The 62,883-nt window shown below is 36.9% G+C and overlaps 2 protein-coding genes and 1 pseudogene across 3 annotated transcripts in view; 1 reads left to right on the top strand and 2 right to left on the bottom strand.

The window, feature by feature from the left end:
• Positions 1–4,180: 4,180 nt before the first annotated feature.
• On the top strand, positions 4,181–43,733 carry TTC33 (tetratricopeptide repeat domain 33). Of its 2 annotated transcripts, none has more exons than XM_063086219.1 (5): positions 4,181–4,299; positions 10,043–10,264; positions 38,196–38,277; positions 39,701–39,832; positions 42,573–43,733. In XM_063086219.1, exons 2-5 carry the CDS (start codon positions 10,044–10,046, stop codon positions 42,924–42,926), a joined length of 789 nt encoding a protein of 262 aa, XP_062942289.1. In that variant the 5' UTR covers positions 4,181–4,299; position 10,043; the 3' UTR covers positions 42,927–43,733. The 2 variants fall into 2 exon arrangements, with proteins under 2 accessions (XP_062942289.1, XP_062942288.1); XM_063086218.1 differs by lacking the exon at positions 4,181–4,299 and adding an exon at positions 4,353–4,535.
• LOC134371126 (prohibitin 1-like) lies at positions 33,510–34,323 on the bottom strand (annotated as a pseudogene).
• A 16,151-nt stretch (positions 43,734–59,884) lies between the features above and the next one.
• PTGER4 (prostaglandin E receptor 4) overlaps positions 59,885–62,883 on the bottom strand; it is an 11,894-nt gene continuing 8,895 nt past the window's right edge. Inside the window, exon 3 of the mRNA XM_063086852.1 lies at positions 59,885–61,332. Coding sequence (XP_062942922.1) covers positions 60,742–61,332 — 591 coding nt within the window. The 3' untranslated portion in view covers positions 59,885–60,741. The remainder of the gene's footprint in view (positions 61,333–62,883) is intronic.

Below are 62,883 nucleotides of genomic sequence, written 5' to 3'. Positions count from 1 at the left end.
TTTGAAAGCTGTATAAAGTAACAGAATTTCCATTTAAATATGAGTTCAAAACTGTCTGTATAACTGTATGTGGCCCTCTATTTGGGGGATATTGATTTAACTTAGGCTGTCTAAATGCAGCATTATGTTCCTGATGTTAAGAACAGAACTGTATTTTTAAAGTTACAGACTTGTATATAGAGCTAAGTAATGTCTCTATAAGCTGTTGTGGGGAGGGGGGAGGAAAAGGAGGAACCAGTTAAATAGGATCTTCTAAAAATTGTTAATTTTGTAAACTTTGCTTCTTTTATAAGTTATTGTGATTACTTTTAGTTACTGAGTTTTATTTTGGAGATATTTAAATATTGCACTTGTATAAATAGTATGATAAATGCACAGACTATTGAGGTAAATTCTTTTTTAAGCTAGCATATTTGAAATGACAACTTTTGGTTGTGTCAAGTTGCAACAGAATTTTCACAAATTTATTGTAGTTTGCAAATTCTTACTAATATTAAAGAGTAAGGGGAGACAATGAAAATGATTTTTAATCTTTTTTTATTTTTTCAACAGTATATTTTTTTGTGATTTTATGCAGCCATATTTTTACTTTGTCTTGACAAACTGAAAGATGTATAAGGTTTTTGCCAGAAATGTACTGTATACATAGTTTTAAATATAACAGATTTTACTGATATGTAAAAGTTTTGCCATTAAAATAATTGATTTTTCACTGAGAGGAACTTTTCTACCAGGTTTGGGCATATGGGAGCTTAATATATCATATCTAATTTAAATAATTTCACTGAAATAAACTCCATTGCTTTTACTTTGATATTTTTTCTTGAGATGCTTTTGTAGTTTTAGATGATTTCATACAAAATCCTTCCTTCCCCACTCCATACTGCCCTTTTTGATCTTGTAGTGATACTCTTCACACTGAATTAATGCTTGGTGGCCTGTGAGTAGATGTAGAACCCCATCATCTATGTTCCGACTGGCACCTTTGGAATGAAAGAAAAATGTATGTTGTCTAAAACTTTTTTTCCTTAACTCCTTCCCCCATCTCCCCACCCACAGTAGAAATCTTATTTTCACTGAGTTCTCCTGACAAGATGAATGAAATTCCACATACAACATAACTATAAATTGGTGGTAAGTAGAAATCAATCTTTGTGGTTCATGTATGTTTTGACTGGAATATATTTAAGTATACAATTTCAAGTACCTTGATTTAGAAAGATGCTATAATAAAGAAAAGCTTCATTTTTCATTGATTATAATGTGCTTACTTTCTTAACCTCTGGGAAAACTAAGTAGAAAAAAAAATCTTGTTCTTGGCTGAATATCTGTGCACCTTTCTTTTTAACAATATACTTAAAGATATAGTAATTGACCAAATTTTATTACTCAGATATTGTGATTTTTGTCTCAACTAAATGAGTTTTGATTTTATCTAAAAATCACCCACCTAAACAAAGTATTAAGATATATGTAATAAAAGCCAAAGTAGCTACCATTTATCAGTTGCTAATACTGGATTTGGTTAGAATCCAACTATTGTTAGAATTTAATTAGTATTAAAACTTTTATACATATGGCATTGTTAGGCAGAGCTTGTACTAGATTGATGGCATTGTAAATCTTTAAAACAAGAGAAAACAGTGCTAAAGTGTGTTATGAATAGATATAAGGTTCTTTTAAGGAGCTTATAAGTTGCTTTAAATTATATAAGAAATTCTCTTGCTTGAAAAATCAGTATTTATTGAACTGTTCTATTTATTGTAAATAAACTGTTCTATTTATTGTAAATTCCAATAAATATAACTATGATACATTTAGAGGATTTTTAGCAACTTGGAAGCTGATCATGTTGTATATAAAAAGACAGCATTGGAAATGTATTAAATACATCAATAGGTGAGTAAATATCATAGATCAAAGTAAGTAGAGAAGTAGTGGGTGAAGTATAAAAACATAGTGGGAGGTAGCTTTTATCAGAGTAGAGGGGATCGAGTTTTAAGTTACTTGAGTAATTTAGGGAAGACCCCCTAGAAAGGGGCACAGTTTCATGCACCATTTAATTATTTACTCTGCAAACTATACCCTCTCATGGCTCGTATAAACCAAGTACTATGAATGCCATAAGATATAAATGCTGCTCTGAGCATCTCGTTAAGGAGATACATATTTTAAAAGACTTCCATAGAGGTATAACATATACAGAAAAGTGCACAAGTCGTAGGTATTTGGCTCAGCAAAATACAGAGAATATGGCCATGTAAATCTCTACCTAGAATAAGAAACACTGCCACCACCTTAGTGTCTTTTATATTTAATATCTGAAGTGTTATATTATTAAGTGGCTGGCCATTTAGCTCACGTGGGAGAGTGTGGTGCTGATAACACCAAGGTCAAGGGTTCAGATTCCTGTATCAGCCAGCTACCAAAAAAGAAAAAAAAAAAAGAAGAAGCAATATATTATCACTTTTGCCCTATTTTATAGATAACGCAGATCAACTCTGGTACAATGTAGGAAAGAACTGCACAAGAATATGAGTGTCAGGAGTGGGGATCGCTGGAGGCCATCTTGGAGGCTGGCTAAGGCTAACAATCATGCATTCATCATTTTGAAAATATTGGTTCATTTAAGCAGCTTATACAAATGTTGATGAATTTAATCAAACAATATAAATACAAATCACATCTGATAATATCTCCACTGATCTCATCAGAAATGTCTGGAAGTATTGGGAAGCTGCCAAGATCATTTTGCTTAAAATCTTGGATTTTATCATGGACAACAATGTCAGTTGTTTTTCTTGAAGTAACAGGTTTCCTTTCCTCATTTTCAAGAAAAGAAATATCCAAGTCTGAATAACCAATTTGTCAGTCATTCTTCTAAGTAAAATTGTGTTGCACCAAAAAAGTATCTACTTTAGTTTACAATGCAATCTCATACGTGCTTTTCCTTGAGACATCATACTTCAGTATGAAGGCTTCTCATTTTGTCACAGAATATTTTTAAAAGAGTGTACACGAGGGTCTTTTTGATAAGATACTTTAACAGCTTCACCAAGGATAATCGAGTGACGGCATTTATTTTTCTTACTGTGACTGTGTGGTGGCAAAGAATACAATGGCTACTGGTACAGTTTGGTATCGTCTTAATTCGTGTTGAGGTGCCAGCAGTTTTACCCAACATTGTTTTTCCACCATCAGTGCAAATGTCAACATTGTGAAAAGGACAAAGAATATTTTCATATTAATATGAAAATAGTTTTGGCTTTGAAAGGATCTTGGCCACGCTCAGAGGTCTCAGGATCACCCTTTCAGAGTCACTGGTTTACATCAATCCTCAACGGGGCAGGGGTGGGGGAACTATTTTTCTTCCAGGGATATTTGGTAGGGCACTGTCTGGGGAAACAATTTGGTTCTCACAACTGGGACGGTGGTGGTGGATGCTAATAGCATACAGGGGGTAGAGACCAGGGATGCACTTAACATCTTACAAAGCACAGGTCACCGCCCCCCGCCCCCTTCCACCAACTGTTAACGTTGCCGAGGTTGAGAAAGGGTCTATTCGCGCAAGATAGCTACATAGGTACATTAACACCTTAATTTTTTCAATTTCCTAAGCACATACCTGTGTTACGTTTGCCCAGCTATTTATTTTTCAAGACATGGCCCACAGCTACTTTGGCCGAAATTTTCTCTTCTGGGTCCACCTTATTTGTGACTTCCGACGTGAAGCCTACAGTTTAGCCAACTGCCCTCCCTGATCTGTCCCCTTGAGCCATTTTCAATCGAGTTTTGGCTTTCCGTCCTCTGCGACTGGCCGGCCTCATCAGCTAGGTCGAAGACCCCTTTAGAGCAGGATACATCTTAATCCTTTGAATCCAAAGACTATACTTTCAGGGATCATTTCTATAGTTCGTTAATCCTTTGAATCCACCTCAAAATCGTTTTCCCCGCGCCCTATTTGCTTTACCTGCTAATGGCAAGGGCCGCGCCCTACTGCCGTGGCAGCTCCTCAGCCCACGCAGCCGCATTTTCCCGCTCTCCCGCACTGCGCTCGCCCGCGCGCCTGACGCTCGGGGCTGCTGCTAGAGGGCGCGCCCCGCCGAGTGGCCCTGACCACAAATCCCAGAAGGTAATGCGGTGGGGTTAACCGCAGTGACTTCTGGGACTTGTGGTTCTGGAGAAGGAATGGGCGGATGAGAAGGTCTCTGAGTCGTCTCTCTTTTGCCCACTTCTGTGGACTGTTCGGATGCCCGCCGAGTGCGTCAAACCCATTTTTTAGAAGACCAGGCACCAAAGGTAGGCAGGTAGGAAGTCGAGCGTGATAACTTCCGCTTCCGGTGGACAAAGGGCAAGCAGAATGTAAACACGGGACCACAGGACTGGTTATCAGGTACTGTGGCTACCTGGTCCGCAGTGGAAGCCGGAGGGAGTGGAGGAAAACGAGGCGAGTAGGTGTTGTGGTCAGGGGAGAAAGGAGCTCCAGAAGTCAGAGTTTGAGACTCGACGGGGTCTGGCAGAGTCGGGACACTAAGGTTGGTCTCCAGGGATAAGCGAGTCTGGGGCTTGGGCCCTCCCTTGCACCGCCGCCCGGGGCGGCTTTTCGCGCTTGCGGGGCGGACGCTGCAGGCCGGACCTTCCCTCAGGAGCGAGGCGGAGCTTGTTTTCCGTCCTGCGTTGAAGAGGTCTGGGGCCGAGGGCAGCCTAGTGAACTCGCAGGTGACGTCCAGGGCAGCCTTTTTGAGTTTCTTCGACTATATGAACATTTTTTTTTAATTATTGGCCGATGAAGGGAAAGTCGCTAATACTGATTTCTTTCTTGCGGTGACATTTTTTGGTTAGTTTCTTGAATTCCTTACCTCCGAACACATCCCTTTTACCCGAAGGGATGTTGTTGCTATTTCCTGATCGAGTTCATCCAGTGGTTTCTGGCCCTGGACGTTGCTTCCTCGGACGCAGTCACGACGAGCATTTTCTTGCTTGTGGTTGGGTAAAATGTCAAGCTGTCACATTATACCAGTACAAGCATTTAGAATACAGCGTCGTCGTTTAGAATTTTTATGGCATTCCTTAAATATAATTCTGTATAATAAGGTGTTGACTATGTCTGGTTTTACGAGTTTAACATGAAACCCAAATGATTGTGATTAGCCTATATGGTTTCTTAACCAGCTGAAAAAATGTTATCTAGGATGTTGGAGCCTCGTGTATCTAACTATAGATAGGTTCAGGAAAGCCTCCTATATCAGAAATTTTAATTTCATATTCGATACCCTTAGAGGAACAATAAACTCATACTATTTGAGATATCTGAATCAACTCAGAGTGTTAAATTTTAGAAGGCGAAAAGTGTATGCATATTTTCTAGGACTCGCCCCTTCTTTTGAGCCTGGCAAATTTATTATTCAAAACCTAAGTCCTCCACAAAGCCTCAAGTGTTCCTTCTCTGACGCCATAGTATCCTTTGTTTACTCTCGTAGCACTTATCCTGTATTATAATTGACTATCTCTGTGATCTCCAGACAATTTTGTATAAAACTTGCTAATGGCCTTGGTGACAGATTCATGCTTGTAACCTCAGTGGGCCCTTGATACTGTTTGATATTTCTACTTATTGTTGCTTTTCCGAATCTCCACAGTGACTTTCAGATGTTTCCCATTTTTCTCAAGTGCTCACACCAACTATACTTTCCCTTTACTTTCAGCGGATGACTAGCTTCCTATTTTCCTGAGTAATGTTCAACTTGGAGCATGAAATCCATCACTCTCCTTTCCTTCCACCCCTGAACTTGCCTGTACTTTTCACTCAATATTAACTTTTTTTTTTTTTTTTGTCTTGTTCCTTTCTTCACGGTAAAACTTACCAATTGCTAGCCTCATCAGGTCTTCTGTTCCCTTATAACTTCATTCTGTCCTGACCTCTTCAGCCTCTGATCTCTAGAAGACTGTAAGGGATTTGTGGGGGGGAATGGCACAAACACCTGAGGTAATGGTGTGTATGGCTTTTTCATACATGGTTGAGTACCACTACCTGGTCTCTTAACCTTTGCTTGTTCTCAGCAATTATAACAATGGTTTGGGTTGGGAGGTGCGGAAGATAATGGGAGTCTGAATGTCCAATTAATTTAAAAAAAAAAACAAAAATATGTGACTCTGTCTCTCCCTTTTTCCTTTCTTGCCTACTTTGTCCCCTGACCTAACCAATGATTTCTAATGTAATCTGCCTTCAGTAAACACACCAGGTTTCTTTTAGTATTAATAGGGTTCCCACACTGCCTGGTGCCTTAAATTGCTAGTATAAAAACAAAGTTCCATTTGGAAACTTGAAGCCAGAAAACTTAATCATTATTCTTGTTACCTTTAGAGTCAGTCATAAATACAAGATTTCTTCCTTAGCTTGTCTTATCCTGATATCTTGCGAGGCCTTCCTAACAATCCTCAGGTTGTCCTCACTCTGTGCCCCTGGACTTCTGTAGTATACACATTTCCGTTTTCAGCCATTTCTTCGTTCTTCCCCTGGGATACTTGTAGTCATCTTCAAATGTAGGAAACTTATTCTCCCATATTATGATGGGTCTAGAGAGTTTGCATTTTCCTAGTTCTCTAGTATAGTTGATTATCTCTTACTCCTCCAGGTTTTTCTAAAAATCCCCGATCCTGTGGAAAGCTTGTGGCTCACCTATATCATCCTGTACATGTCTTGATTGCTGGGATTTATTGGCACTTCCTCATATTCATTAAGAACTTAAGGACATGACCCACAATTTTCTTATCCTTCCAAATTCTGCCATTAGAAAGGCCCAAGGGGGCCTTTCCATGTGAATGACCTCACAGCCACCTTTTCTTCTTTTTTAAAAATGTTTATTATTTGTGTTGGAATTATTTTTAATTTTTAAAATATTCTTCTGTTTTGCAAACAAACTCATTGTTCTGCAATGAGCATTATTACTTTTACATTCAGGAAAATGTGTAATTTCTATTTATAACTTATTCAAGACTCATCTCAAATGCCATTACGTTCTGAAGCCTTTTCTTCATTCCTCCAACCAGATGTGACTATGCCCTCTTCTTTCTTCACAACTCTGTATCTCTAGGACATTTACAATCTTTTTCTGTATAATTATTTGTATACCAAATTCACTGTCTAAACTACCCATTATATGTCAATAGGATGCCCCAACTTCTTGCAAAGGACAGGATGCTGAATTTCATTTCATATCAGTGTATCCTGTATCTTAAAAAGTCATTCACTGTTACTTATTATCCCCTAAGCATACTCTTATTCTTCATAGCCCATGCCACCTGAATTTATGTTGTTATTTCTGAGCTGATTGCCTGTCTCCTCCACCAGAATAAAAGCTCCACCATGGCAGTGACTTTTGTTCTCTAATACCTAGAACAGTTCCACGCACACAGTATACCCTCACTTTTTTTGTCTTTTTACTTCTGGTGATTACTTATACTTCATTTTGGCCATATGCATCAGTGGTGAAGACCTTGAGATCTGCTAGAACTTATTCACTATTTCATTCTCCCTCCTTTACTCCCACAATGTCCATTCTTTGATAATTTCATATAGACTTTTAGTTCATTGCTTTTCCCTGTCTCTCTAGTTGATCATTCAGTTGATTATAATCTCCTTTTGATTACAGACTCCTTTAAGAATAGAATAAAAACTTAGACACTGTTCCCCAGAATACACACAGGAATATAAAAACTTTATATCCAATTCTAGAGGTTTCTCAATATCTTGAAGCCTATCTATGCAACTAGTAAATTCTTTGATCCCTCAGTTAATTTCTTCTCTAAATAAATATTTGTTGAGTTCTTTCAGGATTTCCTTCAACTTCGTTCCATCAGTTATCCTCTTTCTTATCCCTTACATTTGTATATCACTGCAGATTTACGAAGCTGTTTAACATCTGTTATTTTTTTGATTTCCCCAGTAATTCTTTGAATTAAGTCATTTACCAAGTTTAGATATTTTTAAACCTTTTTATTATGGAAAATTTCAACATATATGAAAGGAGAGAGAGAAGTACAATGAACCCTATGTATTTATCACCCAACTTTATCAATTATCAATTCACAGCAATCTTATTTCACCTTTATGTTTCCCTATACTGTAGTCACCAGCCCCGCTGATTACTTTGAAATAATTCCTAGATATCATATGATTTCATATGAAATATTTAATCATGTATTCCTAAAAGATAGGGTTCTTTTAAAAACATAATTACAGGGCCGAGCCCGTGGCGCGCTTGGTAGAGTGCGGCGCTGGGAGCGCTGCGATGCTCCCGCCGCGGGTTCGGATCCTATATGGGACTGGCCGGTGCACTCACTGGTTGAGTGCCGGTCACGAAAAGGACAAAAAAAAAAAAAAAAAAAAAAACAGAATTACAACTGAAAATATAGCAGTAATTCCTTAATGTCATCAGATATCAAATCAGTTCTGATTTCCCTTATTGTTTCATAACTGTTTCCTCCCCATTGGATTTTTTGAATTGGGAGTGAAACAAGATCCACACATTATGTTTGGTTAGTATGTCTCTTAAGTCTCTCTTTATATAGGAGTTACTTCCGATCTTTCTTTCTTTCTTTTTTTTTTCTGGCAGTTTATTTCTTTTTTTTTGTCGTTTTTTCGTGACCGGCACTCAGCCAGTGAGTGCACCGGTCAGTCCTATATAGGATCCGAACCCGCGGCGAGAGCGTCACCGTGCTGCTAGCGCAGCACTCTACCAAGTGCACCACGGGCTTGGCCCTGGCAGTTTATTTCTTGAAGAAACCAGTTTTATTTTTCTTTAGTTTCTGTTTTCTGCTATCTGTATCTCTGACGTGTTATTGAAAATGCTTAAATGTATCTCATAGTTCTTATGAACTGGTAGAGGCCTGGTGTGATTCAGGATTAATTTTTGCAAGAGTGCTTCATAGATGGTGTGCCACTTCTTTTCAATTTTTGCAGGAGGTGCATAATGTCCAGTTGTCTTTCTTTGTGAAATTAGCAGCCATTGATGACTTGCCTACATCCACTAAGTAGGAGTTAAAAAATGGTTATAGTCTAATCCTATTATTCCTTCTTTATTTATTAGTTAGAATACTTCTGTAAAAGGCTGGTGACTAAGACGGAGATGCAAAGGATTACTCAAAGCCTATTTCTTCTGAGCAATGAGAGGCCCGAAGGGGTTAGATCCAAGGAACGACTTCTTCAAGAGAAAAGGAATTCCTGAGAAATGACCCTGAATCAGGGCTTTTTCTCGTTTTTTTATTGTCCAGGCAAAAAGTTACAGAAAAGAACACAGATGGTTAATCAGTCATAAACAAACATAAACACTGGCTGCATAACAATTTTCATTAAAGCAGGTGCAACTTAAAAATAATTTAAGCAATTTACCATCAAAGGAGTCATAAAACTAAGCTATGTGACATACAAAAGAACCAATGAGATAATCATTATGGCAACACTTAGTTCCCTAGGAAACTTAGAGAAGCAGTTGAAGGTGAAATGTGGAACCAGATGCTAATTGGCAGAGTAGCCTTGAAGCTTTCAGTACACATATTTTCCTATAATTAGGTTTAGCTGCACCAAGGGCATCTGCCCTTAGAGCAAGCACTTATGCTGTGTTACAATTCTCATATCCCCACCAGAGACTTTTTAGCCCTGTGAAAGTTTTCTGTTTTTTCCCAATCTTAGCATATCTATGTGCAATACTAAAAGGTTAGGTTATTCCTCAAACTATAAGGCTTTGGCCTTGCTAAAACTACAGGGCAGTGGCCCTACTATGCTACAGCCTAAACTAAAGGTCTTTGGCCCTTCTAACAGCTAAGGACTGTTGTCCTACTAAGATAAAGATCCTACTAAGCTACAGCCTGATCTAAGGATGGTTGTCTTTCTAATCTAAAGGCTGTGGCCCTACTAGGCTAAAGGTTAAGGCTCTGTAAAATACATGCACTTTATTGTTAGCACCCTCTACAAAATTTAAATTTTAAAGCTGTGTGTTTTTTGTTTGTTTGTTTGTTTATTTGTTTTTTAATAATTTTCCAGAATGGCTTCATTTGGGTGGAAGAGGAAAATTGGTGAGAAGGTCTCAAAAGTCACTTCCCAACAATTTGAAGCTGAAGCTGCTGATGAGAAGGATGTAGTTGAGAATGATGAAGGGAACTGGCTTCATGCCATTAAACGTAGGAAAGAAATTCTCCTTGAAGGCTATGCCGAGAAAAGTAAGCAGTTGAAGGATGAAGGAGCCAGTTTGGCTGAAAATAAAAGGTATGTTTTTAGAATGGTTATGAAGTCTATAAATTTATGTTTTAAAAATATGATTTAGGTGCTAAACTAATGAAAGGAATAAGCTGTTTCAAAGTCACCTGAAAATTCTTATTTTCAAGGAAGATGAAAGTCTTCAGGATGCTTATAATGTCTCTGCTTTGCCGTCATTTTTGTTCTGTCTAAAGAAGAGTAAATACTAAATAAAATGTAACCCAGCTTATTGGTTAGTAGAAGATGGTCTAATCTCTGGAAACTTTCTCCTTATGATATTATGTACCAGGTAAATTAGGCATTTCCTGAACAGCTTTGAGGGTCTATACATTTAAAAAAATAGGTATTCAGTTATCCTTTGCCATTTCTTTCTTATGTACTTCGGTTAATATGACTTGTAGGACAGTAATTTGATAATAGCTCATTTATTCATAGCCCTTCCTTAGCTAAGCTCTTATACCATTCCTACATGTACCCATTTCTTTTTTCTTTTTCTTTTCCTCTTTTCTTTTTCGTTTCCTTATGCATGTCATTTAACTTGTTCCTGTATCCTATGTATTTCTTGTAAAATGAAAGTTAGGTGTAGAGATGTAATTTAGAGTCTAAACATTTTTGTCAAGAATATGTCATAGGTAATGTTTGTGGTTTATGTTGCATCATATTGGGAGATAAATAACGTTAAATGTAGCCATTGGAAAGACATTGTGCCTGTGTTTGTTTGCTGTGTTTGATATCTCTTGAGAACCTTATTTTTATAAAAATCTCAAAGCATCTGTCCATGGTGAAGAAAATATGGTATTTTCCTATACGGAAAATATAGGAAAATTACTCTCGACAGTGTGAGAACTATTGATTTATTTGTACTAAATATATGATTTTTAGAAGATATATGTTTGACTAGCAGGAGCCGTATCTGAATAGGTCTTTGGTTGGGATAGAATATTCTTCAGAATATCCAAAGATCTAAAATCAAGCCTGTGTACCTTTAACTGGTATCTTTCATTTGATATTGAAGAGTTTGAGAAAGAAAATGAAGTAGTACTAAGTAAGATGCACTTTTTCTCTTCTTTCTTTTGTTTTTTTTAAACTGGTAAGAGTGGTTGTAAGATTCCTTGTTAATCATTTTTGTCATAAATGAGTCAGTTGAGGAACTGACATATTAGTTTCTAGGTCTGTTTTTATTTTTGATTCTTGGGTAATCTTTTATTATATATTAATATAAAATATAAAATGGTGCTTAAATTATGTTAGCATATCAAATTGGGGATGAAGGATAGAAAATAACAGTCAAGATCAGTTAACATCTTAACAGCCTAATGTTAGATTATGAATTCTTGTTTGTAGTATTTTATTTTATTTTATTTTTTTTTTTTTTTTTTTTTAAAGATGACCGGTAAGGGGATCTTAACCCTTGACTTGGTGTTGTCAGCACCACGCTCAGCCAGTGAGCGAACCGGCCATCCGTATATGGGATCCGAACCCGGGGCCTTGGTGTTATCAGCACCGCACTCTACCGAGTGAGCCACGGGCCGGCCCCTTGTTTGTAGTATTTTAGGTATAATGATTTTTCCCTTGCAGAACTTTGCAAGATTGATCATACTGTCTTAGTCAGAAGAAAACCAACTATAAATTTTCCACATTTATGAAATTACTTTCAGAACAACCGTAAAACATCTTTAGAAATTCCTGTAAATGCCTGTTAAAAGTTCATTAACTTTGTTGTTTTTGCATTTTCTCTAGACCACACTAGTGTGTAGAAGGGAAAAGCAATTCAGTTATTGCCATGGGATTCCCTCTAAACTTCCTGTGGTAGAAGAAAGATATCAGCTTTGCAGATAAACAAAATAACTCTTGTTTTCTGTCTGCATGTCAAAACATTGAGTCACTTCACTAAAATCAAGTGGATTGAATGCTTTATTTTGAATAGAGAACACTGTGAGATGATTAAGTTTTTTGCTCTTTAGCATTTGTTTTGGAGTAATGTATACACAGCTTTAGAAAATAACTAAACAGAATTAAAGGAATCAGATGGGATTGAGTAGATTGGCTCCTCTAAGCCAAACAAAAATAGAAATAATAGTTTATAAATATCTAAGAGAATATTAAACTTGGTTGAAAATAATATAAGGAGGAATAGTGAAGTTAAATTAAAAAAATAAAACTCAGTCCCTGCTTACCAAATCAACTACATCTTAACCTCTCTCATTTTCACTTACATTTAAGCCATATTGGCCTTTTGACCTTCTTCCCCTTTTTTATTTTTTATTTTTATTTTTTGATGTCTGGCTGCTATGGAGATCTGAACCCTTGACTTTGGTGCCCTCTTTGTTTTTTGAACACAGTGCTTATACAACTTTGTGTTATGACTCTGTCTGAAAAACTCTTCTCTCCTGTTTTCTGATGTCTGTCTTCTTGCCCTTCAGATCTCTGCTCCCGTGTCATCTTCTCAGCGAGCCCCTCTTTGATTATTACTCGGTCTGAAGTAACACCCCTATGCTCCCTCTTTCTCCATCACATCAGCCTGTTTTATTTTCTTTTAGCATTTTTCTCCCTACCTGCCTTTTTTGGGGGAGGGCTGACCAGTACAGGGATCCAAACCCTTGACCTTGTGTTACAACACTGCACTCTAACTAACTGAGCTGACTGGCCAGCCCCTCATTTCTCCCTTTTCGAAGTTACCTTATATACTTATTTAGTTATTCATTTATAAGTTGTTTCCCTTCTGTAGGAATGTAAGCTCCAGGACAGTAAGGACTTTATCTGACTTGTTGGACTTGTACTGTATTTTTAGCTCTTAGAATAATTTGTGGCACTTACTAGGCCATCAATAAATATAAGACTGCCATTTTTTGGCTATATTATGGCCAAGTGGGTTTTTGTGGGCTAATTACTGTTTGCTGCATCGTATCCGTAGAATACACCTTTTTAAACTCAAATTTAGAATACAGTATCCTGACAGTATATTTTACTTCATATGTCAACCACACAGGGCCTTTGGGAATAGAATTTTTCTGCTGTCCTGCATGCGAATATGGCAGTTGAGAATAATCGCTCTATTCTGAGTCTCATTCCTTTTCCCGTAACCCATAGGCAATGACAGAATTTGGAGGGGTAAGAAAATTGTGGGTCAGGTTCCTGAGTTCTTAATGAATATGAGGCCTTTCCATGGGTTTACTGAGAAGGGCACAGGAACTTTTTGGGTTGATAAAAATGTTCTTTATTATGATGGTTGTGGTGGTATGTACTTGATTGTATATATTTGTCAAAACTCATCAAACAGTATGCTTAAAGCAGGCACATTTTTTGGTATATAAATTATAATCCACTAAATTTGATTAAAAAAAGAAAAAGTTGAGTGCTTGTCAGATGTAAAATAATTGTTTGTTTCATATATCTCTATATGTTCAGGATATATATTTGTTTGTTCTGAATTTGCTGTTATTTTGCAAATCGATAGAAGGGAAAATTTAGATTTCAATAAAATTATGAATCTGGATGTTATATATTTTGGAGTCTTGATCATGTTATCACCCTGTTAGCTTTTTTCAGTACCTCTTGTGCATTGCCTGTGGGCCGATGTAAGAAGTCCTCAGTCTTAATCCAGAAGTGAAGTGAGGATTTTTGCAGTTGTATGTATTCACAGATTTTAACTTCGAATCTCATCTCTTCAACTTAACATTTCAGAGGATGTGTAACAGTCATGTAATCTTTGTTAGGCTGAGTTTTTTTGATAAAATGATTGTAAGGATTAAGTGCAAGAAAGATGGACCAGCTTTGAATTTGGAGTGGGTAATAATCCTTAGAGTGATAGAAAAGAAGGATGCCTCTGGGTGAAAGGCCAAAGAAGGAGAGAGGGAGGGAGGTTGATGAAAGGGAACTTCTTCTACTTCCTGGGATACATTCTTTTGCCTCGTTGTGATTTTCTTTCTTTTTTTTAAAAGAAAGAAAATTTTCACATTGAGTTCTATTGAGTACCTAGAGAGTTGTCTGAACACATTAAATGTAGCATGATCCAAGTGTATTAATGTCATCCCTCCTCCAAAGGAGGCACAGTTCTTTAGCATCATAGAGTCTCCGAGTTTACTTCATCAGTAATGAATTAACTATTCTTAGAAAAATTTGACTTGCAATTGAGTGGTTTTTAAATTCTGGAGTTCTCCTATGTAGTATTCATGATTCTTTGTAACAAAAGACTGGTTTACTCTCCTGCCCAACCCCCAAGTAATTTTGGTGCTTTATAAAGACAGCATAGTGAACGTAGTAAAGAGTGTGGATTTTGAAGTCAGGTTACCTACATTGGTATCCTGTCTTTATCATTTCTGTCTGTATAAATTTGAGGCAGGTTAACTCTCCATCAGTTTCTAGTTTCCTCACATGTAAAATGGTGATACATATTTTATAGAATATTGGAGGATTAAAGAGCAAATTCATGTAGCAAGCACTAAGTAAATGTACTTTAGACATTATATTTCAGGATTTTATATGTTATTGGTATATTTCATGTATTATTAAAATTTTTTATAGGTTCTTTTGTTCTGATGTCTTTTTTAGAGTTATTACTAAATAGGATATACCTTTTCAAGAGGCACAGTGTGGTTCTCAATTTCGATATATTGGCTTTTAAGTTTTCAACCACTAGATGGTGATATTTGGTTGTCTAGCTAAGTGGTTTAATTTTTCTTTGTTAGAATCAGTGTGTATGTGTGTGAAACAGGAATATAATTAGAATCTATCATTAATTTTGTCTCTTGTCTAGAAAAATATACCTACCAAAGTAAATGTGAATGATGTAGCTGTGTGACACACATTCTACTCATTGCCACCATGAGAGTATTTATTTAATGAGTGATTTTGGCTGAGATCCTGTGGAAAAGAAATAAATGCAGTCAGTGTAGAATGCCTTTATTTTCTCATCATCATATCTTCCATCCTGACTGTATCTGTACCCATGCAATATATTTGTCTTCACTTTTTTGTGACGATGTGTCCTGCATTTATCAAAGACCCACCCCTCCACTTGTGTACTAGATCCCATTCCTTCTTGCTTTCTAAGGAACATTGTTCCACAAATTACCTCTTCTTATTTTTATATTATCTGTTCCTCCCTCTGTTTTGGCTCCTTCTCACCAAGGTATACAAACATACCGTGGCAGCATCCATTTAAAAAGCTTCCCTTGGGGCCAGCCCTGTGGCTCACTCGGGAGAGTGCAGCGCTGGGAGCGCAGCGGAGCTCCCCCCACGGGTTCGGATCCTATATAGGGATGGCTGGTGCGCTCACTGGCTGAGTGTGGTGCGGATGACACCAAGCCAAGGGTTGCGATCCCCTTACCAGTCACAAAAAAAAAAAAAAAAAAACCCCGAAAAGAAAAGAAAAATAAAAAATAAAAAGCTTCCCTTGACTCCACATACTCTACCATTTCCTTGTTCACCCTTCACTGCAAACTCCATTTCTTGGTGAATCATCCTCTTGGTCTGTTCCAGTCAGGATCCTGTCCCCCCGTAAACTGAAACCACTTTCATAAAGGTTATCAATGACCTCCATGTTGTCTAATCCAGTCATCACTTCTCTGTTCTCATTTACTTACTCTGTTCTCATCATTCAACAAGTTGACCACTCTCTTCCTAAATATAGTGCCCTTTAATCTTCTGTACCACCACACTCTCATACTTTTACTTTTGTTTCAGTGTTCACTTCTTTTTAATCTTTCTTGCTGCATTCCATATACATTCTTTTCTTCTTAAACTTATATGGTTTCCTGCATTCTGTACACTCTATACTGATGACTATCAAATACTCCCTGCAGTGCTGTCTTCCCACCTGTACTCCAGCCTCTTAAATCTCCAATACTTGCTTTATACCCTCTTGGATGTCTAATTAGTTTCTCAAACTTAGCATGTACAGAGCAGAATGCTTGATTTTTCTCCCAAACATCTGGCGCTTTCCTGTCTTCCCATGTCGGTAAAGGCACCACCATTTACCCAGTTACTTAAGCACCCAAACCATGCTGGTTTATGTGCCATTCCAGAACTAATTAGCCCCACTCACCTCCAGCTCTCTGCCCTTGAGGCAGTTCATGCTGTTGTTATGGCTGAAGCCCTGGTGGCTGCTATTAGCATAGACCAGAGAGCCCTGTTATTGATGCTGACTGAAGTAAAAGACCACCACACCTTGACACTGGCCAGATTGGACCTGCAGAGGCTCTGGAGGGACTGGACCAAACACACAGACTGTAAGTATGTTAAAGCCTTATGGGGAAGACTTTGACCAGTGGGAGACAGAGTATGGGAGGGAGCCTGCAGATAAATTCTTTTTCCTTCTTCTCCCCAGTGGACTCCTTCATAGGTCTCTGAAGAAATTCTACAAGGTAACAATCACCTGTGTTTCTTTGTGGAGCTGTTGCCAGCTTAACATAGACCTTCTATTTGTTCCCTTTCCTTCCTGCTTTACTTCTCTTTCCTCCTCACTCTTGCTTTCCTGGGATCCTACCCTCCAACAAAGAATTAGCCAATAAGCTTTGGCCTCAGGCTCTGTTTTCCAGGTAACCCAAGATAAGGCATCATCCTGGATTCCTTTTTTATTTTCACCTCCCATATCCAAACCAAGTGACAACTTTTCCTTTTCAACATATTCTAAAGTTCTTTTTTCCCACTTCTGTTTTCACTTCTATTATCCTAGTGTAACCTATAGTTATCTCCTATGTAAATTACTTTGGTTGTCACATAATGGGTCTTCCTGTGCACATTTTTATACCCTTACAGTTCATTCTCCTTCCCTGAGCCTGACTGAACTTTTGAAAATGTAAATCAGTTTATGTCTCTCTGTTGCATAAAAACTACTGATTCTTTATCACATATATGAGGGTACTTCAAGAAATTCATGGAAAGATGCATATTATTTTTCAATTCTGGTTTTCCACAAATTTTTTGAAGTACTGTTATACAGTTAAATTCACACCCATAATCGTGGCCTATTAAGTTCTTTGTGATCATGGCTTCGGCCCACTTCTCTGACCTCCCTTTTCTTCCTTCCTGTACTATAGCCATGCTTGTTCTATATCTTTTCCTCAAAGCATGGAGTGTTTGGTTTTGCCTTTGGCTCTTCCCTTTATCCTGAATGGACTTTCTCCAGATTTTCAGTTGGCTGATCACTTTTTGTCATTCATGTCTCAGTTAAGTGCCTTCCTAGAGAGACTTTTCCTGACCACCCATTCTAAGTAGTGACTTGGTCACTCCCCATTACATCCCTTCATTTGTTTTTTATCATGGCATTTATGTTTTAAATTAGTTTGTTGTCTTTTTCTCCCCATCCCTTTGCCACACGTATATAGTCTAAAAAGTAAGATTTAGAAGAATAGTAGGGACCTTTTATATCTTGCTGAATGGTGCATTCTCAGTACCTAGAATGCTACCTGGTCCACTAAATATTTATTAAATGAATAAGCTGTTAACTATATAGCTCATTAAATTTGAAGCTATAATAAATTGTAAATCTAATTCAGAGCAAAGTACCTAAACAATTTGATGTTTCTATCTGGTAAATGAGCATGTTATCTAACTTACTTGGCTTGGTCACCAGCTGTTCTTTTACTTCAGGGAAGGGTATTATCTCACCCTGCCTTTGTACAATCTCTGGAACTATTCACTTTGCTTCCTTCCTTGTGCTAATTCAGTTGTATATTGTTAAGGTTGTCTTTAAACTGGCTGAAGCAGACTCTGGTCATTTATTAACCACAGTGACTTTAAAACAAGTTTTTTTATCTTTTAATACTTCCTATCCAACAGCTAGCTGCAGTAGAGCCAAGTCTGTTCAGTCTGTTCCAAACTGAAGTTGAATTAAGAGATATGCCGCAGAAGTTATGAGAGACCATTGATTTATTAGGTGCCAAGTTTCCTATGATCCAAAAATGGAGGAGCTAAGTGGTGCCACCCTTAATTTGTATGACAAAAGAAGTAAACCAAAGAGAGAAATGAGAGGGGATAGGGAATTCAACAAACTAATGATAGTGAAGTAAATGTCCACCATTTCTTGCTTCACTTTAGCCAGTAGAAAATGGCTCACTTGTTTGTTCTTCTAGACCTTGGTGTGCCTAGTGGGCAACAAAGCACATTTTATTTAGCAGTGCCTCTGCTGGCATCAATGGTTATATTTTCAAAATAAAAGCTGGGCAGTGGAAAGGAGAAGACATTTTTCTTTTTTCCTCAAATCTGTGTGCCTCTGTATATGTGAATGTATGCCTAATGAAAAGAGAAAACAGAACTAATAATGGTCAGTGTCATCTTGAAACTCTTAGTCTATACTGTAGTTGGGGACAACAAGCCTAGATATATAAGCAGCTTTGAGGGTGGGGATGGGGTAAGCTGTTCTGTTTCTCAGCAGCAGTACTAGTGGCCTTTCAGACAGGACAGTTCTTTATTGTGCCGGATTGCCCTCTGCCTTGCAAGATGGTAACGTCCCTGACCCACTGCCACTAATGCCTTCCAAGTCATAGAGACAACCAAAAACGCCTCTGTAAATTTCTATAAATGCCTTCTGTGGGGTGATAACTGCCTCTGGTTGAGTTAGGCAGAAAATAGGACTGGAAATAAAAAGGACGTTTGACAAATACAACAAACTTTTAACAGTGGTTGGGCAAAGTAGAGTAGGGGTTGGCAAACCACAGCCTGTTTTTGTAAATAAAGCTTTATTGGGACACAGCTGTGCCCATTTGTTTATGTATTGTCTGTGGCTGATTTTGCAATACAGTGATGGAATTGAGTAGAATGACAGAAACTGTATGGCTCACAAAGCCTAAAATATTTACTTTATGGACCTTTACTATGCGAACCCTTGCTTTGGAGGCCAAAGACCTCTAGCTCCTTCCTTAAAAGCCACAAAGACTCCTGACACCCCAAACATTTAAGGTCTCAAGGTCCATCTGCTATACCTAGAATTCTAATTTCTTTGTTCTTTCTACTCATATTCACATTCTCCTAGTCTTGAGATTTCTTATATTTTTATACCTAAAATGATGAGATGGAACAAAGTAAGAATTGCAGTGTTTGCTACTTTTGTCTTAAGTGTAGAATTTCTTTCTACTTCCATATTTTTTCTGATGTATTATCAGCATGGTACCTCCTGTCCCCTCTTTTCACTTCTTCCATGGTTCTCTCTGCTGCTTTCCAGGACTTCTCTTGGAAAAGGTAGGACAAACGAGGTAGATAGAATCTGTGATATTAGCACCTTGTACATACCCAGAAATGTTCTCGGTGCTGTAGAGAATACAAACAAATCTTCTGATTTCTGAACTCATTAGTGAAGAGGAGACAAAAATTCATGGAAGAATTAGAGAAAAATTAAATGAGAGATATCATTGGGGTAGTTGGAGAAAGCATTGGTCTTGTAGTTAAAACAGTGAATGTCAAATCCTGGTTTTTGCAGGATTGATACCATGTACCTTTGGACTAGTCCTGTAGCTATTCTCAGCTTTTTTTCCCTCATCAATAAAATGAGAACCAATAATGCCAATCTTGGAGGACTTTGAATACTGAGTGAATTAACTTCTCATGAAAATGATTGTGTTAAATAATTGTATTGAAAGTGTATTGTAAAGCATAATATAGTTTAGAAATACAAGTGTTACTATGTAGTCAGTCAAATGGTACTCATGGTTAGTGGTTGGAGCCCTTGGTGGAGTTTTTCATGAAGAATGGAATGTTTCAACTTGGTCTTAGAGGAGAAATTGCCTTTGAATAGGTGAAGAGAAGGAAGAAGGCAATACTAAGTGTGTGTGTGTGTGTGTGTGTGTGTGTGTGTGTGTGTGTGTGTGCGTGCGCGCGCGCGTGCGCGCGCGCACTAGGGGATCTATAGGAGCAAAGACATGATATGTGAATAGGGACAGGTTAAAGATGCAGCTGAGTGGAGCAGAGGCATAGGAGGGGAGTGGTAGAAAAAAGATTGTACTTTTCAGAGTAATAATGGAGGAAATACATTTGCTAAAAATAAGTCTTGCAGAATTTACTACTGTTACGTTTGTTATTTTGAAGGAATAAGTTAATTTTCCAAAGAAGACAGAACATAGCAAATTTCCAAAGTTTTTCATGTTGTGTCTATAAAAGCATTTGAAAATATTGTTTAGCAGGTCTTGAAATCACCCACAATATGCCTAAAGAAGCACAAAAACTTTCTTTTTAGATGATAGAGTTACTGCTTTTAGAGGTAATATCATTAAAGCCAATTAGATGATAGCACCAAGGGACTAAATTTCTTTAATGTTATGTATACTTTTAGTTAAGAACAATATAGATAATAGCTATAAATAATTAGAAATGGGTGTTAAATTATAAGCATTGTTGAGTGGCATGTATTTTTTCCTTCATTATATGTTACATATGAATCCATTTTTAATGTTTTCCTGAGGTGTACCCACATGGTCATGTGGATTTTGTACTTTAATAATAAGTTGCTGGGTTTAATTTGCTAATCCTTTATTTAGGATTTTTACATTTATCTTAGGGACTCTAAAATCTTCAGAGATTGCTAAGATTGATTCTTTTTTAGCACAAAAGTGTACTTTATTTTTATTGCTAAATTCTACAAATATGCTGAAATGCCTTAGGACTCTTAAGATTATTTTTCTAATTGTGGAATTTAAAACTTTGGATTAGGCATTGACAGCTATTTTCTGGTCAGGGCCTGTTCTATATTGTCGCAGTTAATCACACAAAGACTATGACTATTCCATGTGTTCACCTTATTCCTCCAGAAATTATTGATATCTGTTAGGTGCTGTTGTGTTAGGTGCTAGAGCTGTGTGAGCAAAATAGCCATTGCAGTGTGTACGTAGAACGTTTAGTTTTAATGAACACAGAAATAAATGTAAAATTTAAAATTGTTCTATAAAAAAAATAACAGGGTGCCTTGAGCCAGTATTCACCAGAAAATTTTATTTATTTATTTTTGGCACCTGGCTGGTATGGGAATCCGAACCCTTGACCATGGTGTTATAACACCGTGCTGTAACCAAATAAGCTAACTGGTCAGCCCTCAGCCAGAGTAATTTAGATAATGGGGTCACAGAAGGCTTCTCTGAGAAAGCAGGTGATTGGGTTCATCCAGGTGAGGGGAGGGAGCCTAATTTATTCTTTTGTTTTGTGCATACTTTGTGATTTTATAATGTATTTATCATTAAAATAAGATAAAGCAATTTGCTAGAGTCATGCTGTTCTTTTTTTGTTTATTTGGTCCAAATTCTATGATATTGAAATTAATTTCGGACAAATTAGATTTTATTTTTTGGCATTTATATGTATGCTAAATAAGTGGATAATAGAGGTGATAAAATATTTTAAATTATCCCTGTATCTGAAGTCAAAACTGGAGAGTAAAATTGTGACTCTTTACTTGTTTCAGAAAATTCATTGTCTAGTAGATATAGCAAGGAATAGAACTAGATAATTGCTTTCAATACAATAAGACCTAAGAAACATCCTGCAGTAGATAGTAGAAGTCACATCCTTACACATATTTCAATTTGCTTTGGAAAATGACCTTTGTATAATGTGTGTACACCTTTATGTAATGTCAGAGCTCCTTCCTGCTGTTTCCAGAGTGAATTAATCTGCCCTAAATGGTTCTTATCTATAATAAATTAGAAACTTAAGGACATGTTTGTTTTTTTGTGTAAGTAAAAAGTATAAGTTATTACTGGAAGTGAACTTTATGACTTAATCTAATCCTGTGTCTACATAATTTCAGTAAATGATAGCTAGGTTTATTTTAAGGTGTTTTTACATTTTTTCCCTCACTTAGTAAAAACACACTGGGACTCTCTATTCTGACCAACATCTCAACACTTCTTCTGATCCAGTTCTCCCTTCCCTAAATATGACTATCTTGAGAAAATATGCAAATAGGAAGCGTGTTTTTTCTCTTTCATTGTTTTTGCTTTTTTCTTTCTTTCTGAGTCTATTATTAAACTATAGTAAATTACATTCCTTATGATGAATGCTTATTGTAACTGTATATTGTTTGTTCTTGCTTTATTCAAAATGCTACTGCAAATTCTAGACAGGGAAATTCAAAATAATTGAGAGGTTTTTTTGGTTTAATTCAGGAAATTGATCATTGTTTAAAAGTTGGAACTTGATGTAACTACACTGGAAATAGATAGTTTTTGGTCAAATTAGATTTATCTAAAACTTTCAGTATCTTTATAACATGTATGTGAAATCTCCAACATAATCAAGGAAGTAAAGTAAACTTTTAATTTCAAATATTGCATGCTGAATAAAGAAAATCACTTCCAATAACAATCTAAACTGAGTCAACCAGAAATGTCACTTTTATCATTAAGCATTTTGAAGCACAATTATAAATATTGGAAAATCATGTAAAATAAAGTGAAACCTTTCAAGTTCTTGAGAGCATTGTTTTTGATAAGGAAATAAAATAATGGATCTTACTATTAGCTACTTATTTCCTAAAAATGTAGCTATTTAGGAATACCTTCAAATTTTTTTTTGATGTTTCCACATAACACATAAAATTATGTTACAAATAAGCAATAGAAGTCCATCCTGAGACTAGTGGAAAGTGATAATCATTTGTGGTTGGTTACGTTTTGTTTGACATAGAGAAAAATGCTATGAAATTTCTTGAATACAATCAAGCCTCATTGCTCATAGATTCTGTATTTGTGAATTCACCCATCCCCTAAAATTTATTTGTAACCCCAAAATTGATCCTCATGGTGCTTTCACAGTTACTAGTGGACATGCGCAGAGTGGCAAAAAAATTTGTTACTTGTTAGGGACATTCCCAGCTGAGGTCAAATAAGGTGATGTTCTGCTTTCTTATTTTAGCTCTCATATTGTAAACATGTCCTTTTTGTGCTATTTGGTGCCATAATGTTCACATTTTTGTTTTTTGTTGGTAGTTTTGCTGTTTAGAATGGCTCGCAAGTATAGTGCTGAAGTGCTGTCCAGTGTTCCTAAGCCTTCTTGTGCTGCATTCAAGCATAAGTATAGTGTTGTTGGGCATGAGTTCAATGTTAATGAATTAACAGTAATAAATAAAGTGTCTTTTAACAGAAACACACATAAAACAATTATGTATTGACTGATCAGTTGATAAAAATGTTGTGACTAGAGGCTTGCTGAAACTTAACTCTGTGTGTCTCCTAGGAGCAGTGATTCAGTATTCACTAATTCAGTGGTTGTGATGACTTTATAGAACATAACTACTGTGAATTATGAGAATTAACTGTATATAGAATAAAGCTTTTAAATTTAGTATTGTTTTAATGTATGCAGTTTTTCTTTTTATCAATAATTTAATTATGACATGTAATTAAAATTTACTTTAAAGTTGTGTTAAATTCGAAAGTCTCCCTGAGTCAGTAAAGGTAAAATTATAGTCAATGTCATTTGATGTTTTTTATTTTATATTCTGCTCTCCTCATCCAGATCAGCTTAGTATACTAATTTCTTACATCTTTTTTTACTCACTAAACATTATTTAGTGCCTTCCTTAGGCATTGATGCCGCAAAGAAGATAACAAATAATTTAGTGGCTTTTGTGGGGTGACGCACAGGAAAGCTATTTTGATATGGAGAGCATTTTTTTAGAGGGTTCATTGGATGATATAAAAGGAGGGCATTTAACTAAACGGGGAGTGGAAGAATTAAAGAATGTTTGACAAGACTTGGGGGAGGAGATATTATCAGAGCAGACTCTTGAAAGACAAATGGAAATTAGCTCAAGAACAGGCAGAACAGTGTTCTAACCAGAAGGATCTTCAGTGCGAAGCCAAGAGGAGATCAGAGAAAATCTGCCTCCTTGGAGAATTGAAAATACTTCAGGGGAACTGGAAGGAGTATAATATACAATGTCAAGTGAAAGGGATGTCTAAACATGAGTGGAGACTTTGTAGAAGAGGCGATGTCTTGGGTCTCTTAAATGCCTTGGTAGATTTAAGGTGCTTGAACTTTAGTATCCTGAAGGTAACCAGAAATTTTTGAAATATTTCGGTCATTAAGGTAAACTTATCAAAATTGTGTTTTAGAAAAATTATGCTGAGATGGAGTAGAAAATGGATTATTCAGGCAAAACTGGTCTCAGGAAGACTGGTTAATTGAATCTTTTATAATTCAGGCAAGGAAGACCTACACTAAGTGGTAGCAGTGACTGGGTTAAAGGAATGAGAGAGATATAGAAGACAGCAGATTGATGACTAATGTGACCCAGGGAAGGGAAAAGTGGAGTCAAGAATAACTGCAGGACTCTGTCTTAATAACTTGGTGGGTGCTGTTCTCTAAGTCAGGGACATATGGGTAGAGTAGATTTGGAGTAGGGGGTGATGGTAAGCTTAGTTTGGACATGTGTTTGAGATATGTCAGTCCTCTCTTGATCTCATATACCTGTCTAGTTATTTTCTTATATCTTTGTTATTTACAAACAAAACTTCCCAGTGAGTTGTCAACATTCATTGTCCCCACTTCCTCATTTCCAGTTCCTCTTTAATCTTGTTTCTTTTCCCACCATTCCATGGATACTGTTTTGATCTGTGTCACCAATGACCTACATGTTACTAGATATCTCTGAGGTATTCGGACAGCTCATCACTCCCTCCATGACAAACTTTTCTTTTGGTTTCTATGAAATCACACACATTTCTGATTTTCCTCCTTTCTCTCAGTCTCTGCTTCTCATTTGTCTTTGTTGGTCCTTCCTTCTTTGATCTCTGAATTTTGAAAACTCCAGCTTTACTGTCTTCTCTTATTCTCATCTCTCTGTCTCTCCATGTGATCTTCTCCTGTCCTGTGGTTTGTTTAATTTATTCTTAAAAGTTTTAGTAAGAAAAAAGCAGTAATATATGCTCATTATTTAAAAAAGCAAACACAAAAATAATAAAGAATATAAAGTAAAAAGTAAGTCTTGGCCCCACCTTTCCCCCGGTCTCTTAGTTCACTTTCCCATAGGCAGCCATAGTTATCAGTTTCTTGATATCCTTCCAAAGATAATCTTTAGATTTATAAGCATATGGGTCTATATATCTTTTAAAACACCATAAATTGTAGCATTCTAAATTTATACATTATATATTCATAATTGTTATTTGTTATTTATACATTATTCTCTTGCTTTCCTTTTTAAACTCTTAGGGATCATTTTGTATTATTACATATAAAACTGTATTTTTTTTTTAATGGCTGCATCTCTCATTATTCAAACTCTTACTATCTAAAATCAGGAACTGGAAAGATTTAGATATGAAGGAGTACTTGTATTTCATTGTATGATGTATTATAATATATTTAACCATTTCTCTTTGAGGAAGGATATTTTCATCTTTAATTTTTACCAGTGATACAGTGAATATCTCTTCAGAGATATGTGTGTACACATACAGGTCAGTCTATAGGAAAGATTTGTAGAAATGGAATTTCTGGGCCAAACTGCATTTTTTAAACTATTCTACTTTTTTTTTTTTTTTCTTTTTTCTTTTGAATATATTGTTATTAAGTAACCGACTTGGGTTTTAAAAGGTGTTTGTGTGTGTGTGTGTGTGTGTGTGTGTGTACATAATGCATATATAAGGACAGGGAACATGCATATAACTTTCCATTAAAAATTGTTTTCTAACTTTTTATTATGAAAATTTTCAAACACACAGAAAAGTTAAATAGTACAGTGAATACCTATACACACCACCTAGATTTAGCAATTTTTATCATGACATATTTGCTTTATTTGTGTATACGTTTTGAACCATTTGATAGTAAGTTGCAGATATCATGAAAGTTTATCCCTAAAACTTCAGTGTCAGTAAGGACATTGTAGTAGATTGAATTATGTCCCCCCAAAACTCACTGAAGCTTGAATTGTGTCTCCTAAGTTTTATGTATTAGAAACTTGGTCCCCACTGTGACTGTTAATAGCATGAGAAATCCTATTATGGTAATTGAAAGATGGAGCCTTGAAGATGTGATTAGATTGTAGGACCATGCCATGGTTTAAAAATGGAGGTCAGAGGCATGGTTCTGAGGGCTTTAAAAGAAGAGAGAGGAGAGTCTCTTTCTCTCTGTACTCTCTGCTTTCACCGTCTTGCAATGTGAGACCTCTGGGTCACTGTTGCCATCACAAGATGGACTTTGGACTTCCCAGCCTCAGAAACTGTAAGCCGTAAATTTCATTTTCTTATAAATTATCCAGTTCAAGTATTTTGTTATAAGCAACAGAAATGGACTAATACATTTTTCTAAACAATAATTAGTACATATGAAAACTAACAGTAATTCCCTAAAATATTGTAATATCTAATCCATATTTATGCAGTTGTCCATAAAATGTCTTTTGCAGCTTATATTTTTGAATCAAGATCTAATCAAGACATATACAGTTTTAATGGTTGTTATATGTTCTTAGTCTCTTTTAATTTCGAGCAGAGATCTGCACACTGTGGCTGGTAGACAATCTGGCCTGCCATCTGTTTTTACAAATAAAGTTTTATTGGAATGCAGCTGCAGTCAATCGTATTGTCTGTGCCTGCTTTCACACTCTAGTAGCAGAGTTGGGTAGGTGGAACAGAGATTATCTGCCCTTCAAAACCTAAAATGTTTGCTCTATGGCCCTTATAGAAAAAGTTTGTGGACCCCTAATTCAGAGCATTACAATAATTCTTCCACCTTTAAAATTGTTTTCCATGGCATTGAATTTTAGAATTGTATAGGCAAATTGCTTTGTAGAATGTCTCACACTCTGGATTTGCGTGATTTTTTTTCCTCTGGGTCATTTAATTTTTTTCCTGTATCTCTTGTATTTTCTGTAAACTAGAAGTTAAATCTTGAAGCTTTATTATATTCCAGTTTAATTTTTTTGCAAGAATATTCATAGTGTTGTTTATTTTCTGTTGTATCACACCATGATGTAGATAATATCTGGGTACCCCCTTTTAGTGGTTAGTAACAGGTCAGATTGGGTACCAGCTTTATCCTTCATTATAAAGTTCTTCATCAACCTTTTCCCTAATTCTTAGAGCATCCACTGATGATCATTGCCTAGATCCACTGTTTCATAGAGGTTTACAGAATGGTGATATTTAAAAATTCTAATATTCTTTCTGCATTTACTGGTTGGGTTTTTTTTCCCCCCTGTAGAGAAGAACTTTCACTCATCAACTCTTTGGTTACAAGAGGAATACAGAGGAAAAGAATAATAAATGCATGTTTTGTTTCCTCTTTATTTATCAACTTCCAACATAACAATTTGGTGAATTAGTGCCTTACCAAGCTTCAGTGGTAAACAATTAATTTTGTATGTAGATGTATGATAGTACTTCAGAAAGTTCATGGAAAGATTTGTATTATCTTTCATTTCTGCTTTTCCATGAACTTTATGACATACTCTTGTGTGTATGTGTTTGTGTGTATATTAACAGTTTTGTTGAGATATAATTCATATATAATACAACTAACCAATTTAAAGTGTACAGTTCAGTAGTTTTTAGAACATTCACAGAGTTGTACAGCCATCACCCCAAAAAGAAACCCTTTACCCATTATCATTCACTCCCCATTTTCCCCCAACTCACTTATCAGTGTGAAACCCCTAATCTACTTACACAATCTCTATGGATTACACAAATCTATAGAATTGCCTGTTCTATACATTACATGTAAATGGAACCATATATAAAGAGTTTTTTGTGTTTGGCTTCTTTCATTTAGCATAATGTTATCAAGGTTCATCATGTTTTAGTATCTGTCAGTACTTTGTTCCTTTTCATTGCTAAATAATATTCCATTGTACAGGTATACTATATTTGTTTATCCATTCATCCATCAGTTGATGGACATAGATTTATATATTTTAAACATTATTATGAACTCAGGAATTTTCATATTTTTGTGGTCATAATTTTTGTTTGTTTGTTTGTTTGTTTTTAATGCTCAAATTGTCCCAGATTAGTTCAGTGAGAACCTCTTCAGGTTGGCTCCTGTGTCCTTTGATATGTTCCCTTATATCTTTGATAACTTTCTTGTACAATGAGTTCCAAATTCATCTTGTATGTACATTTTTCACTTAAGATTTGAAATTAGCTATTTATCTGACTAGCCCTAGTTCATTTTACTGGGAAATAGTATTTAGATACCACAGTCTGGGTGTGAGGTGTGCTTATTAATACTGACTTGTCATTGCTATTAAATATTTTTTGTGAACTGAGTGAGATATTTTATTGATTGATTGATTGATTGATTGATTGAAGGCTGGCCAGTACAGGGATCTGAACCCTTGACCTTGATGTTATAACACGCTTTAACCAACTGAGAGGACATTATTTTTTTAAGTGAGAACTATTCTTGAATTTTGGGGGGCGGGGTGGCTGGCCGGTGATGGGATCTGAACACCTGATCTTGTAAACACTGTGCTCTAACCAACTGATATACTGATATTTTCCATTAAAATTTGAGTTTTAACTAATTTAAAAATTTGATACCTGTATTTCTTATTATGCTACAAATATGGATTCTTAGTGACATTTGTATAATTGCCTTTTCTTCATTTTACAATATGCCTATAATAGTTTCAAAGTATCAATACCAATATTAATATTAGCAATAAATGTAATTTAAATGCTAGTTTAGACTCCAGGGCCCTACCTAATCCATCTTCCTAGTTATTTCTTACATTTCGTATCATTCTTTTCTTGCTCACCGTACTTCAGCCAGGTTGGATTTCACTCTTTTCCTTGTAGATGTGAAACTTATTCATGAGTACTTATCTCTGAACTTGGCATTTTCTGCCTAGAATATTTTTTCCCCAAATCTTTTTATGTGTAGGTTATTTTTATCCTTCAGAATCCACCTAAATAACACCTTCTTAGATAGTCCTCCAACTACTCAGTGTACAGTGGGGTGGATGGCCCAAATTACTCTGTCTCATCATTTTGTTTATTTTCTTTATAACAGGCATCATATTTATTTGATTACTTGTTTGATATCTGTTTTTCACACTAGAATGTAAATTCTGTGGAGGTAGAAACATGGTTTCCTTTTTCATTGCTGTATGCCCTATTAGTAGCACATATGGGTGTTGAACAAATATTTGACTGAATAAATAAATGTGTAACATCCGTCTGCCCAGGTGATTTTCTTAACAGGATTCAGCATCTTTTGGTAGGAACAAAGAAGGCTGAAAGTTGATTCGATGAAAAGTTGTAGAGATAATACATTTGGTGGCAAGACGAGGTAATCAGGATTTGAATGTGCTGCCGAGTTTATTCTTGAACTAGTTCATCCCTAGTGATGTCTAGGTTAGAAAGGTAAGGGCATGTGACCATGTAATGGGATCAAAGGAAAATTTAGGTGAGCATCTAAGAGTAGTTGTATGAGGAATGAGGGAATGAGAGAACTAGAGAAATTGTATATTTTCTTTTCTTTCTTGGGCTCTCATACTTACATCTCTTTTCCAGCTGAGGCTCTTACTAATACGAAGAAGAAAAACCCATTCATACCTAACTAAAATAAAAAGGTAGATGGTTGCAGGTGTATTGTAAGGAAATTTGTAGAAAGAGCCAGATCTTAAGGACGTTGGAACTAGAAACCCTTAGGAGGGATGTATTAGTCCATTTCTGTTGCTTATAACAAAATACACAGAACTGGGTATTGTATAAAGAAAACAAAATGTATTGCTTATAATTCCTGAGGCTGGGAAGTCCATGGTCCAGGGAACACATCTAGTGAGGGTCTTGGTGGTGGTGACAGTGATGGTAGGGTAAAATTTTGGAAAATGGCGGAGCAGAGAGAACAAGCGACAGACTGCCCTCTTCTTTTAAAGCTCCCAGAACCACACCCCTGACCACCATTTTTAATCCATTCACTACCACACAGTCCTACAATCCAATCACCTTGTCAAGGCTCTACCTTTCAATGATCACAATAGGATTTCCCACTCTCTTAACAGTCACAGTGGGGGCTAAGTTTCTAATACCTAAAACTTGGGGGACATAGTTCAAGCTTCAGTGAGTTTTGGGGGAATATAATTCAATCCACTACAAGTGAACACAGTGTTTTTCTGTCTTTCCCAGAACTATGTTTATGTTTTTAGCCTACTATTTATGCATCTGCTCTTCTACTCTTTATTCACTCAACGAGTAATTATAGAGCACCTGTCCATGTGATGAGCATTAAACAAAATGTAAAACTTCTTGTCTTCATATTCTTTTTTTTTTTTTTTTTTGGCTTATGTTTTTTAATACAGTTTTATAGTTTTGTTCCTATAGATACTATGCCTTCCTTCCCATATATTTTGTACCTTTGGTCACTGTGTGAATAGGATATTTTTCCCATTTCCATTCTAACCAGAAATTGCCTAGACAAAAGGAAAAGCTGTTCATTACATTCTTTACTTTCATCCGGGCACTAAATTCTCTAGTTAATTCTAGTAGCTTATTCTTTTTGGATTTGTATTCTTTTGTATAGAAATGCAATCATACCTTCTAAAAAATAAATATAATAATTTTTGTACCTGATCTTACACCAGGAAGGTCGTCTTTAGCTGTACGACTGCTATGAAGCTGTGCTCCTATCCTTTATAGCTGCTTCCCCACAACAGGCATTTGTTGCTGCTGCCTGAGTGGTCTCTTTTCTCTCTTTATCCTAATGGGAGAGATGGATAATAATCAACAGAAATAACAGATATACAGTATATCATTTTAGATAAGAATAAATATTATGGATAAAAATGAAGAAGTGTGCTAGGATATGTTGGGGCTGGTATTGAAATTTTAAATAAAGTAGGTAGGTGGGAAAGGCTTCTCTGAGAGGATGACATTTGCATTACCTAAATGAACTGAGGACACTCAGAGAGTGGTTATCTAGGGACAGAACATTCCAGGCAGAGGGAATAGTGGTACAAAGGCTCTAAGGCAGAAGTATGCTGGGTGTTTCTGAGGAGTGATAAGGAGGCCAGTATGGCTAAAGCAGGAAATAAAGGGGCCCAGCCAAAGATGAGGTTAGAGAGAAAAAAGATAGCCAGATCTTGTAGGGCCTTGGTCAGAATTTTGGCTTTTATTTTGAGTAAGATAGAGAACGACTAGAAGATCTTGTTGCCTTCTTGCTTCCTCTTCTGTGCCCTTGGTAAGTCTCTGGCACACCGTGATCCCTTGTGATACCTAATTTACGTATCTTGTCTGTTGAGCTCTCCAGCTGAGTCACCACTGTCTCAATTTCCTACTTTCAGCTCTCTCAAATTTCCCACTTTCAGCTTCAACAGAAAGGAATCTGGGGGATGGCCAGTTAGCTCAGTTGTTTAGAGCGGTGTTGTAGCACCAATGTCAAAGGTTCAAATTCCCATACCGGCCAGCTGCCAAAAAAAAATAGAGAAAAAAATCTGATTTGTCTCAGGTCAGTTGAGCCAGGCTGTGGAAATTATAAATTGCCACTTAGACAGTTGATTGGCTAATCTTGGGTTATATGTTTGTTTTTGGCCCAATCAGCTGTGTCCTGGGTTGAGGAACATGTGGTCTGCCACCCACTTAGGAGGGTGTAAGGTTGGGCAGATAATGACAGCCATAGCAGGTGTTGCTTCATATGTTACACTTCTAGTCTGTTGCCTTCAACTCCCTTAAAACATGACCATCCCCCTTCATTCCTGTGGAGTATACTATAAAGCAAATATATTTCACAGGGCCTAGTTTCTTATAGGTTCAGGTTTAGTCTAACTTCTTAAAAGTACATATAAAATGTTGACCTTGCAAAAGACTGAAAATTTCCCCAGGCTATAGTCTCTGTTGTAAGATAAAAAATTGTAACACAGCAAGGTTGCTGGCTCAAAGGACAGACAGGTTACTGATTGATATGTAAAGATGCTGGGAAGTTGCTGTAGGGAGAAGGAATGTTTGCTAAGATCCAGCTTTTGTTGGTGGATCATTTAAATTGCCTTATTGCTTGTTTTACTGAATGTTACCAGCCTGTATTGTTAAACTATAACCCCACCTATGTTCTCTTCCAGTAACTTCCTGGTCTGGAGAATAAATGCGGGAAGTGAACCCCAATTCGTGGTTAATTTCCCAAATGGAAGGAATGATTCTTGAGGGTTCTGGGATATTAACCCCTTTTGGGGTTTCTCACTGCTCAGAAGAGATGGGCTTTGAGTAATCTTTTGCGGCTCTGCCACCCAGGGGAAAAGAGGGTGACAAATCCATGGGAGGCAAAATAACATATTCCTACTCTCTATATCTTTTCCACTCCCCACCTCACCCCCAACTCACAAACACCAAAATTTAAGAAGGAAATGTAGGATTTTATTTCTTTTTAGTTCATTGCATACTTATTGAGTACCTGCAATATGCCAGTCATTATGGGGACAAAGCAGTGAATAGAATGAGCTAGATTCTTGCTCTCATGTAAGTTACATTCTCCATCTTAATTGTAGATGTACATTGTAGATGGAGAGATAGGTGATAAAGAAGTAAATTAAGAAGAGCTTTAGATTGTGGTAGTTGTTATAAAGAGAGGGCCTTCTGAAGAGATGACATTTGAACTGAAACTTGATTGCCCATTTTAGTACCAGTAGCCTTAAATTTTTAAAGCTAGTGGTGCCATGCTTTAGGTCGAAGTTTTGCAGTATTTTATAACTAGAAAATGTTTACTCATTTATATTGTTTACAGGTTTGTTGGTTTTATTTCTACATTTTTGGAGGAATAAAGTTCTTTTTTTTCCTCACAAAGGTTTTGAAAATAGCATTCGTGTACATGTTCTTTTATTATTTACATAGATTAAATTAAAAGTAATAGTTCAAAAACTAAAGACTTTACCAAACTGCCAATTGACATCTAACCAGGGACTTTCCACTCTAACCAATCAGATATGTTTTCTTTGTCTGTCTTTTGCTTCAGGAACATTCTATAAAAGTTTCCTCTCTCCCCCGTCCTGTTAAGCTACTTGCGGTCTGGTGCTGCCCCAATTCATGAATTGCTGAATGCTCAAATAAAGTTTTTAAAATTAAAAAATATATAAAAAGCATTTATTTTAAAAAGAGCTTTTAAAAGAGTGTGTATGTGTGCTTTTGTGCGCACATGTGTGTATGTATTTTAAAGACTAAATTGAGGTTAAAGGACATGAGAGGCTGTTGCTTTTTGTGTGTTTCATTATAAGGATTTCTCCCCTTTTCTATAAGACTAAAAATAAAATTTTAAAATCATAATGCTTACTGTTCATAATGAAACTGGGCTGTGGCCCAGTTGGCGCAAGGAGGTACAGGAGGGCAGGCCCTCACTCGGGCAGCTGGAGGAGCATGGACTGCCCTGCAGGGAGGTAGGTGATGTTCCGAGAGCATGAGAGCTGGTACGCGATGTCCTCTGTGGTTTCCAGCTTGCGTAGCTCAATCAGGACATCACCCACAGTGGCCAGGGAGTTGGCGATCTGCTCACCTGCCTTGGAGTGGCTCTCAGCAGCTATAATGGCTGCCTTCTTCTGCGACTTAGCATTTTCCACCACAAATCTGTCCCTCTCTGCTTCCTGCTGGGCCACCTGTTTGGCTTCCACTGCTTCTGTGAACTCCTTCCTGAAGGTCAGATGAAGGGCACATCATCCAGGATGAGCCCAAAGGTTGCTGCTCGCTCTGTCAGGTCATTGCTCGCCTCTCTGGAGACCAGCTCTCTCTGGGTGATTAGTTCTCCAACATCAAAGCGAGCCACCACTGACTTGAGAATCTCTGTAGTGACGGGCAACAGCACACATTCATAGTAGTCCTCTCTGATGCTGGTGAAGATGCAGGGAAGCTGGCTAGCAACAGGCTGGAAAAGGATGCACAGTGTGATGTTAACATTCTGTAAATCTTTGCTACCAGGGGTGACTGGAACATTACATGGTTGAGAGCATCAGTCAAAGATAATTGGTTTCTGTACCCAGGGGATTAGAAAGTGAGTTGCTTCCCCTATCACAATGTCCCGCACTCACAGAACTGGTCAAAGATGACAGCTCTGTGCTCAGCATCCACAGTATATAAGACAGAGTTCACTTTGTCTCTTGCAATGGCTAAGGCCAGGACAAGCTTGCTGATGGACTCAAGCACTTTGGCAGCCATGTTTCTTTGTGCTGGACCTACTCACACCTGCTTCCACTCTGGTTTTTTGATTAGCTTAGAGATGGCTAATTCTAATAACCAAGCCTACTGGGAACTAAAATTAGGGGAACTATATTATAACTATTATGGGAACTATTACTGGGAACTATAATTATTCTTATAAAGTTGGCAGGTCATGTTAATAGAAAATCTGAAGAGAAGTAGTATCGACAAGTAAAGATAATGTTTATTTATTCTCTCATTGGCTTTCTTCTTAACTGAAAGAAATTAGTGAGAATGATATCTTGAGTTATACAATGTTCCTTTTAGGGTGATCACATTTCCAGTCAGTTTTACATCCAATATAATATACTGTATTTGACTCCAAAATACAATATTTTTTCTTTAATAATTATTATTCATGGTCCACTTCCTTCCAAAAGGGAATTGTAGTGGACACAGGGCAATTTTTAATGTATAACAATGAGGATCCATCGAATAAGTTTTGTTATAACTGTGCATTAGAATAGTAGTATTCAGCCTTTAAGCATTATGCTATAGAGAGAAACATTTAATGATTTAAAGACATGGAAAAATATTTCACACATGTATATGTGATGTACAATATGTAAAAAAACTAGAAGAATATGCGATAAAATGTTAACTAGGTTAACTATGGTTATCATCTTTGGGTGGTGAAATTATGAGTGTCTTTTATTTGTGTTTGTGTGTGTGCTTTGTCTATTTTCTGATTCTTCTCAATTTGTATATCCAGGAAGCAATTTTTATATCAAAACAACTATCATTTACTCAGGCACAGAATATAAGAGAGAGCTGATTTAAGGACATTTTGTGTTAGAAAAAGAATTATATACACATTAGCTGTGATTTAGTTGCCAACATAGATTTGCAGTCTTAGGCTGCCTTCATAGAAACAAATATGCAGATCAAAAAGGATGTAAGAAGTCCACTGGAATTTGTGCAAATCCTGCCTTCTACCTCTTTTCCTTTCTTTTCTACGTGTAAGCTGTCGTTTCTTATCCCAAGAGTCCACTAGTAGAATTCTGACTTTCTCATTCCTTTTGTATAGGTTTCTTTTCATCTTCTCCTTTGTTAACTTGAGTATCAGGTGAGGTCCTTGCATCTTCTCCCTACTATCCCTCTTTTTTTAAAGTAACTTTTGCTTAAAGAAGTCTACATTATCTTGTTGGGGCAGGTGTGGGGAGGGGTCTGGGAAAGGAAGGACTCTAAGAATGGTAGAGAGGTTAGCATAAGAATTCAAGCAGTGTGATCTGATAGATATTGACTGTTCAGAAGTGACTAGTCACTGAATTCTGTACAGTTTATGGTATTTTAATAGAGTAATTGTAATTCATAAATAATTTTATGGTACCTGAAATTTTAACAGCACCTGAAAAGATACTTTAAATGGCTTACTTGGAACTGTGTTCTAAGCTAACATTAACATGTGAATTATCTGAAGATGACTGGGAGCCTCAGATTGTCACTGAGGATAACTAGGAGCTATCACAGTGGTTTAGCCAACTCATGTCTACTGCCTCCTAAGCATAAAGTTTGTATGGAGAATTGTGTGTCGTCCACTCAGGCCTGTGCAGGCCAAGATAATGGCCATAGCCTGACACTTGACAGATGTGCTCAAGTACGTGGAAAGCAGAGCAATGCAGATAGCACTTCAAAGGGGTCTCTAACTCAGATGGAAGGAAGAGAGCTGACAGCAGCCAATGAAACTAGGTGTCTCCACTCTTACTTCCCACTTTGGGGAACCTGGCTCTAGACAGGTGTTGGGTTTGGCAAAATCCTTCATAGAGAAATAATGTCAGTTAGTGAAACACGTAGAGATTTGATTTTTGACTTATAAGAACATCGTTGATGCAGGCAGAGCCGGGGAAAAATACACAGCAACATGGTAGCATATCATAATAATGAGGTGAATAATGCAGTAGAATGAGTAAGATGGTCACACTGTGTTCAAATCATTGGATTGAGCAGTCTTTGACCCAGAGTTAAACATTATGTTAAACAGATGTCTCCTCAGGACTCAGCAAAGGCCTCTGTTAGAAAAAAAGATATTATCAGTGGTCTAGGTAACAGTTCTGACAGTTATCTTTGCGTATTCAGGTATGATCTGCCTAGAAACAAAGGTTGCCAGCCTTTGTGGCATAGACGTTCAGGTGATAGTTATGCATAAGCTACAAAATAACTACAAAATAACCATATTCACTGCCACAACCTATGATGGCAGTTAAGGCAGGCTTTGTAAAGCACCCTTCCACTGTGTCCGCACTCACCTCTGCTGCTAGCCATGGAGTTGGCACTGTGGCAAACTTATTCTAAGGCGGCAATAGCCCATTCGCCATTTGTCAAGATGGTAGAAGACCTCAGAAGTGTTATTGTCCATTTGTATTATTTATTAGTAAAGGAACTCAATAGCCAGTTGAAAAAGAGGGAGCGAATATGCTTTCTTATGTACTTCAACTTTGTGTTATCCAAGTTCTGCCTTTATTTCTTTAGTTTTCTGCTCCCTGCTTAAATAATAATCTGCAGATGACATTTTGGTTATTATATTTGGTTTGGATTTTCACACATTAGGAAGGAAATTATGCACAAGAACACATACAGAGAAAATGAACCATCTGGAAAACAAATAACAAGTCATTCAAGAGAAGACAGCACTTGACAGGTCTGACCTAAGATACTATGACAGATAATATCAGTGGTTTCACAGTCCTGGTTTCTCATTAGTATTACTTGGGGAGCTTTTAAAAATACATATGTCTGGGCCCTTGCCCAAGAGTTTTTGTTTTAATTGGTTTAATAGGCACTTGTGTGTGCATGTGTGTACGTGTGCATTTTTGCCCCTGCATAATCTCCTTAAATCATTCTGCACGTAGCCAAGAATGAAAACTGGTGGATTATATATTTTCTGTTTACCTCTAGGAAGCACAACTCGTAGCATTGGGGTAAAGGTAGTGGATAGAAAGTTTCAGCTCATTCTAATGAAGAATTTTTAGTAATTAGAACTTTCTCCTCCTAGAAATATTCAAGTATACACTGGTTAACCACTTGTGAAGGATACTGTGAAGATGACTGTTTTGGATAAAACGCAGGACTTGGGTGGCCCTTAATTTTATTGAAAAAGTAAAAAGTGCTGCTGTGCACCTACAGATTTGGTGTGGAGTGTGCTAAACTCCGTTTGGGGCATACTGAGTTTGAGCTGTCTGTGGGACATGTAGTCGAAGATGTTAGTTGACTGGCCCTGGAGCTCAAGAGAGACCTGACTAGGAAAACGTCGATGAAAAGGTGGTAGTGGAAATCACCACTTACGTATTGTTTTTTGTTCATTTCACCCATTTCTTATAAGCTTACCATGTATTAATAGTGATGAACAAAACAGATATAGTCCCTGCCCTTATAGGCAAAGAAACTTAAAACTGAAGAATCTTTACCTAATTATCTGGCAACTTCTTGAACTGTCATCTGTGTGAGCTAGATTGCTGCAGCAGGGCCCAGGGTTGCAACTGCATCATCCATTTCTCAGAAAAGTCCTTTATAATACATCTAAAATAAAGGAGAGCATATGCAGACATCAAGGTTAATGAAAAAGAGAAATTCTGGTGGTGATTTCTCAGCCTAGAAAGTAAAATAAAATGGATTTCTAATATATCTTTTACTTATATTTTGCTTTTTTCTCTTTCCGTCTCTCCCTTCATCTCTTTAATTATTCTTGCATTTGTAGCGTTAGTATTATTAGTTCCTGAGTAGAGATATTTTTTGATAAACAATTATTCCCTAGTACCTGATTTTTAAATTTGGTCATGTACTTTGAAAAATGTATTGAAAATACAATATTAATGTAACTTTCACAACTACAGATATCGAGAGGCAATTCAGAAATGGGATGAAGCACTGCAGTTAACTCCAAATGATGCTACCCTGTATGAGATGAAATCACAGGTAATAATTATCGAGAATTATATTATGAAGTTGCTCTGTGTTTGGTGAGCAATGATGAACCAAACTAGCATTTCCTCCCATTTTCTTTTTCAAATACAATTTATTGGAGAAAAAAATATTTTACTATTATTACTTATGGCTCTGCCTTATGCATAAAATTAGGAATTCATTTGCCTTCACAATGAAATTGACTGTTATTTCCACCTAACTGGCAAGACATGAGCAGATGGATATCTTTTTAAAAGTTACTGGTGATCTCTTACATAAATAAAACGTGTTTGCTTTCTTTGTAAATTAAGCGTAGTAGACTTAGCAATTGCTCAGTTTTCTTCAAAATGAGGATGAATTGGGTTCTGGATGAGATTTCTCTAAAAATGGCCTAGTCCTTAGCAAAAGGTCACTATTATTAATAGTTTAAAAATAACATCTGTACTTGAAATATACATTTCTAATATTTTGTGGGTAAGTCCATAAAGAAAACTTAAGAGCACTTGAATTAGGTTATTTAAGAGACTTTAAAAGTCTCAGAGAGCAGTAAACATATTTTTGGCAGGGAATTGTTGCAATTCAGTCTTGATCTGCACACCTAAGTATTTTTCAGATGATGATCTCAAGATACATGGGACATACCCCTTATCAGCTTTGATTTTAGTTTATCCAAGTAAAACTCATATAAATTATGTCCACTGAATCAAGTGTTATAAGGACCTTCATTTGGATGTCTTTAATTTTCAATCTTAAATAAGTGTTATTAATGGCAGGATTTGTGGAGAACTTGTATGAAGAATTGTTTAATTTAGAACCTAATAATGAAATTTGTGTCACAAATTCTTCTAAAATGTTAATGGTCCCAAAGATTATAGATAAAATCCAGCCCTTCCCATAGACTGCAGTGGAGGGTTCTAGAATTCTGTGATTTTTCAGGATTGTACAGTTTGAAGTTGAAAGGCCCAGTTGTGAGGAGGTATATGGAATGTTTAAATGATTTTTATAGCAGAAAGATGTTTACTAGGGACAGGATGGCTGGTTGAACAAATTAATTTATGTGGTCCTAAAGCAAGACCTAGGGTTTCCTAAAAGCCACATTGTAAATAGAATAAATATAAGTGGAATTGGGGGTTCAAATAGCTCTCAGCCACCATGGCTGGAATATGACTACTTAGTTTTGACCAGATGAATATAGTTTTCAGTAACTGGAAAGGGAATAGTTTATATTTTCATACTTATATTTGTGAAAAGAGGATTCTAATTCCTGACCCTGAATGGCAGAGGAGGGGGTACAAACCACTGAAATGCTATGTTTACTGGACTAAAAATATATTTTAAAAAATGAAAAGGTTGTTTATGTATGGCTTATCCATCAGTAGTTTGCTAATTTATGAATATTACTGACAGGTTTTTTTTTCTTCTTTTTGGCTTGTAGGTCTTAATGTCTCTTCATGAAATGTTCCCAGCAGTACATGCTGCAGAAATGGCTGTCCAGCGAAATCCACATTCATGGGAGTCTTGGCAAACTTTGGGACGTGCTCAACTTGGATTAGGAGAGATAATCCTGGTAAGGAAGTCATATTATTATAATGTTGAAATTTTAAGTTTGTTTTGACATGTTTTTGATCAACCAAACAAAAAGTGAATAGCCATTTATTAAATCTATTCAAAACATAAATAGGAAATTACTTCTTAAAGGTATTAATTCATAAACAGAGAGCGGAGTTATTACCAAACATCTTTTTTGATTATAAACACCAACTGTATCAGAATCAGAATATTTTTCAGTTATTGGGCATGATGTAAATTTTAAAAAAAATTAATGTGTAACATTGGCATTTGCTAAACCCAATTTAAATAGACAATAAGCAACTTTTAGCTTAGTTCTTTGGATCATTAAATTTACCACATTATTAAGTATTAGCATTGCTGTGGAGACAAAACCTCTTTGGGAAGGAAGAAAGTAGAATATGGTAGACTAATGGTGATAAATATTTAGACTGAAAAGTTGCTAGGCTTAGTGAGGGGAAAATGGGGAAGAGTAGAAACTTATGAAAATGAAATACTCATTATGTAAATTTTATTATAAATTGGTCCTTAATGCATTTCTCGACTTATCTGGTCTATCACTTGTTGGTAGTAAAGGCTAAATAGGTAAGAATTAGGTGTGAGAATTCTCTTGTTTTTGTTTTGGCACAGTTGTATATATATATGTATATACTAGACAGCTAGCAAAATTTACCTTCCTAAAAAGTGTTTGCAAATCTAATACAGTAGTGCCAAGTTTTCTCTTTGTCATTTTGTTTAATGACAATATTAAATCTTTAATCCATTTTGAGTTGACTTTTGTGTATGGTAAGATGAGGATCCAATTTCCTTCATTTGCACATAGATATCTGGTTTTCCCAACACCATTTGTTGAAGAGATTATGCTTTCCCCATTGTGTTTTCTTGACACCCTTGTCGAAGATCAGTTGACAGTGTATGTGTGGATTTATTTCTAGGCTATCTTATTTTGTTCCATTTATCTACATGTCTTTTTTGTGCCAGTACCTTACTGTTTTGTTTACTGTAACTTTGAAATCAGTATATTTTGAAGTCAGGTAGTGTGATGCCTCTAGCTTTGTTGTTCTTTCTCAGAATTGATTTTTCCCACTTTGTGCTTAGCTGGAGGGGAAGGGTTATAGCAACTTCCCGCCCAAACATCAGTCTGTTCTAACTAGCCCTAGCACCTAGATTTTGCCAAGTACCATCATCATTTTGGACAGGCAGGACAGAAGCCAGTCCTTCTGGTAGCTCCCATAAAAGTTGGGGCATTGGACACTGGGCCAACTTTTCCTCTCCTCAGGGAGAAGCTGGGAATTTCTTTTTCCCTCTCTCTTTTTTTTTTTTTTTAATTCTTTTATTATTCTTTTTAAACAAAGGGCCCCAGTGATAGAGGACCAGGGGAAGGGGGAGGAGAGGAAGTTAGGCCTCTTCCCACTCACCCCTCTTCCTTATATATTTATAATCTATTTACAAGCCCTGGGCGGGGGGGGAGGGGGGGGCAAGGGGAACTCCCTCAGCAGGGTGGGAGCAACCCAGACTGCTTGTCCCCTGGGGACCCAGGTTCCTTTGCCCATCAAGAAGGCTGTCTGCTCCCAGGGCTTTGTCATCCAGTGTAGGGCATCTGGTGGGGAGGCCTGCTGGTAGAGGTTGATGTGCTGGGTATGGAGGTGGAAGATGGGGCCTTGAGATGGGAATTGAGGCCAGAGAAAGACCTTCCAGCTGGGGGAGTTTGTGACGACCAAGGTCCCCCAAGGAATTTTTTTTTTTCTTTTTCTTTTTTTTCCTTCTCTCTTCCCAAGTAAATATCTTCTGTCCAGAGAGTAAGTATACTCAGAAAAATGCACAGTAGATTTAGATGAGTGGTTCTCAACTGGAGGCAGTTCCGTCCCCCAGGGGACATTTTTCATTGTCTGGAGACATTTTTGTTTGTCACATCTGGGGGAAGGAGCTGTATTGAATCTAGTGGCTATAGGTTAGGGATGTTGCCGAACATCTTACAATACACAGGACAGCCCCCTCAAAATAAAGAATTATCTAGCCCCAAATGTCAGTAGTGCTTAGGTTGACCTTGGTCCAGACTGAAGTGGATTGGAGTTCATGTAACTAAGCAGTATAACATAGTGAATAAGAGCATGGACTCTGGAGCCAGACTGCCTGAGCTTACACATTTTGCTACTCTCTAGCTGATACCTTTGGTGACTAATCTCTCTGTGCTTCTGTAAAATAGAACCGAAAACAATAGCCATAACTACTTCATAGGATTATTAGGAGGATAGATGAGTTGATATATGTAAGTCTTTGAATAGTGCCTGGAATGTAGTAAACACTCAGTAAATATTAGCATTGTTAAGATCTGAACTCTTGGACCTTCCTGATTGTGGGTTAGCCCAGGAAATCCCCAGGTTTATATCTTTGCTGGTCTGTAGAAGCTGAGCAATATATTTGCTTTGTCTTGAACCCTTATATCAGTACTTCTGTTTTAATGGCTTTTAGTCCATCAGCATTTTGTCAGTCACTTTCTTTCACACTTCTGTAATTTTTTTTTTTTTTTTCACCATAATCATTATCCAGTGGTTAGGACAAAACCCTAACTTTTATCCTTTATGTTCTAATACATTAAAATAATATTTAAGAATGCATATGTGTGTAGTACACACACACACACACACACACACACACACACACACACACACTATTGTATTCAACACAAAATTTAAAAAACAAAATGAATGAAAAACTCTGACCTTTTTTTTCCTTAGGCAATTCGAAGTTTTCAAGTAGCCCTTCACATCTATCCAATGAACCCTGAAATATGGAAAGAAGACCTTTCTTGGGCAAGAACGCTCCAGGAGCAGCAAAAGGTAGCACAGAGGATTAAAAGAAGTGAAACACCAGCTGAAGTAACACATTTTTCACCAAAGTCAATTCCTGACTATGACTTTGAAAGTGATGAGATTGTTGCTGTTTGTGCGGCTATTGCTGAAAAACAGAAGACAGTGTCAGCAAATAAAACAATGGTTATTGTGTCGGCTTCTGGAACTGTAGAGACTGTAACAGAGAAGGAAGATGGTGCTACACCACCAGATGGCTCTGTTTTTATCAAAGCCCGATGAAGCAGTATTCATAGAGGAATTATTTGAATCTATCCTTTTGATTGCTATGTTTAGACATAGGGGCATTTACTCTGGAGATAGAGGGCAAAACTGTTTATAAAATAAGTTTTTCAGGTGAGGCATATGAAAGCTAAATAGTAGAATTATTGTATAGTGTTTGGATTATACTTTGATAAGTTATGATTTATACTACTTAAGATTAGTATTCTGAATAAAATGGTTTTTTTGATTAATAAACTTAATCTGAATATATAAATGAATACATTTTGAAGACACAACTTGAAAAATGTATTCTCGAGTCGTAAATACAGGAATGGCCAGTGGCATTAAAGTATTGATTAGTTGACTTCTGTTTTATGATAAAGGATGTGTGTGATTTCTTTTCCTCCTAGAAATATACTGCTGTTACTATTCACTCTTACATTTATTTTTTGCTTCTTAAGAGTAAATCTGTCACAAAGCTTGAGTATTTTTCACATTCATTTAGATTCAAACTTGTCAGTTTGTTATGTGTGGAACCTTTGAAAGTTTGGCTGAAAATGCATGCAAATGTGTACATTCTGAACATTTTCTGAAGTTTCTCTTAATTCTGATTTGTGCGTCTGTTTGTTATAGCAGTTGTACTTGTCTCCTTCAGTATTTGTTAGATGTGTGAAGTACTGATACAAGTTAGAATGATGGTTTTATTTTTTAATTGTTACAATACTGAGAGTAGTCCTTACCACAAGTGAGTCATTTTTAAAATGTGCTTTTTTTAAAATGAACGACTTTTACAATTTCATCATGACAAGTTGTACTGCTTTATTATCCCACTCGAAATCAATATTTTCTTTTCCTTATTTTTAAAAGCTTTAAAAATCCTAAAAAAACCTTAATTCTTTGCTTGTAACTTTCCAGCTGATGATTTGGAATTACTTTCTCATATAACTTTTTTGGAACTTCTCAGCAAAATGAAAAATAATTACAATTTTAACTAGCTAAATTATATCTTTCTATTAGGGATGTTATTGTCAGAGTGCCAATAAGTAAATAACTTAAGCATAAAAAAACATAAAAACAAAAACTAGAAAGTGATTTATAGTACAATACCATGAGTATGAGGAGAATATATTAAAGAAATATTTTATTGAAAGGCCATAATTACATTCACAAATTAATACTATCATTGAAAATGTGAATTATTATTTTTATACTATATATTGTAGTACAATTATATAGAACTATTGGGCACTGTTACTTCTGATACTCAGGAAGATATTTTTGGTGTAAAATTAATTTTTTTCTTTATTACAATGAAGGTAGGCTACTTTATGTTAAGGGATCTTACTTAACACTGCTGGAGCAGGTAGGTAATTGTGTACATTTTTATGAGGATGATTTTTAAAAATTTTGTTTTAGTGGAGTGCCTATGTCTTTTTTTTCCAGAGTTGGAGAAATCAGCACTTGCCTTGAAAAGTATTGTATTTTCCCCCTAAGTTATATCATCAGAAATTTAGCTCTGGTTAGGTCAGTTTTAAAGTTATCTAAAAAAAGAAAATTAAATTATTATTATTTTTTTTAATGAGGTATATTCTTACATGGTAGATAGGTATCTAGAGGAGTGAGTACTCAACATTTGGTACATTGTTTTGAGTAATGGGTGTTTATTGTGTAATTTGCGAATAGTTTTTTCTTCCATTTTGAAGATTTTCCTATTATTTTGTATTGTTAGCATTTGAAAAATAAGATTGATTTACTTAATTTTTTTTCTTAAGTGAAAATAATATATATAAAGCACCTTGCATGGTGCCTCACACATGCAGTGTTCAGTAAATGCTAGCTATTTCTGTGAAGAATTTGAATTAGTTTGGAAATATTTAACCTGCATTTCTTCTGACTTAGAACTTCTTTGTAATCCTTTCCTTATCTGAAAGTGAGAAGTAACTACTTCCAATATCATAGAATGGATAGATATCAGTTGGGGATTATTCTTGGCATGAGGTCTATGCCTCCTCCCCAGGACAGAGTTCATGTAGGCACTAGACTGTTAAAAAACCTAATGTTTCCTCTGTGTTGATGTTGGTAAAAGAGCCAGGTTAGGCTCTTCCTTACTCAGATATAAGACATAAAATAGTTTAGACATAAGATGAAGGAGAAAAAGGAGTAGTGAGTTACGGAGAAGGGAGGCACTTCATTTCTTCAAACCCCAAAAGATGCTTATTTTAGCTAACACTATTCTATGTATAAAGAAAAAAATGCATTCATTATTTTACAAGGATGTGAACACTGATATACAAGTATTTCCCAAGCTTGTTAATTGTAACAACAAACCTTTTTGAATCTGAAGAAAAATAATTGATGTTCATGATAATGACATAATTATAGATGTTTAATATACTTTCTGAAATAACACTGCTTAGTGTTCAAATTATGCTTAATATAATTAAATTATTCTTGTTTGAAAATTGTATGACATAGACACTCATTAATCAGAACAGTACACATTTAGACCATGCCTGATGACCTGAGAATCATATATTATTCTCTAGAAAATAGGCTCTTAGTTTATCTTAAATTTGCTAACAAATACTACATAAACATTGAGAAGTCATGCAACTTATGGATCACAGAATCAATATCTACTGCAACTTGGCCTGTGTACATAATTTGTGGTCGTGATTTAAGTATGAAAATATTTTAAAATGATGTTCGATGGCAAAACTATAATGAAGACTTGAAATAAAAAAAAACTTTCAGAAAGTTAGAGTTTCCATGATGATAACTGAAAAGTAAATCTTTTTAAGTTTGAAAATTATGCTTTACTGTGTTAGTCAGTTTCTGTTGCTTATAACAGAATACTTGGAACTGGGTAATATATAAGAAAACAAAATTTACTGCTTACGGTTTTGGAGGCTGGGTAGTCCAAAATCCCAGAAACACATCTGGTGAGGGTCTTTGGTGGTGGCTTTACAGCAATGCAGGGTTCTCACATGGCAGAAAATGGCAGAGCAGAGAGAGAGAACTCCTCATGTGCTCTCCTTTTAAAGCCCTCAGAACCACGCCCATGACCACCATTAAACCATCAACCTAATCACCTCTTCAAGGCCCCACCTTTCAATTACTATAATAGGATTTCCCACCCTCAGCAGTTACAGTGGGGATTAAGTTTTGGGGGTCAGTCAATCCAAGGCATTTACATCATGATTGAAAGGTTGTTTCATTGTCTTTCCTAGCAGTAAGAAAATTACCAATCAGTTCTTTTAATTTCCTTGAGTCAGAAGCCTTTCTAAATTGACTCTGGACCAGCCATTCTGAGCTGTGATTTCATGATACATGTATCTAAATGAGTGGTGAGTTGACACAAGAATCATAGTTCCATAATAATTACCTTCAAATCAATTGGTATATTAAATATGCTTTTTCTGAGAGGGTATTATTGAACTGACAATGTCCTTTGTCATTGGTGGCATTTTGGGATAGAGAAAGTAAAAACTTGTGTTTTCTTAACCAATAATAAAATATGGAAATTTGTAAATTATTTGCCCCCTTACTAAAGTAAATTAAAATGAAATAAAGCAAGTTATTCATAAAGTCATGTACCTTAGTCACTTGCAACTCAATATGGCCACTTTGAATGGAAAAGAAAGGGTGACCCTTTAGCTAGAGTATGATGAATCGTGCCTTAATGTATGTGAACTTTACCTGCTGTATGTGTGTTGGGAAAATATAGGAAAATGGTCAGGGCCCCTCAGATATTCAGAATCTTGCCAAATATTTGCTGTGAATAGGTTGTGTGTGGGTGGAGTTAGTGGCCTGCGTTGCACCACAACCTTGGCTGGTGTTCTGCCTCTGGTGGCCACCGCCACAAGTGGCCATGCTTTCCAACCTGTGGCTTCCAAGGAACTGTTTGCTGGTTACCTAGCTCATAGACCTGTGTGTAAAGGGTCTGGTGACCCAGCCTGGCATGTGAGGGGTCTGGGGACCCAGCCTGGTGTTTTTAGGGTTTGTGACCTAGTCTGTGAACGGGCTTGAGGGGTCTGTGAGCTCCAGACCCAGCCCTAGCTCGACAATTGGCCCAGTTGGTGAGGGTTACAGGCAAGTAAAAGAGCCCGAGAACTGGTGTGGTTCAGTAACTTTACAATTGACATCATGAACAGGATTAAAAGAGCTCCACAATTGGCCCAGGTGACAGGATTCCGACATTAGCAGAGCACCACAATGGGCATAGTCTGCGACAGGATTCTGAGCAGTTACAGGAGCCAAAAAGCCCTTGGAAGAAGGAGGAGATGTGGCTACTTGTGAATATGCTGTGCCCCTATGGCCACTTTCCTGTTGACTGGGATCTGGTTGCTTCACACTGTACTGCAAGGTAGCATAGACCAGATACTATGGCAGAAAACCCTTTGGGATGGGGAGGAAATGTGGCTGTCCTTGAGCATGTGGTGCCCGGTGGCCACTTTTCTGCTGACCTGGCTGCTGCTCGCTATGCTGCAAACTGATTGAAATTTGTGGCAGAAAGCAGAGTCATTGGAAGCAAGGATGATTATCCTGGAGGATAACATGCAGCGACTGGCCATCCTTGCTTCTCACACCTGGGAAGACGACCAACCCAGTGGTGAGTTGGGGGAAACTGTGCGTCTCCAGGCATGACCTGTTCTGCACGAGAAATTGAGAAAGTAAAGCAACAGAAAAAGGAAGAGCCCCTGGTGGCTGCAACTATGAGATCTAGGGGTGGATGGTGTAACGTGCTTTAGAGACTATGTAGTAAACACATGTTGCATTTGTCTGAAGGCAAATGGCTTGAAGGGTGCCACTTAAACCTGATGGCCAGCCAGGTAGTGTAAAACCCGAGAAAAGAGTGCCACATGCAGATGGGCAGATGTCCCAAGGACGGGTGCCCCTGCAGAATTTCAAGTATGTTTTCATCTGGTGAAAAGGTGGAAAAGTTAGTCTCCATTACTACGTGCCTGTCTCGGTGGCAGCAGTTACAGGAGAGCTGCAGATATGCACAGTCAGGGCAGCCATTCCTTGATGGACTGGGTGAATGCAGCTGTTTAACTGTGTGGGTGAGTGCTGCTGAACTGCCTGAGACTGAGTGAATAGCTGGTGAAAGCCAAGCTGATTGAAGTAATTCAAAAAGCCAGAATTTAAAAGGGAAGCAGAGTGTAAAGATTTGGAAAATTTGCAGCCTGGCCATGTGGTAGGGAAGCAGAGAGCCATAGGAAAACTCAAGGGTGAAGCAGATAAACTGTTTGCTAAAGACATTATCTTGGCGGTGAGGCAGCCAGATGCTAATAACCAGGACAATGGGGAAAATGCCCTAAAGGCATTTGAGAAGTCTGGATGGGTGCCCCACCCTTCATAGGCCCTGAGGTCATTTGAGAAGTTTGGGAGAGTGCCCTTCTCTTCGCATCCTAGGAGGACTGAGTCATCCCAGAGGACAGACCTGGGGCACTGCTGCCCTCGGCAAACTGCTCCCTGCATCCCAGCCACTTGGCTGGACCAATTCTGCCTCAGCACCTCCAAAGAGCAAAAGCCAAAAACCTTGATGGCGTTCACGTTGTGTTAAGTTTGCAGGCCAGCAGTATGGGAGAGCAGTGGAGGCGTGGCAGCCTCCACCCAGATTTTGCAAGATGTTTGAAAAGGCCAGGGGCACTCAGGCAGAGACCTGCTGCAGAGGTGGAGCTGTGTGGAGGTCATCTACAGAGCAATATGGAACAGAAAAGTGGGGTCAGAGCTCTCACAGAGAACCCCCACTGAGGAAATGTCTAGTGCATCCAGGATGGTGGGACTGCCACCAGAAGCCCAGAACCATGGGACTGCTGGCAGTGTGCAGCGCCAGCCTGGAAAAGCCACAGGCACCAGGCAGATCAATGGGCTGCACTTGGCGGAGTTGTAGGAGCGAGGTTGCCCAATGCTTTAGGGGTCCAGGTGCCCCAGTGTGCTTAACGTTTGCCCTGTTTGGGTTTCAGATTTGTTTGGGGACTGTTTTTCCTCTCTATTCCTCCCTTCTGGAATGGGAATGTGTACCCAATATCTGTCCCACTGTATCTTGGAAGTAGATAAACTTGTTTTTGACTCTTTACAGGTTCACAGCTGGAAGGAATTTTGTTTTTGGTCTCAGATGAGACTTTGGACTTTGGACTTACAAGTTGGTGCTGGAACAAGCTAAAGACTTTTGGAGCTGGGATGGAATGTGTAATATGTTAACGTAAGGGTCATTTATCCTCGCTAAAGTAACGTCATGGAAGATTCTGAATGCATAGATTGTGCGATGAGGGACCCTGAAGGGGTGAATTGTTGGGAAAATATAGGAAAATGGTCAGGGCCCTTCAGATGTTCAGAATCTTACCAAGCATTTGCTGTGAATAGGTTGTGTGTGGGTGGAGTTAGTGGCCTGGGGGGTCCTTGGCTGGTGTCCTACTGCTTCTGGCAGCTGCCGCTGCAAGCGACCATGCTTTCCAACCTGCAGCTTCCAAGGACCTGTTTGCTGGTTACCTAGCTCATAGACCTGTGTGTAAAGGGTCTGGTGACCTAGCGTGGCATGTGAGGGGTCTGGGGACCCAGCCTGGTGTTTTTAGGGTTTGTGACCTAGTCTGTGAACGGGCTTGAGGGGTCTGTGAGCTCCAGACCCAGCCCTAGCTCGACAATTGGCCCAGTTGGTGAGGGTTACAGGCAAGTAAAAGAGCTCAACAATTGGTGACATTGGCAGGATTCCAACAGAGTCCTAGCACCACAATGTGGCTAGGTGGCAGAAAGGTTGAGAAGTGCTGATCTGTACCTTAGTGGGAAGGCATTGGGGTGGGGATGGCTTCCTCTCACAGTTTTTCCCAGGACATCAATCAAGCAAGGAATGCTGTTCTCTCTCTCCATCTCCACAGGAAAGGAGGGAGTTGAAGGTACAGAATTGAAGATGCTAGCTCCTTTCTCCCCTGTTGGATTTGTAATGCCTGCAGAGAGCCTGTGTTGTGCTCTCTTCCCAGCCACATTGTGAGCCTTGCGTGAAGGCTTTCTGCCTCTACAAGGGGAGCCCTGTGCTTGTGAAGACCTATCCATGCCTCACTGAGCAGTTCTGTCTAATTCTGGGTTCATGAGAAGGACATTGTTGGCACAAACCTAAATTACATCCTCTAACCTAAACTTCTTCAGCAATAAATCTGTTATATTGAATCTTCATTTGTCTGACTGTGTCTCTCAAGTGGTTCGGATGTTAGGAGGGAACAAGGGATATTATTTCATGACTCCCTCAAACCTCAACAAAAATTAATGCAGAGTATATTTGAAAGTAAGCATGTGATATATTAAAAACTAAATGTGGGAATTTTTTCTAATTTTAGATTTTTTAAAATCATGGAAGTTCTATTGAAAATAATGTTAATTACAAGGCAATATGTAAAAGTTTTTTCAGGATATTTAAAAGGTCTGCTAACATGGAATTGTGATAGACCATAATATTGACTCTAAATTTAATTGATGTGAAATGAATTATAATGTCCTCTGTCCACCTCTATCAACTTTCTTAAATGAGTATAATTTAGATATAATAAAATGCAAGCTTTGTAAGTTTACAGTTTGAAGGGTTTTGACAAATGTGAACACCCACTACACCACCATCATCAAGATGTAGTACTAATACATGTTCACCCAAAAAGTTCTCTAAAGCTCTTTTTGCAGTCAATTCTCTTCCATCCACCCTAGCATCCAGTCCTATTCAACTACTTACCTGCTTTCTGTGACTGTAAATTAGACATGACTTTTCTAGAATTTCAAATAAATAAATCATACAATATGTACTCTTTGTATCTGACATTTTCTTGCTCAATAATGCTTTTGAAATCCATCCATGTTGAGGTTCATCCGGGTTATTGTGTTTATCAGTAATATGTTCCTTTTTTTGCTGAGTAGTATTCTATTGTGTGAATATACTGCAATTTGCTTAGCTATTTGCCTATTGATGGACATCTAAGTTGTTTCAAGTTTTGTTCTATTATGAATAAAGCTGCTATGTACATATGCCACAGTTCTGTTTTCATTTCTCTTGGGTAAATACCTAAGTGTGAAATTGCTGAGTCTTATGATAAGTATATGTGTAACTTTAGAGGAAACTGCCAAGCTGTTTTCCAAAGTACCATTTTGTGTTCTTATCATCAATGTATTAAAGAGGTTTCATTTGCTCCACATCTTTGTCAATGCTTGGTATTGTCAGTCTTTTAAATTTTAGCCACTTCAGTGGATGTGTGCTGGTATCTCATTGTGGTTTTTATTTTTATTTTTTTAAATTTTAACTTCTCAATATACATCGTAGTTGATTTTTGTGACCCTTTAACCATTCCTCTTTCACCCCTCCCTTTTTCCCCTCTGATGGAGTTTGGATGTGTTGTCCCCTCCAAAACTCATGTGGAAATTTGATCTCCAATGTGGCAGTGTTGGAAACTGATTGAGTCATGGGGGCGGATCCCTCATGAATGGATTAATGCTCTCCCTGGGGGAGGGGGAAATAATGAGCAAGTTCTCGCTCTGTTAATTCTCGCGAGAGCTCATTGCTTAAAAAAGACCCTGGCACCTTCTCTCTCTCTTGCTTCCTCTCTCTTGCTTTCTGTTGCCATGTGATCTGCTTGTACCCGCTGGCTGCCTGCCACTTTCCGCCATGAGTGGAAGCAGCCTGAGGCCCGTGCCAAATGCAGCTGTCCCAGAATCGTAAGCCAAGTAAACCTCTTTATAAATTACCCAGTTGCAGGGATTCTGTTATAGCAACACAAAACGGACTAAAACACCCTCCGTCCCACATCATATCTGTTCACTTGTCTTAACAAGATCAAGAAATTGTTGTGACTGTTATGTCTTCTTCCCCCCTCCTTTGTTTGTGTGTTTATCTATTTATTTATTTATAGCTCCCACAAATAAGTGAGAAAGTGGTATTTCTCTTTCTGTGCCTGACTTGTTTCACTTAATATAATTCTTTCTAGGTCCATCCATGTTGTTGCAAATGGTAGTATTTCGTTCTTTTTTTATAGCAGAGTGGTATTCCACTGTGTAGATATACCACAGTTTCCTTATCCACTCATCTGATGATGGATATTTGGGCTGGTTCCAGCTCTTGGCTATTGTAAATAGTGCTGTAGTAAACATGGGAGTACAGGAATCTCTTCAGCCTGATGATTTCCATTCCTCTGGGTATATTCCCAGCAGTGGAATAACTGGGTAATATGGTAGATCTATTTGTAATTGTTTGAGGAACCTCCATACCATTTTCCATAAAGGCTGCACCAATTTGCAGTCCCTACAATAGTGTATGAGAGTTCTTTTTTGGGAAAACTGGATATTCATATGTAGGAGAATGAAACTAGACCCGTACCTCTCACCATATACCAAAATCAACTCAAAATGGATTAAAGAATTAAATATAAATCCTGAAACAGTAAAACTCATTGTGGTTTTAATAAGTATCTCCCTGATGATGTTGAGCAGCTTTTCACAGGCTTTTTGACATTTGTATATCTTCTTTTGGGAAGTGCCTGTTCAAATATTTTGCCCATTTTTTATTTAGTTTATCTTATTATTGAGATGTTAGAAATTTTAGTTTATTTTGCATAAAAGTCCTTTATGAGATATAGGTAATATACTTTTTCCCCATCTCTGTCTTGCTGCTTTGTTTTCTTAATAATACCTTTTAAAATGCAGTTTTTAATTTTGATGCTTTCCCGTTTGTTTCTTTTCCTTTATGGTTTTACTTTTTGTGTGCTAAGAAATCTGTGCTTGCCTCCAAATCATGAAGATTTTCTGTTTTCTGGTAGAAGTTTTATAGTTTTAGCTTTTATAACTAGGTCTGTGATCCTTTTCAAGTTACTATTTGTGTATGGTATGAGGTAAATGTCGAGGTACAGTTTTTGATGCCTTGTTATTCAAGCACAATTTTTTGAAAAAAACTGTCCTTTTCCGTTGAAATACCCTGGCATCTTTGTTGAAAATCAATTCACCATGTATTTGAGTGTCTGAGCTCTTTATTCTCTTGCACTGATCTTTCTATATATCTACTCTTATACCAGTACCACACTGTCTTGATTACTTGCTTTACAGTGTCTTGGGGGGGTGGCAGAGGGCGGGCGGCTGGCTGGTACTGGGATCCAAACCCTTGACCTTGGTGACCTTGGTGTTACTACACTCTGCTCTAACCAACTGAGGTGACTGGCCAGGCTTGCTTTATAGCAAGTCTTAAAAAAGTGTGATTCCTCCAACTTTGCCACCATGCCCCAGTTGTTTAGCTATTCTAGCTCCTTGGCCTTTCCATATACATTTTACAATCAGCTTGTCTATATCTACATGAAAGCCTGCCGGGATTTTGATTGGAATTGTGTTGAATCCTTAGATCAGTTTGTGAAATGTTGCCATCTTAACAGTATCATGTCTTTGAATCCATGACCATGGCATAACTCTCATTGTTTTAGGTCTTCTTTAATTTCAATAGGTTTATCCCTAAGTATTTCACTTTTAAAAAAATATTATCATAAGTGGTGTTTTTAAAATCTTATTATTAAAATTTGACAACTATTACATATAATACAATTGATTTTTGTATATTGACCTTATAGCCTACAACCTTGATAAATGCATTTATTAGTTGCATTAGCTTTTTTGTAGATTCCTTAGGGTGTTCTACATACATTATCCCAACTTTATGAATAGTTTTCCTTCTTCCTTTCCAAACTGTATGCCTTTTATATTCTTCTCTTGCCTTGCACTTGCTACAACCGTATGATATTAAATAGAAGCTGTGAGAATGAACATCTTTGCCTAGTTTACAGTCTTTTAGTCTCTCTTAAGTATGATGGTTGCTGTAGATTTTTCATACATGTCCTTTACTAGATTGAGGAAATTTCCTATCTAGTCTGCTGAACACAGTTTATCATGAGAGAGTGTGAATTTTGTTTTTTGTATTTCCTGCAACCAAGAAATGATTATATGATTTTTCTCTTATTCTCTTTATATGGTGAATTATATTTATTTTTCAAATGTTAAATCAACTGCATTTCTGGGATAAGCCCTACTTAGTCATGATGGATCATCCTTTTTAGATATTGCTTGATTCAATTTGGTAATATTTTATTAACTATTTTTGTCTGTGTTCATGAATGATATTGGTTTATAGTTTTCTTGTAATATTTTTGTCCAGTTCTTGAATCAAGGTAATGGGGACCTCATAAGAAAGAGAAGTTGAAAAGTATTTCCACCTACTCGTTTCTCAAAGTGTTTCCATAAATTTGATATTTTTTTCTATAACGTTTAATAGAACTCACAAATGAAATCACTTAGGCCTAGACTTTTCTTTTGAGTAAGGTTTTTAATCACAAATTCAGTTTAAAAAATAACTGTAGTATAGATATTGTCAATTATGTCACATTCAATGATGGTGTGGTTTGGTTAAATCAGGATACAAAAATAAGTCTATTCATTGCATCTTGATGTGTCTCTTTGTTCTTTATAATCCATAGGTTCTCCTTCCTCTTTTTTTCCCCCCCCAGTTTATGTTTAAAGGAATTGGATCATTTGTCCTTTGGAATTTTCCACATTTTATATTTTGCTTATTGCATTGCATACACCTGATATCATTGTTCCTTTGTATCCATGTTTTTGATAAATTGCCACATATCTAGAGGCTTGATCAAATTTGTTCAATTTTTTGTCAAGAATACATCATAGGTGGCCTTGGGTATTTCCAGTAGAAGTTAAATATTTCTGGTTATCTCCTCCTCTTCGTAATGTTGGTAATCATTGACTATCATTGTCTAGACCTATTATTTCATTGGAGGCTACAAAATGGTGATAATCCTGTTAATGTTTTGGTACTGGAAAACTTTAAAGAAAAACTTTTCCTTATCACTTTTCTTACTCTGGAAAACAATTTATTTATTTTTATTTATTTATTTATTTATTTTTTCCTTTTTCTTTTTTATTTATTTATTTATTTTTAAATTTTATTTTGTCGATATACATTGTGGCTGATTATTGCTCCCCATCACCAAAACCTCCCTCCCTTCTCCCTCCCCCCCTCCCCCCCAACAATGTCCTTTCTGTTTGCTTGTCGTATCAACTTCAAGTAATTGTGGTTGTTATATCTTCTCCCCTCCCCGTTTTTTTTTTTTTTTTTTTTTTTTTGTGTGTGTGTGTGTGTGTGTGTGTGTGTGAATTTATATATTAATTTTTAGCTCCCACCAATTTATATAGTAAAGGCAGCTTATACGGTAAGGGCTTGGTTCTTTCCCTTTATTTACCACTTTTGAAAATAATGACCTGGTTGGTTTCTTAGCATCCTCCAAAGGTGACCAGTGAAGTGTTTGTTTTGTTTTGTTGTATCATTATAAAGTCATGCATTGAGACATTTTTGATATGTCAGTCTCTGCAGTTATTACTGATGGTGTATACATCCTGAACTTTTAGTAGATAATGCTAAGTTTATTTTTCAAAGTGGTGTGTCAATTTTATACTCCCACCAACAGTGTATGAGATTTTCTAAAGCATGCTTGATATTTTCAGACAAAAATTTTTACATATATGATTGGTGTATAAGGGTATATATTATTGTGCTTTCATGATTGTTTATTTTTAATACTTTAGGGTATTAACTATTGATTTCTTACTGTGGGTGAATATGATTCAGCTCTCTTTCATTCCCCCAATATATTTACTAATTGTGCCTTCCCAGTATTGTTAATTATAATTTTGGTTTCAATCTATTATTATCTAATATGGCTATGTAATTATTACACATAATTGAGCTCACGTAGTATATTGTTTATTTCACCTTTCTTGTATCTCTCTTTGTTTTTCTTGGATCAATAATTGCCTTGATTTTGTTGTTGTTGTTCTTTAGTTTTCCATGTTATATATTACTAATTTTTCCGTGAATGTCTAAAAGGACGATAATACTCCTCTCATTATTGTCAAACATCAAATAATCAAATAATTTATCAATTTTTTTTTCTTTAATCTGAGGCATGTTCTAGAGCCCCCTCTCCTGCCTCAGTCTGGTTTGACTGTGCTCTTAGCCTGCTGCAGAGCTGTTGCCTTGAGCTCTCTTTTATCGTTGTTCATGGAATTCTCTTTGCTTCTCCTTTGTATTGAATCCTGTTTCACCCTTTTTAAAGAAAAACAAATACTTAATTTGTTCAGATTTTAGTGTGTGAAGTTGCTATGGTTAGAAGTTCTTAGGCTATAGGTATGTTTTGTGTTGTCTTCTGTCCTCCTCTTCCATGGTGGGGAATGGGGTGGCTGGCCTAGAAGGTAAAGGTAAGGGAATTAATGAATGGTAGAGATGTTGGTATTAATATAAAGACCATAGGCCCAGCTCTCTCTCTCTGTTTCTTTCTCCCAAGGTGCTTCCAGTCTGGCGCTAAAGCTCCAGCTGTGGTCCAGAGCAACTCCATGCTGAGCAGTAGGATCAAATGTTCTCTCTTAGAGTTAGTCTCTTTTTCTCTGGTTCCATTTCTTATGTACTTGGAGGGCAATCATGAGATCATAAGTGCAGCATCTTAGACTCAGGCTTGGATATGATGGGAGAAGGGCATGAAGTGGGGGGAGTGGTAGAAGAAAGCCAACATCATGGCTTGGTTTGTTCTGAAACTAGCACAAGTAGTTTAGGGAAAATAGATGTTTTGTGTAATGCAGACTTTTCTGCATTAAAATTTGAGGCCAAAAGGCATAACTAACAGTACATATTACTGAACCTGGATTTTTCCATGGCCCTTTGTGTTTGTTGTCCCAATAGAAAACTTGTGGACAGGGCTGGTTGTGAATGGGGAAGGGCTTCCATGGTGTGCTGGTAAATTACCACTTTAATAGCACTACCAATCTATCTTTTCTAACACACTTGACCTAATTGGTTAGATTGTCTTAAAGATTATAAGATGGTGTTAAAATTAACTTCTTGTCTGCTATATTCTATTAGGACCAGGTGGGACTTAATACCAGCTAGTTAGACAATTAGAACTTTCCTGCATAGAAAATTAGAAGCTCTCTAAGTGGTCTGGAACAAATGTCCCATAGTGGGAAACAAAAAGCAATATTTATATTGCATAGCTGTTAAGTCTTACAAATAAATATGGGGTAGATGATTGAACAATGCTGAAATTCTTTTCCTTGGCTGTTCTTTTAAGAAGACAGATTCAACAAGAAAAAAGACATTGTTTTGTAGTGAATCGTGTGCCCCAAAACTGTTTTGTTGAAGCCCTGACCCTTAATGTAACTATATTTGGAGATAGGGCCTTTAAGGAGGTAATTGAGGTTAAATCAGATCGTAAGGGTGTGTCCATAATCCAATATGACTGGTATCCTTGTAAGGGGAGAGAGAAACACCAGGGATGTACACACAGAAAAAAGGCCACGTGAGGACACAGCAAGAGGGAAACCATTTACAAGCCAAGGATAAAGACCTCAAAGAGAAACCAACCCTGCCAACAACTTAATTTTTTTTTTTTTTTTTTTTTAAAGATGACCGGTAAGGGGATCTTAACCCTTGACTTGGTGTTGTCAGCCCCACGCTCACCCAGTGAGCTAACTGGCCATCCCTATATGGGATCTGAACCTGTGGCCTTGGTGTTATCAGCACCACACTCTCCCGAGTGAGCCATGGGCAGGCCCAAACAACAACTTAATTTTGAACTCCCAGCCTCCACAGCTGTGAGAAAATAAAATTCTATTGTTTAAGACACCCAGTTGATGGTATTTTGTTATGGCAGCCTCAGCCAAGTAATGCAGACATATAACCCAGTTAAGAAATGGACAAAGAACTTGAATAGAAGTTTTTTCCAAAGAAGATATATAAATAGTCAATAAGCATATAAAACATCATTAGTCATTAGGGAAATCAAAACCGCAGCGAGATAATATCCGTTAAGATGGCTATAATAAAAAATACACACAATAACAAGTGTTGACAAGGATGTAGAAAAAATGAAACTCTTGTACATTGCTGGTGGGAATGTAAAATGGTACAGTCATGTGGGAAAACAGTCTGACATTGATTGCCTCAAAATATTAAACATATAGTTACCATATGTCCCAGCAATTTCCCTACCCAGGTATATGCCAAAAATACTTGAAAATGTTTTCACACAAAAACTTGTACACAGAAATGTTCATAGCAGCATTACTGATAGTAGCCAAAAACTGGAAACAACCAAAATGCCCATAAACTGATGCATGAATAAACAAAATTGTGGTATATTTATACAACAGGGTATTATTCAGCCACAAAGAACAATGAAGTACTGATTCATGCTACAATATCAATGAATGTTGAAAACATGCTAAGTGAAAGAAGCCAGGAACAAAAGCCACACATTGTGTGATTTTATTTATATGAAATGTCTAGAATAAGCAAATCAATAGAGATAAAGTGTTTGCCCGAGGGCCGAGAGGAGGGGATGGAGAGCAGAATGGAAAGTGGCTGAAAATGGGTATATGATTTATTTCTGGATGATGAAAATGTTCTGGAATTAGCAATGATGGTTGCACAACTTTGTGAACATACCAAAATATTTTAAAGGGTGTAAAAGGTAAATTTTATGGTATATGAATTATGTTTCAATTAAAAAGATTAAGCCAAATCAGTGCTCTGGATGATGAAACCGAAGTAAAGATGAATGAGATTATGCCTTGAATGTTAATAGTGTTAACTTGTGAACAAGGCTCTTGGTTTTCCCCATGAACACGGGTGGTGAGTATGTATGTATTCATAAATTTAGGTGTTGTCTCATTGCCCATTGCTTCATGTTTATGGAGGCAAAACAAAAGCCTCATTCACAAATAAAATAATCTCTGAAAACCTTGCTTCTTAGGCATTGGGGTAGCATGGTGAAGTAGAACATTTTTAGAAGTTTAAGGCACTTGCTCCTTTTCTGCACCATCCCTACCTCAGCTGAAAATCACTGTGCTGTTAGGTCTGTGAAGATGACAGTCCTGCTTTTCTGACATCATCCAAAAATATCTTTAAAAACTTGCAGATAGCAAATCATGACCTCACTCCTAGGGATTATTGCTACTTGAAGTGTGTGCTCAGACTGGCAGAATCATGTAGGAGCTTTTTAGAAACATATACACCCCAGGCTGACTGAATCAGAAACTCTCCAGATGACTTTGAAGTATGCTAATGTTTGAGAAGCACTGATCCAGAGAAATTACAAGGACCAAAAGTTTATGCTAATTTTTTGTAATAATTATTTGGCTTCTTTACATGTAGCAAGTTAAATTGTCTCCTCCGCGAACCCCCCATACAATCTGGTGATTTGAGTATATCCAGCACCCAGATCTTGGTTTCTAAATACCATTCTACACCAAGTGGATCTGAGGCTTTGTACTATTCTTGCAGCTTTTCTTTAAATTTAAAATTATTTCAAAATAAAATTTTTTTAAATACTTCAATTTGAAAGGATATAGAAGATGACCTGAAACAAACAAAAACCACACAAGTTTTCCAAAACTGAGGATATGGAACTCAGATTGAATGTATTTATTTATTGTAATCTCCAAAATAATTTCAGTTGGCACAACTGCTTCTTTAAACCATATCAATATCAGGCTCAGAAATTACAACAAAGCAATTCACGAAAACACTTTAAGCAAAAAAACATGCTTAATATTTCTTTGAGAAAGGTCCTTCAAATATGTGTACAGCATTACTAGTGTTACACAAAAGTGTTAGAAGGTGACCCTTAAGTGCCCAAGTTTTGCATCCCTGACAAACATGAAAGGCTAATTTAACCACATTTGAGATCCTTCCACGTCTCAAAATAAAGGTATTTATGATGCAACTTGCCTTCTTAAAATTTAAAGGATATTGTAGGTCATTCCTTAGGAAAGTAAAACTATGCACACTTTCAAGGGAAAAAAGTTGCTTAGTCTTTTGATTTTTATATTATACACTTAAATTATGGATTATTTATTAAAGACTTTTAAAAATTTATGTTACATTTTAAAATGTACCAATTAGTGGGGACAAAAGTTCAAAATATTTACCAGCATGTTAGGTTCTCCTGAAATCACAGTATTCTGGATAAATAAATGTACTTATCATTAAAAAATTTTTCACTATGTATTATATACATAGCTTGGAAAGAACTTTAATGTTTTGGACTATTTTTCACATCTTAAATTGTTTTTTTTTTTAATTTACTTGATAATACTAAACTCTTTCTTTTAAAAAAATTATATCTATTTTATAGACATTAGTGTCACTGTAAATTCTCAACACCTTGGACTGAACTTGTTTATGAAAAAATCCTAACATCTGCAACTTCAGCTGGTTATACTGGGAGGAGAGGGGTTACCATAATTTTATTGTACTTATGTTAACAATAAACCTTCTCATAGAGAAGAAAATACATTAAATACCTTAAATCATATTTACAACAATAAAAATTCACATTTCATGCTTTAGTGAGACACTTAAATCATCCATAAGGTAGTCCTCATAGTTTATTGGAATAGAGCTCTTTTAGTATATGGGCTTCTGCTGTGTGCCAGATATAAAGCTCTTGATGTTATGAAAATAGCTAAACTTCTATCATTTTCCTATCCAGTACAAAAACTGAGGGTAAGTCTTCCCAGCCATCAAGTTGTGACTACAATCCCATGTCACGGAGGGGTGGCAACCAATGTGCTTCAGGACCCATGTGAATGAACTTGATTGTTTGACAAGGGCTCAAAAGCCAAGATGTTTTCTAATGTGAGTCATAGGGCAAAGATAGCCCTTCTGAGCACAGGTAGATGCTTCATTTCTGTGTCTATTGCACAGGATTTCATAAGGTTCCAGAAATGGTGCTGCATCTCTTTTTTTTAGCTACTATATACATTTTTCTGATAAGTTCAGTGTTTCACTGGGAAATGTGACTTGCAGGGAGCTCCCCTTAGGGACAGGCCCAGCCCTACTACTCCCACCAACCTCATCCACCAGTAAGACGCTCTCAGAGTCCTGACCCTGTGAGGAGTCCGAGGTCTCTGATATTCGCAAAGTCCTCAGCGAGGTGGTGTCTGCTTGGGCCAGGCCCATGCCAGGCACACCTGGAAGCAAATTCCTGCCTCCAAGGCCATTTTCACTGAGTTCTGGCAGGTAAAGGAGGGTCTGAGATGTGCTGCTGATCTCCTTCAGCTCCCGGGAGAGGAAGGAACGAGAGTGGCCGGACATGGCAGAAGATGTCCTGCGACTGTCTGAGCAGTGCTGTCCTGAACGGTCTCTGCTGGACCCGCCAATGCGACAGAAGAGGCATTTGATCTTCTCTATTGCTCTGCTGAGCACTGTCTTCCGCAGGAGGATATATATCCAGGGGTCCAGAATGGGGTTTACAGAAGCAATTCGGATGGCTTGCAAATCTGGATTTTTGCTGATGTCTCGCACCAAGCTTGGCTGATATAACTGGTTGACGAACACTCGCACCTGCATAAATGAGATGCCCATTGTCAGTAATCAAACGGGAAAACACGTAAATGCTGTGCCTATAGTAGCAACATTAGGCTTCCGCCCTCTTTTCTGGTAATAAGTCCCCAGTAAAGAACAGCCTACATGATAAGCCGCAGAAAAACCAGTAATTATGTACACTTATGTTGTGAGTTAGTGTAACTTTAACTATTTTTGTAACCATCTAATGGATATATTCCCAAATCAAAGATGGTGTACAAAAATGCAATGTGAGTACAGGTAACATATGCATAGTCTCCTTGAGAAGCATTTTATTAACTGCAAGTCTGTCAGTGCTTTTAAGTTTTTGTAATTCTAATGAGATTTTTTTTCCCTAAAAGCCACTGATTTCCCTCATTCCAGCTATTTTATATATTTTAAATGAAAACTCATTTTGTATGTCAACTAACCACCTCATCATCACAGAAAAGCCAAGACACTTTTATTTTAGAGTCTACAAGAATGTGCTGAAAGCTTTTAAACCAACATTAGGTTTTCCTATCATCCAGAATAACCAGAGAATAGTTTTTATTTTCTCAGTGACTCTGTTCCCCAATTACAATCATGATGGATGGGTGAGAGTTTGATGGATAAGTGAGAGATCGCTTATCACTTATCCAGAGTTCACTTATCACAATAAGAGTTCACTTATTGATGGATAAGTGAGAGTTTGCTTATTTAGAGGAAAGGACCTAGCATTTCAAATAGAGGAAGCTCCAAGTGCAAAGTCATGAAAGAATGAAATATGTCAACTTTTGGGAACTTCAAATGATTCTGTGAAGAGTGCATGAATTTATGTAAATGTAAGGAAGACTATCATTTCATTCCTTAGAGGTAAAAGCATTTGTTAAATGTACACTCTCAAATTTACTGTTAAAGTATAAATTTTTTTTGCATAGGCATTTGCATAGGCATTAATTCCACATTTATATAAAAATCTCATCTGTAATTCTTAGAAAAATAGTGGTTTTAAGACACACACATAAAGATGATGCATAAAAACCATTAAAAAGAGAAATAATTCACAAAAGCATAGCTGGAGCCATTTAACTAGGGGTAAATACCTCAAGCTTTAACAAGACTTGAGGGCATCACTGCCTTAACATACAGTGTAATAATTAATGATTCATGGTGTATGAATCACCCAGAAAAAGTAGAATTATTTCAGAAAGATTTACTACAATTTGGATAAAAAAAATGAAGTTTAAAATGTTTAAAGAAATAAGTTTCATTAATTTGTAAAATTCAATTTATATGAAACTTATTCCTGGATGATGCAGTGAGATATAACTGTTATTTCTATTTCTCCCTGAACTGGAATTTAGACCTTAATCAGCTACAGGTTCATGATCCTTTATCAAGAAATTTTTGGGTGTTTTTCATTTGTTACTGTTTTTACTTTTTTTTTTGGTGGCTGGATCATAAGGGGATCTGAACCCTTGACCTTGGTGTTACTGACACCAGACTCTAACCAATTCAGCTAACCTGCCAGCTCTCACTTGTTTGGTTTTTGGAACTTATTTGGTTACA

This window comes from Cynocephalus volans, chromosome 2 (assembly GCF_027409185.1).
Source record: "Cynocephalus volans isolate mCynVol1 chromosome 2, mCynVol1.pri, whole genome shotgun sequence".
Taxonomy (NCBI): Eukaryota; Metazoa; Chordata; class Mammalia; order Dermoptera; family Cynocephalidae; genus Cynocephalus; species Cynocephalus volans.
This window is presented reverse-complemented; position numbering and strand designations above follow the sequence as displayed.

Coding starts and splice junctions, on each gene's coding strand:
- TTC33 (XM_063086219.1), top strand. CDS start 10,044: ATGGCTTCATTTGGGTGGAAGAGGAAAATTGGTGAGAAGGTCTCAAAA. Junction 10,265..38,195: donor AGTTTGGCTGAAAATAAAAG/GTATGTTTTTAG, acceptor TCACAACTACAG/ATATCGAGAGGCAATTCAGA. Junction 39,833..42,572: donor GATTAGGAGAGATAATCCTG/GTAAGGAAGTCA, acceptor TTTTTTCCTTAG/GCAATTCGAAGTTTTCAAGT.